We start from the raw sequence: 72089 nt of genomic DNA, 5'->3' as shown, positions 1-72089 counted from the left end.
TTTTGGTTGTCGCTTTCGAAGCCTGTTTTTCTTGGAAAATAAACGAACCTTGTCCCAAATTTCAAGGAGTGTAGGTGCCTTCTTTTCGCGCCTCCGTGGGGCGAGTACGCTACATACGTATATAGCCTATAATGTAGACGGTGGGAGGACCATTACCGTAGCTCAGTGGCAGAGCATGGAATGTTTCGTTCGATGATTGACTGATATGAGGGGTTTAATGTCCCAAAACAACCATATGATTATGAAAGACGTTGTAGTGAAAGGCTCCGGAAATTTAGATCACCTGGGTTCTTTAACGGGCACTTAAATCTGAGCACACTGACCTACAACATTTCCGCCTCCATCGGAAATGCAGCCGGCGCAGCCATGATTTGATCCCGCGACCTGCGGGTCAGCAGCCGAGTACCTTAGCCACTAGACCACCACGGGAGGGGAACGTGTCATTCGAAGGTCGCAAGCTTGGAGCCTGGTGGTGTCAAGCTATCTCTACGCCCTGTTTTCTTTCTTTAAGTTTATAATAAAATTGCTTCTAAGAACATCCACTATATTTATCTAGCTATCATTGTTTGTTAGACCACATTAATATTGCGGGGAATGAAAACGAGCTCTCAGGTTGAACTTCTTTCCTGCCTTCATTTTGTTCTTTACTGAAAAGTATGTAATTCTACCTGGGAACAGGTCCATGACATTTATGAAGCACAATTTAAGAATAACTGATTACTCTATGAATGAATTCTTTCGTTCTAACACTGCAGAATATGTTGAACAGAGGGGTAGCCCGAAGAATCGCTTACTCTGTATGTAATAACTATCTCACGCGTGGCGTCTTTCAATCAAATGCGCAATAGTTACTGGTTACTCACACCGCACTGAGCTGCAAAAGTGCTCCACTGCTTGGACTCGGTTGTGCTGTGGCACTGCTGTCAGCTGACGTCAGTCTCTCTGCTTCTGACCGTAGTCGACTGTACTCGCGGCAGAATACAACACCATGGAATAAGAAAACAAACACGTAGCGTAGCACTACAGCGTAAATCCACCGTGTTAGGAATTGTGTGGTGCAGTGCAGGTGAATTTTCACGCAACTATTGGCTAGTTTTCTTTGCCTTAGACAGTTCATAGTCATATCCGAATCATCGATGCACTACGTGCTTAACTGTGCCCAATACGCTTCAATATTTATTTTTCCATAATCTTCATATATTATGAAAACGCTCTCACTAAAGTATATAAAACGGTAGCAATCGCGATTTCTCCTGCATGCGTAAACGGTTAACGGAAGAATACGATGTTTATTAAACAAGCCGGCACTCTGGTACCATACTTCATTAAATAGCACAATCTGCACCCAATGCGGTGCAATCTCATTTCAATTGTGTGCATGTGTGTTTTTCTACCAGCATGTGCGGAGCATTCGGAATCCCAGTGCTCGCAGAAGCGTCCTCGTGCGCTTGACTCACTATGCATCAGCCTACTGAAGGCCACAGTCTATCTGTGAAGGCTTTCGTAGGAAGACTACTTGTAAGGTTCAACATCATCTTACTACCATTCCATATTATTTTAAAAACCTAGGGAGTGACGTTCCAAAACCACGATATACTCAATGGCCTTAGTGAAACACGGCGGAAATTTTCATGATCTGGTTCTCGCGTGCGATTTCATCGAACATCGCATTGACCCCTAGCCTTTTGCATCCGTCGAAAGGCGACCGTTGTTGCCGGAATCAAACAAACGCCTTTAGCATCGCACACCGAGCACCAAGATCATTGTATCAACGAAAGCGAAGCTGCACTTCATTCGTTTGCACACAAGGGGTCATCATACACAATAAGATAAAATACAGTCAGCCTGCGTAAAGCACCGGAGGCCTCAGAAGACACCGTATGCCAAAAGTATAGGCACTGTCACATTCCCAGAAAGGAAAAAAGCTAAGACATTCAGTGATTTACTTGCCGTAATTCGGGCTACACGAATTCACGGAAGTCTTCTACAAGAGCTCACTTGCGATTTTCTTGAGTCGAGCTTGCTTGGCGCATTTCCTGAACTGCTGTGTAGCTGCCGCCACCAATCGTGGTATGCCGACGTAGTTGCTCTTCGTGGGACATGTCCTTTGGTCTCAATCGGCGAGTCGGGGTGTATGCATGAGTGTTCCACAAAAATCTCACCTGGCTATGAATTGGAACGTGTCTGCCTGGTATGTTGTCACGAGCATCTGCCGCTACCAATCGTAAAGTATTGTGGGGCAGTAGTCCATCGGCCATGTGCCTTGCTTCACGTGGGAACATTGCGCGCACTTTGCACGGTGAAAAAAGCGCGAACCGCCATCAACCAACGCCGAGTGTAGCTTTTCGCGCTGTGCCAAAAAGTAAAGCCTTGTGTCGACACGTGCCACCACGCAAGCGCGTTCTTCCGCGCACCGTCACAATAAAATCGCCGCTTGAGGCTCTGTGTATTTCTCACAGAGTGTTATATTCTAGGCTGCCCAGATGCTGCTATATCAAGCATGTCCACATTCTCACCTGCGTTGGGAAATTCCACAGTGTCTTCCTGCCGCTTGTTGCGAATGGCAATCAATATAGAATAATTAGTGAAATATTCTTTTGGCAACTACGCTCACTTCCACAAGCATGCATGTTGTGCAGTTGCAAGATGGCAGCGTTTCGACGTTCGAACATTGTTCATATTCCGTTCCGCACGTTCAAGTTGAACGTGGTGATTATAAAAATGTTTGTTCATTTAGCTGACAGCATTCGTATGATCGGAGGTGGACACACACTGTAACAGGTCCACTAACTGGTGAGATGCATCAAGCTTCATGAGTGGGGTGGGAGTGGGTGTAAAGGAATCAGTTTGCTCTACTAACAATCTCAAGATAATTGAGTGCACGTCCTTTACACGCCGGCTCGTCATGTTCTTGAAGAAGTAGGATCACTTATTGTATAATTTATTATGTTGCCAAATTCGCTGCAGGCTTTCGCTTCAGGTGTTAGAGTGTGTTACACATCTCTGTGTTTTCTTAACAGCCTTGCTGTTTATACGAGCTGTTGGTTCTATTCCGGCAAAGAAAAATTGTTGTCATTATGAACCCGCACGAGCTATATTGGTCCTCTGTATGCTTTACAGAACACGTGCGCCATTTGTCCGGTATGTAATGGAGTAATAATCGTGTGGGTTGAACGTCCGGACACGATGACGTCATTATGAGAAATGCCGTAGTGAAAGGCTCCAGAAATTTTGACTGCCTCGGTTTCTTTAACCTGGGCTTACGACTTAGGAATGGACCTCGAGCGTAAGTTCACCGCTACAGAAAATGCGGCCGGCGAAGCTGAGGTTGGACACTTTGACCAGTGGGTCAGCACTGGAGCACCGAAACTGCTAAACCACCAGGTTGCTGTAATGGAACAGCTCCGATGAATGGCAGTACTAGTTTGGGGGAGAAAGAAGGACAAGGGGAGAAATTCTTGGGAAAAAAAAATTGTTGAAAAGGCAGGATTGAGACACGAGCTACCTACGATCTGAAGGCGGGCATCGAAAGCACTTGGCCAGCCAGACATGCGCTTGCAGAGCAAAATATACTTTCTATAGTACAGCATAGAAAGGTGATTGGAGAGTGAAGGGGCCGTGAGGAGGATAGAAGTGAGGTGCGGACGAGAGAGAGGAGGTGGGGAGATAATGAAACATAGCATATAAAGCAGAAAAAGAGACAAAAAAAGAAAAAAATCGAAATACACATAGACGAAAGCGATAAAGGAAAGAATGGGTGAAAAAAAAAGAAGCAAAGATGGCCTCCCAGTTTTGCACATCCTTCACGCTCCGCGCTACCATTTTAAAGCTGACTTCGCCCCCCCCTCTATAGTTTCGCTATTTTAAACACCGAATAAATCGACAGATATTCCATTAGAATGCAAAATTGCAACATAGTTTTCAAGCAACGCTCTCAAAGAATCAAGGAACATGTTTAGTATTTCGTGCATTTTAGTGTAGATTGATCATGAAAGCGTTTGTATTGCTGACTCAGATTACGCATGACACTTGTATTCCCCAGTGACCGAGAAAACAGCTGTTTAAAGTTAAGGAAAATGTTCCGGTGAGGTTGCATTACTGGCCTCTCTATCATAGGCAAGCAAATTTTTGTCCTCATATTTACTGCATACATCTACTTTGTAATCTTTTACTTATATTTTCGGTCGTGAAACTCGGAACAAATGAAAGCAAGCGCAATTTGTTTAGTTTTGAAATATTTATTATTTTCTCAAATCTGATGTGCAGAAATAATATGTTTAATAAAGGCGTTGTAAAAGAGGATTTCACACTGATGCTGACACTTTCTCACATATATACGTATTGTTGCGCATTCGGCATGTTTCCGTGTTTACACATGTGCACTCACCGCGCTGCAATGCGATAAGCACCAAGCTGCGAGTGCTGACTGATCATAAGGGCAGCGATCACAATAACGTGAGGAGCTGTGACAGGATTCACAATATTGCCTGTTAATGATGAATATTGCCGAAATAATGCATGATTCTTTTCAGACGTGCATAATGCTGGCTATAAAAATAGCTAAAAAATAAGATGAAGATGTCCAAGAAGATTAGTTTCCAAGAAGACCGACCGATAAGTTTATCTCTTAAGATAAAAACGGTCCTCATTTTTTTTTCACTCGTACTTCAGCTGTGGTCTTAAGGAGTAAGAGTAGCCCATAAGTGCTTTCAGGATGCCATTTGTTCCTAGCATTCAGCCATGTTCACGAGTACTGCAACACGTTCTCAAATTCCCTTTCCGAACTACTATTTCGCAACAGTTCACGTGCTGGGTGTTTTGTCTTCTCCGGAATATGCAGGGTGTGTCTATATGCTTGTAATAAAACTCGCATTGCTCGCAAATGCTACAACGTGTGCATATGCGTTGAGATTCAAAGTGGCGGCCACTGAAAAACCTATGTCCGCGCACTTGACCCGAATAAGGCCTTTCGCCGGTGTGACTTATGCAATGCCTCTTGAAACAGGAAAGTTTTTTGGACTACTCTGTACATGCAGGGCACAAAAGTCATCCATCAATCATGTTAAATTCTTTAATATTCTGAAGGTGGGCTGCACAGGGAAATTACTCTACGGAGGAGCACACACGAGGTTGTCGTTGACCGAGTTTTTCGTGTGGTTGGACACTTCGGCAATTTCTTGTGGTCGGCTGCGACAGGACGATTTAGAAACATTTACCATACCTCGTGGTGAAGCTGCATATGGTAAGGTCATGTCTATCGTCCACTGGCAGTACGTAAGGAGGAACTTGAAAAATTAAGAAAGCTTTGCACTAGTGCCATGCCTGAAAGAAGTGCGGTGCTTGTGAGCCTTCTTTCTCTTCGGTTTTCTCTTTGTTTCCTTCATTCTTTATTTTCTCTTTTCGAGTTTCTTGTTTATTTTTGTGTCTATTTATATCTATTTTTATCAGTCCTGGTGAGCCCCGGTCTTTAACACTTGTTTTAATACACACTTTTAAGCTGGGATGTCTGGACAACAGAGCCAACAGTTTGTTCAGGCGGGATCATTACGAAACGTGGAGAATCGTGGCCTAATTGCAAAAGTGTGACGCTGACTACTCACCAATTCCTTACGAACCCCCTTATTTTATCGCGCATTAAGCTCTCAGTTTATCCCAGATGTTAACTGCCAAAGAAAGCACGCCCGTCTTTACAATATCTTCTGGTGCTGCCCTAAAATAGGGGAACCTAATACTTCTCAGACTGCGCATGTCACTATCCCTCAGCAATGGGAGGCAACGTGGCTCAGGTCCCAACAGGAAACACAACTCTGGGAGTCTGGGTCACGGAGTGGGCAGAAGCAGTCACTATAGGTCCAAAAGTATCCTGGCCGGCTCACCAACAGTAAAATCTTGTCGCTGAACATCAGCTCCTTCACATCACAATGATTTTTCTCCTCCTCTAGCACACGAATTGTCTCCCAATTTTTACGGAGTTGACACGTTAACCGAGATGCATCCCAATCCTTCCTTCCCCACAGCAGAGATGCACTTAATGAGATCATCTGATTTTACTACACCAGGTAATGAAGTCACAAAGTCACCTAGCGTTCGCCTAAGTCAGCAAGAAGAGGACTGACAACTTCTTCTATCGCAGTCGTAACACGTCAAAATCAAGCAGTTTTATTCATCAGTGGGTTGTTATACATAGTTTTAACTGGAATGATTCATTGCACATTTCGATGGTGAAAAAGGTAGACAGTCGCGCGAATGTGAAGAGAAACATAGAAACGATAATTTTTATGAAACGGTAAAATGAGGTTTCCGTGGGTTGAGCCGTTATTACTGGGCGCCAGTAGCACGAGCAAATCGCTTGACCTGTTCCTAGGTTGCCCACTCGCTTCCCAGGTGCCACCGAATGAGACCCACCTGTCACAACTTTTAAGATTCATTACGTGCGATGACCGGCGAGTTGCCCTCGGCTTGCATTTGTCGGCAAGTCCAACTGCAAATAGGTGCCGACGATTGCTTGTGATGATTTATCAGGTCCGTTACATTTATAAAAACCTCAACGCACCAATACTACATATGTTGTCCACCGTTGATTCCCGGTTGGGACTTTTTTTACGCAAGTGATCGAGTGCTTTGCACATTTCCCTAGTAAAGATGTAGACAGCGGTATTAATATGTAGGTGCCAACGAGTGCTCTTTGTGAGAGATGAGATTAGTTAAATGTACAAAAACATTGCTGCGCCACTAACAAATACAATTTAACACACATACTCTTATATCGTTCTGATCGAAAATACTTTTTGGATGCGAATAATTGATTTTCGATTTCTGCAGTGGAACAATACACTGCCGTGCAATTGTGGCTGTACCCACGTGTGCATATCAGAATTTATGGAGCTAGTTAAACGTCCAAAAGTATCGGTGCACGAACAGCACGAAAAACTTCAGCGCTAATGTCCAACCATGATACATCATTAAAATTTGTTTTGTACGCGAATTATTGCTCGTACATTTCACTCGGGAATGGAAATGCAGCCATGGGTTTGTGAACGTGTCAACGTGTGGTTGCATGTGGTATGACGCTGAATTTTTAAAAACGTCGCCGCTCATAGATACATTGCCTGTATGAGTGACTGTTTTTTTGGGTTTTTTTTGGCAGACTCACGTTTCTCGCCTCTGTGCGTGCGTTGATGCCTTTCAAAAGCTGATGGTGCCTTTCAAGAATATGCGCATATCTTACATTTATAGCACCTCTCACGCGTATGCATGCTCTCATATAAACGAAGCTTTTGTAGCCATGCAAAATAATTAGGGAAGGTAGTGCTATTGAAGGACTTCTCGTCTGTACGGGTGCCGTGGTGTGAGAGAAGTCTTTGAGGCAAATGATTTACCACAGATGTTGCAATGGTAGTACTTGTAACACATGCACGTTTAGCGATGTGTCACAAGGCAAACTTTTAGTGCAAGATATCTATCCCCCATGTTCCAATAATAGGGAATCTCGCCTGTAGGCATGAGGCAAAGTAACGTGAGACTGTCCTTCCGTGGAAATGATTTAGCACATATGTTGCAGTTTTAAGGCTTTTGACTCTTGTGCGTGCGTCCGTGCGCACAAATATGTCCCACCTGTGCAAATGGCTCAACACATGTTGCACACTTGAAGGGCTTCTCGCCTGTGTGCACACGTACATGTCTTGTGAGGTGATATTTTCGTGCAAATGATTCCTCGCATGAGCCGCAAGGATATGGCTTCTCACCTGTATGTATACGGAGATGTCTTGTAAGGTCACTTTTTTGTGCAAATGAGTTATCGCAAAAGCTACAATGGTATGGCTTCTCGCCTGTATTCACGAGGAGATGTTTCTTGAGTGCGCCCTTTTGTGCGAATGCTTTTTCGCAAAAGACACAATGATATTTCTTTTCGCCTGTATGCGTGCGGCTATGTATTATGAGGTTTTCCTTTTGTGAAAATGATTTATCACATGAGCCGCATCGATATGGCTTGACGCCTGTATGCACACGATGTTTTGTGAGGGCATCCTTTAGTGCAAATGATTTATCGCACATGCTACAACGATATGGCTTATCGCCTGTATGCACGCGGAGATGTTTTGTGAGGTCACTCTTTTGGGCAAATGATTGTTCGCACACGTTGCAATAATGGGGCCTCTCGCCTGTATGCGTGCGGATATGAGCTTGTGAGGTTACTTTTTGGTGAGAATGACTTATGGCATACGACGCAATGATGTGGCTTCTCGCCCGTATGCGTATGCCAACGTATTTTGTGATTTCTCTTCATTTTAAATGATTTGTCACACACTCGGAACTTGTGACTTTGTTCCCCCGGTGGCTTCTGGCCGTGGTTGACGTCGCCGTGGACAATGCCAAGATCCTGGCACCTTTCCCTTTGTGAGGATGTTCCTACGAGATTAGAAAATGCAATATAAAACAGCACATACACTGTTCTCTGGAAGGATAGCAGCCTATCTTTGCCGATGGACCATTTGGAGAAAACGTGATAGCTTTTATGTGAGGCCTACTCACTTAATGGTACTCTTTAGCATTACGTATTTCTGTTTAGCCTTCATTAGCATTGTCCAGCAACAACTCAAGACTGGTGCATAAGGTAAACACACATTTTTCTGCGAAAAAGTGCCCACTGTTTTTTTCTTTTGAAATGTATATAACATTATCTGCGTAATTATACATTATTAGTGCCTACTTGTACATGACTACTCGATGCGACAAGACAGTATGTTCAGTCACCTGAGCAAAAGCTCTGAAGAAACTTTCGTGCATCTAAACTGAGTGATACTTAAGGTTCAAGTCACGAGACTGCTTTTTTTTTTCCTTCTGAAAATGACTTCCAACCGACTACAACATGGTTACTACTTATGGTATTTCTTTATCTTAGCTGAGCCTGACTTTCTAGCTGAGCGCATCGGCAGAATGTTGTTATGCAGGCATCGCGAAATATTACATTGTATATTTTCCCAAGCAAAATAACATTACACCGAGAGCGTGGTATTGTGGTTTCATCTGACGTAGATAACACATGTAGGCGATCACGGCAGTTCACTCCGCTGCAACAAAGCAAAAGAAAGGTTGTCATTTTCCTTCGTTGACTGTAGCTAGTTTTGGTAATACACGATGCCAATATTCCAGAGCTTCTCCGGGGTTGTTGATTTGTGGTACAGTCACGGAGCTGTAAAAAGAACTGTTACCTCTAAAACAATGATAACCAAAGCTCTTGTTCTGGATGAACGTAATACTTTCCTAATGAACTTAGTCACCGTACAAAATTTTCTATCACTACACGTAATAAAGTCATAAAATCTTCGAAAAATAAAATAAAACATGTTCCAGTGACGTGCCTTGACACGATAAAAGACGTAGTTTTGAAATTATCGTACAGCTTGAAATAAAGACTGTAAGTATATAAAACTGCTATTCACAAGCTCTTTCAATGCATTAGCCATATACAGTACAGCACTTTAGGCCACTTTACATGCACTAATTCTCGAAATTGAGAGTTTTGTAACACTTTAAAATCTTTTTTTGTGTGTATTCGCATAGCATCTAAGCAGCTCAAACTTCTGAATAACACAAGTACATAATGCTGGATGCTGCCACTGATATGGTATTTTACTTGTAAATATTTCTTTTCTGAAAGCAACTTCTTCAATGGGGACATATACGACCCATGCACATGTGTTGCCTGTCATTTGAGTAGCTTAAATAGAGAAAAAAATTCGCTCAGATCGCACTAAATCTCACAAACGAGAGTCAAAACAGTTTCTTGGCACGTTTCAGGTTCTCTTGTTAACCATTTTTACAGAATTCTTGGCCTGTGATTGAGTACATGCCGACTGATGATTACAATAAATGTCTATCTGCAACATGCGGCAAAGCTTTACCATAACGGCTCTGTTAGAAACTTCTCTATTGCGCATGCGTCTCAGAAGTCGAGCTACTTTAAATATTCAGCGCCCTGGTCCGCTAGTTAATAATGAGGACACACACGGGTGCCAAACACTGAATAAGGGTGCTGTACAGAGGTAACTAAGAATTGACAGAGATGAAACATGGTAAATGCTGGGGCGGCGTGTTCCAGCTTACTTTGGTAATTATTTGCACAGAATGCTTGGGCGTTAATTGAGCGCATGTCAGATAGCAGTTATGTAGCTACGAGGCGTCAATACTAGACCATCATAGCTTTTCTAAAAAAAAATCTACGGCTCATCAATTCCGTGAAGGTGGTCGAATAGCAACGCTGTCTATGGTCGATGATCCCCCTAGCTGCTTTCATTGCGGTAACACTTTGCGTACTTAGTGGTGGCGGTCAAGCATTGCGCCAGGGTCACATCGGTTTTGCGTGCTCGCACTCAGGAGTCGTCAGCTCTCCGGGCGCGATTGGTCTCCGCTGTGGGAGCTCGCAACACTGCGTCTCCAGCGCTGCGACCTCTGTATTTGAAAATCTAGCGATTGTCCAACTAGCTCACGTCTGCTAATAAAGATAGGCGTGTGCACGGTTGCTTTTCAGGGTGGACGTTGTTCGTAGCAGCACCCGGCCTTCCTGTACACAGCTCTCTTTGCGCCCCCACCCCCACCCCCCCTTAAGCGACTAGGGTGAGTGGTTGCCACCCCTAGCCCCTCCACCCCCCGAGTGCAAATGCCTATGGTACAGAAGACACGAGTCTCTGATTTCGCTAATCTGATCATGGGATATCGAGGTCATCCGCTAGATTTGAAATTCGCGCGTTTATTGGAACCATGCAGTCGAGTTTTCCAGTGTGACTGCAGTGACAGAACACAATGCCTAGCGGCGCAAAAAATGCAATAATAGGATGGGGTTAGTCAAAATGGAAAGCGATGCCCACGTCTTCCTGTCCGCATTAGTGGGCGGATTGCAGCACTGCAGGGATACACGGGGACGCATGCGTGCGTCTGTTGTCTGGGTGCCCCATACGGCCAACGTCGGTGAACTTACGATGGTCTATTGCCACCAACGCAGCTCCTTCTGGTCAGCAGACGGTGCCTAATTGGCGGAAGGAAGATCGTGTCACCTGCCGGGTTAGCTAATGAGGATTTAATGGGCCCAATGTTATTTGAATATGCCGCTACCTTTGCAATGCGCGTGATTGCACCACATTGGTGAAAGCGAAAACCGTGCACGCGATCTGCCGGTACACCTAATGACACATACCAACAAGGATTTATCCGTGACGCCGAACGCTATACTCTTATGCTGCATCTGCTAAGATGTCTTTGCTTTAATGGCATTTCCAATTTTGGCCTTACCACGCATTGTTTCCTGTACATGCTGATGATCCTACGCCTGCACGGCTTGTGCAGGGGATAGCATCACTACAGGCGCCGCAGCTGGGTACTGGATGTGGCAAACCGGTTCTGTTTTCGCCCGTATACATGTGCTCTGAAAGCAAACACCAGCATCATCATCAGCATGCTACTCCCAGTGCAAAACGAAGGCCTCTCGCATGTTCCACTAGTCATCCAGGTCATGTGCTTATTTCTGCCACTTTATAGCCGCAAACACCCTGACCACATCTACCTACCTAACTTTCTGTCTCCCCTTCATCTACTTGCGTTTTCTTGGAATCCAGTCTGTGCTCCTTAGTGACCGGCGGTGATCTTGCCTTCGTGCTACAGGCTCTGCCCATGACCATTTGTTTTTGATTTTGACTATGATGTCCTTAACACCAGCTTTTTCCCTGATACACTCTGATATCTTCTTGTGCAGGAGGGTTACACCTATCATTTTACTTTCCATTACTCGCTGCGACGTCATCAACTTAAGCTGAACCCTATTTGTAATCCTCCAGGTTTCTGCTGCGTAGGTACGTCCTCATAAGATTCAGCCGTTATATACCTTCTTCTTGAGGGATAGTGGTAATCTATAATTCATGTTTCGAGAATGTTCGCCGAATATGCTCCACCCCATTCTTATTCTTCTAGTTCCTTCAATTTCGTGGTTCAGCTCCGTACTAAGTGCACGTATACTCTTTTACAACTTCAAATGCATTGCTACCTAACTTGAAGCGCTGTTGTCTTGCGAGGTTGTTATGCATTACTTCTCAATTTCAGCAGATTAATTTTAAGACCTACCTTTTTGCTCTCAATGTCCAATTTAGTAATCATAAATTGGCATTGCTCCCCTGAGGTACTCAGCAATGCAATGTGATCGGCCAAGCTCAGGTTACTAAGGTACCCTCTACTAACCCATATCCCTAGCTCTTCCCTTTCTAGACCTCTCAAAATCTCCTATAAGCACACAGTAAATAGTATTGGGAAGATCGTATCCCCTTGTATTACGCCCTAGAGAGTTTTCTAAATTTCACTAAAGGGGACTCTCGCGCTGCGATTGTTCAGTGACCATGGGAACGATGGGTAGTTCACGGACTTGCCTAGTCTTCGAACTTGCGGGCAGCGATTCGCACTTGTGGCTTCCTTTCTTGCCCCGCCGTGGTCGTCTAGTGGCTAAGGTACTCGGCTGCTGACCCGCAGGTCGCGGGTTCGCATCCCAGCTGCGGCGGCTGCATTTCCGATGGAGGCGGAAATGTTGTAGGCCCGTGTGCTCAGATTTGGGTGCACGTTAAAGAACCCCAGGTGGTCGAAATTTCCGGAGCCCTCCACTACGGTGTCTCTCATAATCATATGGTGGTTTTGGGACGTTAAACCCCACATATGAATCAATTGTGGCTTCCTTTATTGCTGCGTTTCCGTTTTGTTTTAAGTAAAGAACAAACTTTTGAATTCCATGAACTGATTTGAAATGGTAAGCCTATAAGATTAAGGTAGTGAAGCGCAACCTCTGTTCCTATCGTGACAGAACATATCCAAGCCACACGAACACACATGAAGCCAGAAGTACAACTTAGATTAGAAAAATCCGTGCACTACCCATCATTCCCATGCTCGCTGAAGCGCCGTGCGTTGCAGCTCCCATAGTGGCACTAGGGCCAAAGTTCCCTGTAGTTTATATTTAGGAAACTCTATGTTACACTCTTTTTTATCGGTATTTTGTCGCTTTCTTTACGGAGCACTATGGTGGCAATGGATCTGCTGTATATTTCCACCAGGATGTTTTTATATGCTCCGTCGACGTCCTGATTCCATGATGTCTGCATGACTGCTGATATATCTAATCAAATGGCTTCTCGTAGTCAATGAAGGTCATGCATAGTGGTTGAATGTATTTCGAGAATTAATTTACCACGCAGCTGTCCTTTATTGCAACAATCATTCACGGTGACTATCTGGAAAAGAATAGCAATACTCACAATGTTAGAAGTCATTCAGAAAAGGGCAGACTACAACAATTCAGCCAAGCTGAAGTTCAAATCATTTAATTACTAGAAGGCCAACGTAACAAAATTTCACGTGTACGAAAACAGCGTATAACGGGAAGGAGTTAGTGCGATGTTGTGTTCTGAGTGTATGCTATAAATTAATGTCGTTTTCTTTTATTTGCTGTGCATGCTTCTGTCTATTTTTGCCCTTTTTACAGCGCCAATATTTCCTATTTAGGCATTCTTGAAGTATTTCTCTTTACTCCCTAAGTATATGTGAAACTCTATGAAACTCTATGAACGACGTGAAAAGCATGTGGAATCTATTTTTTTATGTACTCTACATGCTCAAAAGATATAGGTTTGCTGCAATTGCATAAACTTGGATGGAACACACTATTGTGCATTTATATTCCACAGCAGTAACAAATGAAATGTTTCGCTGGGTCCTCTTTATAGATAAATGTCCTTAATAATAAATGAATAGCACTATGAATGAATAAATGAATAATAATAAAGTAAGGACAAATCAGCTTGTGCGATGAATTGCAAGATGAGATATGCTTCCATGCTATAATATTGATAGAAAATATTCTTCCACTTACCATCGGGGAAAGGGTTGCTGTCGTCTAGGTAATTCGTAGCGTTCCTCTCTGCATTGAGGCCTTCATTATGAACCCTACAAACAGAGAACACCTTCACTTAGGGTGATAAAGCGCCAACAAGAGGATGGCTTTTAAACTATGCTAGTAAAGAAGGCAAAGTGCTAGGCACATGGATGAATTCGATGTTTTCAGGCGGAAGGAGGAAAAAAGATAAACGGAAAGACAAAGTGGTTAGCCAGTTCTCAGACTAGCTGGCTGGAGAGAGGCGAATTTAACTAACCCAATATGCAGGCACAACTGAGCAATATTTTGGCTAAAATATCGCCAGAATATTTGGAGGGTTTCGCTGTAAGACAATAAACAAGTCACTTTGGAGTGAACAAGTTAAGTTTCTCTCAATGAAAACGCTAGACATTGCCCGTAGAACAAAATTTCTATCAATGTGACGAAAAACGCATCGGCCTCTTTTTGTGATTGAGAACTGTCGCAGTCTAAAATATAATGTCAGGCAGCCCTAACAGACAAGAGGCGACCGGTATGCGCACCTTCCCATGAGGCTATAGTGCAGTGTGCCATTATCGGTGTGACCACGTCTCTGTGAAGGCCTATTGAAGGAAGGTATACAAATTCCGGCATCCAAGGAAGACGAAATGCTTCTTTGTAAGACGGTCAAGTCATTTCGTTTCAACATATTTTGCAGATATTTCATTTCATTTCATTTTATTTACCCTCAGGGCCATATGGCATTATAGAGGGGAGTGAAAATAAAGTTTACAAGGAAAAGTAAAATACAGCATGAGAATATACAGCATAGAAAATGCATAATATACAGCAGGATGTACAGCAGAGAAAATACAGCATGAGCATAAACAATGCAACAAACATAAAAATAAAAAAGTAAAGAAAAACTCCTGATTATACAATAGTAGCTGTGCAATGACAGTGAACATAATACAATTTTGAGTAACGTTTAGCTCATACAATACTGAGTAAGGTTTGACGTAAAATATTGTTATTAGTAATAGTGACGATGTCTTCGGGAAGGTGGTTCCAATCTACTGATGTACGAGGTATAAATGATCGAGAAAAACACTGGGAGTTGCAGGATGCGATTCCAACCTTATGACGATGGTCGATGCGAGGGGATATGTACTGAGGATTGAGGATTAATTGGTTATGTATGGTGGTATGATGGAATAATTTGTGAAATGTACTCAAACGAGATATTTTCCAACGGGATGCAAGGGAAGGAAGGCCTAGGCTGGATTTCATTGAACTGATACTGGCGATGCGATTGTAGTTAGAAAGTATGAAATGGGCGGAGTTATTCTGTACGCGCTCAAGTGAAGTAACCAGGTTGTCGTGGTAAGGATCCCCCACTGATGATGCATATTCAAGTTTGGAACGTATTAATGTTTTGTACAACAGAAGCTTTAGTGCAGAAGGTGATTTTGAAAAGTTACGACGTATGTAGCCTAACATGCGATTAGCATTATTAGTATTGTATGCGTTGTGGGGTGCCCAAGATAAGTTAGATGTGATAAGAATGCCCAGGTATTTATACGAGGAGACTGAATCAAGCGAGAAGTTGCTTCAGTAGTATTTTGGTGGGGTGTTAGCAGATCTAGTTACGCGAATTACCTTACATTTAGCGATGTTTAAGTCCATTCACCATGTGCTGCACCAAGCTGCTACTTTGTTAAGATCAGATTGGAGGCTTAAACTGTCATTATTACTAGTTATTTCACGAAAAATGACGCAGTCATCTGCAAAAAGATGAATGTTAGAAGAAAGTGAAGACGTGAGGTCATTAATATAAATTAGAAACAAAAGTGGACCAAGAACTGACCCTTGCGGTACACCTGAGTGGACCGCAGCAGATGACGAACTGCGATTGTTAGCAGTAACATATTGAACACGGTTAAACAGAAAACACTCAATCCACTTCAGTAAACTATTGTCAATATTTAGTAGGCTCAGTTTGAACAGTAGTAGTTGGTGACAGACTTTATCGAAAGCCTTACTGAAGTCTAAAAAAATGCAATCAGCACATGATGAATGGTCTAAATTGTGATGCAGTTTGTGAGTGAAATATATGAGCTGTGTTTCGCTTGAAAAATGTTTGCAAAAACCATGTTGTGCTGGTGTAAAAAAATAATTCCATTCAAGAAAGTTAATGAGGTTGGTGAAAATGAGATGTTCTAATAATTTACAGGAAGTGCTTGTTAACGAAATAGGGCGATAATTTTTCGGAGAGTGTTTATTGCCTGACTTAAAGATTAGGACCCCCCCCCCCCCCCCGATTTTCCATTGTGTAGGAATGGTTGATGTATCTAAGCACTGTTGAAAGATTTTTGTTAGTATCACTTAACTGTATGTAACGGTGCTTTTCAGAAATTCGGTACCAATATTGTCATGGCCAGAGGATGAGTGAATGGGCAAGTTATCTATGAGTTTAGCGATACCGGAATGATCAATGGAAATTGGTGGCATGGCAATATAATTGAAGTTTTGCACATGGGGTTGGATGACGTTAACAACTCGAGAAAAGTTGTTTTTAAAAGTGTCATTAAGTAGATTGACGCACATATCTGTAGGAACTGGATTGTCAAAATCATCTACTAGAACTATGGTGTTATCTGGTAAAGGGTTAATTAAGCGCCAAAATTTACGTACATTATTTGCAAGCATATCGGGGAGAGTTCGAGAAAGGAAATGTAATTTAGAGGACTTAAGGTGGTAAGGTAAGCGTTGCGCGCTGCTTTGTAAATCGCCCAACGGTCTTCAGAAGGCGCTAGTTTTGCTGATCTGTAAAGTCGTTTTTTACGGTTAGATAGGCGTTTGATGTAGGTGTTGTACCATGGTGCCTGGTGATTAGAAATGATGGTTCGGTTAGGAATGTATTTCCTAGTAAGTTTGTTTACTTTTGCAGCAAAAATATCCCAGTTCGATTGGACAGAGCGCTCACTGAACTGGATAAAAAAGGAAGCAACGAAGTTCAATAGTTCGTCATTATTGGCATCGAAATTTGCATTACTGTAATCGACTATGAGTTTTTTCCCTTTGGTTCGTTTTGGGGGTGGAATTTTAAGGTGAAAAGCAAGCATAGAATGGTCACTGATACCAGGCATATAAGTGATTTCAGAGGCTAGATTAGGCGAGTTGGTCAAGATAAGGTCAAGGGTACTTGAAGTGATACTGGTTATTCTTGTAGGTTGGGTCCCCAGTTGACACAGGCCAAAAACAGAACACATATCTACGAAATCCTTGGCTTGTGCTGAAAAAGGTGATAAGCTCGGTGGATCAGTGTTCTAATTTAAGTTGGGCAGGTTAAAATCGCCTAGTAGAAACAGAGGCGTGAAAGGAAAGCGCGAAGCGACCATGTTTATGGAATCGTGGAGTTCACTTATGAACCTTTCCGAAGATGAAGGCGACCAATGGCATACCCCTAGGATGATTTTTAAGTGACGAATTGTTAGCAGAACCCACACTATTTCAATGTCATGATTAATCTGTATACATGACGATGGAAGGCATTTTGATATAGCTAAGAGCACGCCTCCCCCTCGGCGCAGTGTGCGATCACAGCGATAAATAGTAAAGTCTTGCGCATTATCAAACAATTCATTGTCATGCGTATTTGGAGAAAGCCACGTTTCAGTGTGCAATCAAATGAGCGCCGCACGAATCTATCGCGGATGATAAGGAGTCAGACTTGTTAGCAATGCTTCTTGTGTTTGAATAAAGGAAGGATAGCTTCGCTTTAGAAGCAGGTAATAGACCATCTCCCCTCTTGTTTCCCTATTGTGAACTGTTTTTAGGTTGATGTCGAGCATGGCCTGCATAAGAAGCTTGTGATTGCGATTCTTCGACGATGCCAAGGTTAGTATTGTAGATATAACACTTGCCGTTACCTAGCATCTTATTGTAGCGAAGTTTAAAGGATGCCGCATTAGGCTGATTGTTAAGAAATTCAGTTAGCTTTTTGCGGACGAGGCGGGTGGTTGCTGAAAAATCTTCCGAAACACCGATGTTTCTTTGTTTTAATTGGCCTCGGAGCGAAAAAAGTTGCTCTTTAGATTTGAAGTTGGTAAGCTTGACAATTATCGGGTGGCACTTGGTAGGAGAAAAGGAACCTAGCCTGTGTGCCCTCTCAATCATGCTGCCTGTGAAGATACTTAAAACTGACTTTATTTCAGAGGTTAGTTTGGCTTCTGTCTCCTGCCATGGTTCTTCGCAATCGGGAAAACCATAGAAGAGAAGATTGTTTCGCCGTGAGCGATCTTCCAAGTCATCAAGTCGTGTCTGGAGTGAAAAATTGCGTGCTTCGAGGTTGTTGACCGAAGCATGCACTTCAGATAGCTCTTCATTAACTTTCTCGAGGACTTCTGATTTTTGCTCGAGGTCGTCGAGGCGCTTTTGTAAAGCGATAATCTTTGCCTCTATGTTCTTCTGGCCACATTTAATTGACTTCATATCAGCTGCTAATTCGTTCTGAACTTTTGCACTTTGTAATGATCTTGTATGAATATCCTTGATCAATTTAAAAAGAACAGCCATTTGCTCAGTTGGGGTTTTAGGCAGAGATTCGATATCTAATAGATTTTCTGAGCGCGTAGTTGGTCCCGGATTTGTTTCAATGTCACCAGAGCGTAATAAAAGCAATGCCACTGAAAAACAGTCTAATACAATTTCACATAACATTTGTGGACACGGGAACACTAGCAGAAAGGCGTCATCTGATTTCCTAGCAAATAGCGGTAATGGTTTACACACCTGCATGTTGAACAGTAGATTGGGAAAACTTGATGTGATGCTGTTCCCGTGTCCACTGAAGGAAGGTCGGTGAAAGCAGCAGCTTAAGTTCTTTTCTGGGCATGATGTCAGGGTCGATGCGGTTGGCAGTCCGTATTCCACAGCCGAAGAAAACTTTGCCAGCAAGTGCACATGCCCGGAGTCGATGCCGGACGAAAGCACTATCGGCACCATCGGTGCAGCAGGGGCGGTTATCGTGCTGGCAAAGGAAACCGCTGACCACGACAGCAGGAGTAATGGTGATTCCTGCATGTTGAACAGTAGATTAGGAAAACTTGATGTGATGCTGTTCCCGTGTCCACTCATATTACTGATTTAACCAGTCGAGTGCGGTCTCCTGACAGCGTGCGATGGAGATGGAGGGGTGGGAAAGAAAACTCAGGGTGAGAAGTTACTAAAGAAGCAAGATGGGGTAATGTAAAGTAATGACTTGTACAGTATAGTATATCACGGGGTGGAGGAGAACTTAGGGTCAGAAGGAAATAAAGAAACAGAAGATAAGGTAAAGAATAGCACAGTATTGTATAACATGTTACATCAAGACGTAGGAAAGAGAAGTCAGGATGAGAAGGAACTAAAAAGGCAGGACATAGAGTAAAGTCAAGCAAAGTTTTATGTAGCATAGTATATAAATGGGGTGAGAAAGAGAAGTGAGCGTGAGACGGAATGAAAGGAGCCGTGCACATGGTATTCAGCGCACAGTCTTGTATGACATAGTATAGCAAGGGGTGGGAGAGAAGGGGGTGAAAAGGAAGTAAAGAAACAGAAGACGGGCTATAGTAGAGCACAGTCTTATATAGCATGTAGCCACATTCTTTTCCCTACTATCACCCTGTTATACTCTAAGTAATGTTCAGTGCAAACCACGCCTGCAGTGTTATAGAAACGTCGGGACTGTAGTAAATCATTTTGTTAAGATTACGCACCCAACGGGAACATTACAGATTATTCTGAAACTTACGTGCCGCTATAGCGATAACACAGGAATATTCGATGGCACATGCACAAATGCAGACGCACTTCACCGCTTGTCAGTTTATCGATGGATTAAGCTCAATTAGCTGCTCTCAGTGCCAGTGTGTACCGCTGTAATCTGTCTTTCCATTGATCGGCCACACGTTCGGTCAATTAAACCGTTTGATCTTCAAACTATGGTCTGCTCCCTTCGTCAACGTCATGACAACGCGAAATCTGCTAGCTGGAGGGGCTTCTCGTTCTTGTACCGTAGGGTGCCGTTAAACCGTTAACCCAGCCCACGTCGCGAAGAAGACACTGACACCATGTAGTGACAGTCTACCCAGCCGCAGACTTAATGGACTAGCCCTCCATTGCGGGCCCGTACCGAACAAGACTCAAGCAATGGCGGTGACGACGACAAGAGGTACAACGACAGTCGCAGAGTCTTCTGCAGCCGTAGTGATGCAGCAGCCAGAACAGCCACCGACCTGTCGCGGATCGTGTTTTAAATGGAGACCTGGTTGGGAACCTACCACCGAGTGGCCACCCCCAACAACTGGACACAGAAGAGGAGCTGCGTCATGCCTACTTTTACCTGGAAGACATGGCAAGGACCTGATTTGAAATTCGGAGTCAGAACTTCAAACCTGGGGCCTATTCTGCGGCCCATTCATGCACACATTCAACAGCATCGCTAAAATGTAGAGGGCCGTCATCTTGTTGGAGAGGCGGGTGCAACTCCCTAGTGAAAACGTGATAATTTTCATAAAAGAGATGACCCGACTGTTTCTTCACGCCGACTCCGCCATGGCTGAGGAGAAGAAGCTTTTGTTCCTGATACGAAGGGCCAACCAAGAACTGTTTGCGGGACTTGTGTGGAATCCACCCCAAACAGTTCAAGAGTTTCTCTCGGAGGCAACGACAATCGAGAAGACTCTGGAAATGCGTACCGACCAGTACTATCGCCGATTGATGCAAGACAGGACAACACAGCTGTTCACGCCTTCGGCACTGACGACATGCGTGAAAAATCCGACAGATCGTGCAGGAGGAGCTACGGAAGCTGTGGCCTTCATCGCAGACTTAAGTGGATTTTCCCTAATGAAGTTCGGCAATCGTATGAAGCTTCCGACGCACCATGGCCTCAACCACAAACAATGAGGTACACTGCTGCAACCTGATGCTAGGCTACTCCTTCACAGCCACGCCAAGAGGACTCACCAATGCAGTTCTGCCGCCAGCCACAGCCGTCTTTGACGCCATACCGTCCACCCGCCGGCCAGTGCAATTCTCCGAGTAAAAGTGACGTGTGGCGTGTGCCTGACCACCAACCTCTCTGCTACCACTGCGGAGAAGCTGGCCACACATACCATCGCTGCCGATACCGCCAGATGAGACCAGGTGGCTTTCCCATAGATGCGCCACCTCCACAGCAGGGCGAATAACCCCGCGACATCGCCGCCTACCTAGCTGCAGAGCAGTGGACGCCCCGAGGATCTTGCCGTCGTCGTCACCAAGCCGCTACAAGTCGCCTCACCGCCGGGCCTACACTGGCCCAACCCGGGGTCACTCACATAGCCCGTAGTTGAAAAACTAAGGGCAGAACCGATGTAGGTGTGGTTGCTGTACGACGAACTGCCAAGATCCTCCTTCACCGAAGTCGTTGCGGCAAAACCTCAAGAACCCAGCACAACGTCAACGTAGTCTCGACGACAAAATCTTGCGGCCATGAAAGGAGACCTGATCCCACAACATCTAAGCAAAGGTACAAACCATAATAGTCGAAATCCCACGTCACGACCTAACTGCAACGCAACACGACGAACTAGTGATCTCGGTGCCCTTATCTACAGCCACAGCATCACAGCTCTCATCGACACCACAGCTGACTATTCTGTCATCAGTGAGGCATTCACCGCGAAGTTGAGGAAAGTGAGGACGAATTGGAAAGGCCTCGAAATCCGCACAGCAGGAGGTCGCCTATAGTTATGCCGGTAGGAATATGCGCAGCCGAGAGTCGCCAGTAACCTTCACATTAATTCTGCAAGCTTTGTTGTACTACTGCATTGCTCGAGAGTTGTCATCCCTGGTATGGACATCTTATGCCTCCATGGTTCCATCATCGTCCTGAGAACAAAGTTGGTAACACTATCCACAGAAAAATCACTGCCGTCACAAACACCATCTGGAAGGCACGCCTTGAATGCGCTGGACGACCAATTTGCCATTCCTTCTCGCTCTAGCGTCAACATTTTCGTCGGCACTCAAGAATCAACAGACGCAAGGCATTTTGAAGGTGGCCAGTATTTGTTGACAACCACGAAATTTTCATCGCCAGAAGAATAGCCGAGCTGCGAGAAGGGAACGAAAGAGTAATGCTAACGGATTTGAGCAACGAGTACAAGCACGTGAGCAAAGGCAAGACTATTGCCAACATCGAAGAGACAGTGGGAGCCAGCAATGCTTTCACCCTCTCCGACTCAGCGAATATACTCCAATGACTCAAGCACTTCAACCAGCTTTCGATAATAATCCGAGCCTTTCGACACATAAACAAGAACAGCTGTAGAACCTGTTCCTGAAATAAAAAAAACTGCTTTTCGTCGTCGTCAATAATTTCACAGACCCCCATCACCAAAGATCAAAGCATAACAGAAGAAAGTGCCAGGCCACACCATCAGACCCCATACGAGGTTTCGACGCGGGAACACCAGGCCATAAAGAAACAACTACACTAAATGCCACGCGATGTCATCTAGCCTTCAAGAAATTCATGGGCGTCACATTGTTAGTGAAAAAGAAGGACGCAATGCTAAGCTTCTAAGTCAACTATCGCCACTTTCACAAAATCACAAAGAAGGACTTGTAGCCACTCCTACTGATATTCCTAGATCGACTCCACAATGCGAGGTACTTTTCTTCAATGTACCTAAGGCCGGCTATTGGCAAATTGAAGTAGACGGGAGAGACAGAGAAAAGACTGCCTACATAACACCAGAAGGCCTGTTCGAGTTCAAAGTCATTGGTTGAAGCCCTTTGGTCTTTGCCCGGCACCTGCGACTTTTCAACGAGTCATGGATAGAATTCAGGCTGGCTTGAAGTGACCGACCTGCCTCGTTTACTTCGACGACGTCGTCGTGTTTTCTTCAAGTTTCGACAAATATCTCCAGTGGCTGGAATCTGTACTTCAAGCAACCAGGACCTCCGCGTTCACCCTGAAGCCAGAGAAATGCCACTTCGCGTAAAAGAAACTTATTTTTCGGTCACGTGATCAACCAGACTGGAGTGCGCCCAGACCGACGAAAAAACGCTGCCATCGCCGCGTTCCCGCCTCCCACCTACAAGAATACCCTGAGCTGATTTCTCGAATGTGCGCCTATTACAGATGCTTCGTCAAAGATTTCTCACAGATCGCCGAGCCAATGACGCTGCTCACGAAGAACGACGTCGGAATCTAGTGGGGAACGGAGCAAGTTGAAACATTTCAGGAACTGAAATGACGCCTGCAGATCCCTCCGATAGTTGCACATTTCAACAAATACGCCGATACCGAAATCCACACCGATGTAAGCAGCGTAGATCTCGTCGCAGTTCTTGTGCAGAAGACGAGTGGAGAAGAAAGGATTATCACTAATGCCAGCCAGTCAGTGCCGAAGGCAGAAGAAAACTATTACAAAACAGAAGAAAAATGCCCTGCTATCATCTAGGCTAAGGGAATCTTTCGCGTCTACCTCTATGCAAGGCCCTTCAAATGTTGTGAGCGGCCACGACGCGTTCTGCTAACTTGCTAACTTGAAGGACCTTTCCACTCCGGTGACCATGTTCGGTTGTGGAGTCCTCTAACTTGAAGGACCTTTCCACTCCGGTGACCATGTTCGGTTGTGGAGTCCTCTCGCAGAATGGAGTCTAAGACTTCAAGAATTTGACGTTATCGTCATTTACAAGTCCGGACGAAAACAGACTCCGACTGCCTGTATCGTGCCACTGCTGACCCACCACCACAGGATGACGAAGACAGTGACTACTTCTTGGGAAGCTTAAGTGTCGAGAAATTCATCGAACGAGAGCGAGACAATCCTGAAATTAATGGCCTTGTGGAATACCTCGAGCGCAAAGCTGATGTTTCAAAAGTATTCAAGCGAGGACTGGTGCAGTTTTTTTGTTGAGGAACAGCATTCTCGTCAAGAAAGTGTTGTCGCCACATCAGGCCAACTTCCTATCGTAGTATTCTCGGCATGCGTCCAGAAGTTATGGATGCTCTAAATGATGACCCGTCAGCTGGACACTTTGGATTTTCCCGTAGGTTAGCGCGGGTAAAGAAAAAGTACTACTGGACCCACCTCAATGTCGCTGTTACCCCCTACGTGAAAACCTGCCGAGACTATCAGCAATGGAAGACATAGCCAACTAGGCCAGCTGGACTTCTACAGCCCATCGACCTTCCCCGGTAGCTATTCTAGCAGATCGCTTTGACCTCTTGGGGCAGTTCCTAACGTCTGCTTGCGGAAATTTTGAATCGTCGTAGCTACTGACTACCTAACCCGTTACGCCGAAACAAGAGCCCTGCCCAAAGGCATTCCCTTTGAGGTAGCCAAGTTCTTCATTGAAGACGTCGTCCTTCGACATCATGCCCCAGAGGTTGTCTTTCCCGACAGAGAAACGGCGTTTACTGCTGGATTGACTCACGCATTCCAGAGGTACAGCCAGACAAGCCACCGCCATACAACCACGTACCACTCACCAACCGATGGCTTGACCGAGCGTCGAATTAAGACCATCACCGACATGCTGGCCATATATATCAACGTCAAACACAAGACATATGTCATCTTTTTGTACTTGCCTTTCGCATTAAACACGGTCGTGCAGGAGACGACGCAGATGACGCCATACAAGTTAGTTAACAGAGAGAACCCGGAAATTGTGCCCGATCGGCCCGATGCTACCGAACGTCGTTGACGAAGAAAACCGTGAAGTCACCGTATACCTTCAGCGTGCTGAAGAAGTACGTCAGCTCGCAATCGAGAATCGGCAGACGGCCTGCAGCCGCAGTTCCAAACTTTGACGACAGTTCACGGAATACCAGCCCCGTGACCATGTTTGGGTATGGACGCTGATACGCCGACGTAGACTGAGTGAAAAACTTCTGCGATAGTTGTAAGAGGTAAACAGATTGAAAAATAAAGACAGAAATAGAAAGACCTGTTACAATGAAACGTTACCAACTTCCCAGTTTTCAATACTTCTGCGATGGTACTTCGGACCATAGAGGGTAGTTCGATGTCTCGGCTAAATCGACTACGAGGTTGCCCCGACGGCATCATGAACTCTCAACGGCGCCGTGCACGACCTGAAGTCGTCCATGTTGTGTGCTTCAAACCGTTTCATGCACGTTAACGAACTTAAGAAATATATATTTGGTTGCGTTTGCCATGTTATCGTTTTTATTGCTTGTACCTATAAGGTTTACTTTTTACTTTCATATTGTACTTTAGTGGTTTGTTAAAGCATTGGCACGATGCTTTTTCAGAGGGAACGGGATGCCACATTTATTCCTGAAGTGTTGTTATCGCCCCGTCACCATGTCAGTTATTCTCCGCGCAAACCACACCTGCAGTGTTCGAGAAGCTTCAGCACTGTAGTACATCGTTTTGTTAAGCCTACGCCCACTTCGGGAACACAAGAGATTCTTCTGGAACCTACGCTGGTGCTATAGCGATAACGCTAGAATATTCGACGCACGCGTATAAATGCCAACTTGATGCATCAATTGTCAGTTGATTGACGGCCGACGCTCTGTTCGCCGCTATCAGTGCCAGTGGGCATCGCTTTGATTTTACCTTTAGTTTACGGACCACGAGCTCGATGAAATAAACAGTTTCATCTTGTAATCATATGCTTCCTTCTTCCACGTCACGACCCCGTCACAACGTGTTTATAGCGCAAAGCGTAATGTTTTATACTGCTCACACGCTCCATTACAATACGCAGGCTATTTCGTCCTGTGTTGTCATATTTGATGGTGGTTTCACGCATCTTTTTTTTTCGAAATAATATTAATAGAGGGTATTCACCAAACTACTTTTTTTGCATAACATGGCCATTCCCACAGCTTTGCAGGTGGTGCAGTTAAAAGAAGGCAGTGCTGGAAGAATTCAAAGTTATCAGCATACTATATCGGGGCCCTGAAGTTCCTTACCGCAATTCATGTATGAAGTATGATTTAACTGTATGCATTTCTGTGGTTTCAGAGGTTTGAGACGTCATTAATTCAAATGACGTTGAAGTTCGTGACGCAGTCTTGCTGACGGGCTGTGAGCAAGCATTACGCTGACTGATTGCAACTTATACTGTAGCAATCATTCCAAGTATTCAATCTGGGTAATGTAAGGCCATGCGATAAGTGTGTTTTTGACCATTACGGTCAGAAACGTTCTCTGACGTACCTCAGAGGGGCGCTGCAACGCTGCTGTTGCGAGGAGGGGTGATATTTTTCGAACCACACAATGGCATTCCTCAGAGACAATGAATCTATGGTGTTCACGTGACAATACAGTCTATTTGCCCCATGATTGTGCTAGCCTTGCGGTGGAGACGAAGCTCTTGCACATGTTACAAGGTATTTTATTTGAATTATGTCATTACTGATTTTTTGCAGGCTTTCAAAATCTTTCGAATTTAAGATATGGTGACAGTGTCCGAAGGACAAGTGACACATACTGCGGGCTTGGAGGGTAGTCAAAGGTTATCTCGTATAAATCCTTCAGCATATCAGTCCAGCCCGTGTCGGAACTGCAATAGAGAAAGAACATAAACATAGGCAGGTTTACTGGAAGTTCCGTTTCCTACCCTACACGTGGTAAGAAGGTAATTAGAAAAAATTAACGCAAGTATACATTGTGGTAAAATTTACCGTGAGACGTACAATTTCATAAAATGTTTCTTGAAAATGCAGATCTAAAGTAGAACATGGCTTTTTTGTTCAGGAACGTGCTTCCTTTAATGTGTTCTTTTTTAAAAAGTTGCTTATCTCTGCCTGGCAACCAGTAAATGACACACATGAAGAGCCACCTAATATGAAATTGGGCTGTTTAACTCTGTGAAATAGGTAACAAAGAGGTTTAGTCTGAAGGATCACTGATCTGTATGTCAGAATCATCTCAGGTGTGGCCGTTCATTAAACAAATCGCGTATTAGCTAGACGCTCACACCACACATGCACTCTTCTGCAGAACCGCTTCACTGCTCGTGCTCGGTTGTGCTGTATCACCGCTTTCAACTGTCCACGTGTGTACCGGCTAGTTCACTTTGTCTTAGATAGTCCATTGCTAAATTCACATTATCGATGCACTGTAAGCTTACTTCACTTCATTCGCTGCAACAAGCGTTCATAATTTCAATCGATAATGCTGAGGTGTTTTTTTATGAAAGCCTGAGAAAACTTGAGCAATCAAAATTTTACGTGCATGCGCAAAAACTTAAATAATGTATAACGAAGTTTCTAGCAATAAGCGGGGATTCTGGTTCCCAATATGATTGAATAAAACTGAATCCACTTCTATAAAAAAGCACGTTTCTTGTATTTATTTTTTCTCTTGTTCATATGCAGTTTTATCACACAGTCTCCACCACCGTGGCCAGCTTCGAAAGCGTGACCTTCGGTTTGTACGCTGAGCATCTTGACCCCTGTAGCACCGAGGACGAAGCTGTCATTCCTTCTTTTGTAAAAGCGATGATGTAATCTCCAATAAGATCAGCTTTACCAGCCGCCGCAATGTGCCATAGGCCTCCTAAAGGTACAAATGTGCGCTGCCACATTCGCACTGAAAAAAATAGCCTTGCATTCAGAGACTGGCGCATCGTAGCTATAGAGATAAGGCTACATTATAGGTAGCAAGTTTTCGGCAAGAAGCTTACATTACGTTATCTTGGTCGAGCGTCAGTTTTTTCCCCATTGGAAACACGGAAGAGTTTTAGGGTGGGGTTCACTACACTTCTGCTGACGTATTTCCGTCACAAATATGACGTAAAATATTCATTAGCAAATAGTAAAAAAACTGGCGGGGCATGGAACCAGTGACCTTTCACTCTCAGTGCGCGATGTTTAACCAATCAGCCACAAGGCGTACGTTTGTCAGCTAATTAACGGCGAGCCCTTTATATCCACCGTTTACCGTTGGCAGTCCTCATAGCTTAGCGAATTGTGAGAATTTTCCTCATCAGTATAGTGATGGCGCAAGAGAGCGCGTATTAGGCGCGCGCGTTTAAAAGTCGTCGCCTCTCACCACCCCGCGTGTTGCAATGTGTGCACGCCTATGTTAAGGTTCGGGCGCTTTTTACCTCTCGATCATTCTCCGCAAGTTCGCTTTGAAGTTGCAGTGGTTAGAGAGATCCCGGTGGTTACTTCGTTCGCGGTCGCGTTTGCGAAAGGAGCGCGCTCCTCACGCACGGAGAAGTAATATTTATGACAGTTGTTCACCCTCATCCTGTGTATACTAGTGCAATTGTTTCGTGTGCCTTTCTTTCTGTTTGAGCAGCGTGCTTTAAGTGTCGAGCTGTCACAGTCATTTGTCTGCGCTCATCCTAAGTACGGTGAATTTGTGCGTGCTTTCTGCTTGAGGTGCGCGCTGCAAGTTTCGAGCTACGTGCCGTTTTGCTCGTGTCATTGCAGTTTGTTGCTGTAGCATTTATTCCTTCTCCCTTGTGAATAAACAATGCACAATTATTGCTGAACTACCACTGCTAAGACACTATTCACTTTCGTGTTATACTGATTCCTAAATAGAGGAATTCCCCTTTTTGTTTTGTAGTAGCTGCCACCAGTATTCGTGAAGAATTGCCGCAACTGTTCCCCGTCGGCCTTCCCTGCTGTTCTAAGGGAACACTTTTTGGGGGCATATGAATAAATAGAAGTATGTTTAGCGAAAACCTCACCGGGCATTGTCTTGACACGTGCCTGCATGGAATGTGTGCGAGTAGCTACCGCTACAAACAGAGTGTTGCGGCAGTTTTCCTTCGTCGGTCATGTCCCTTGTTGAGCTTGGACGCCTATCAGACAGTGGCAACGGTTGCAAAGGCGCGGGCAGACATCGATTGAGAATGAATGTAGCGGTCCGCCAGGTGGTTGAACTAACGCATGGTGTCGCGACATGACATGGCGCATGCGCTTCCTTGCGTGCTCACCACGCTTGGAAATCGCCGTCATGAATGTCTCAACTTTTTTTATGACAAAGCGTAATCTAGCCTGCTAAGCTTCTTCTGTATCTCGTGTGTATCACGCATGCGTACGATGTTTTAATCCAAAAGTTACTTTAATTCTTTCGTACGCTATTGCGAGGCAAGTACAAAGACGAACGCGTTTGAGGAAGGCTTCAGAGGTGTCATAGGCCCATGTGCTCAGATTTGGGTGCACGTTAAAGAACCCCAGGTGGTCAAAATTTCCGGAGCCCTCCACTACGGCGTCTCTCATAATCATATGGTGGTTTTGGGACGTTAAACCCCACAAATCAATCAATCAAGGCTTCAGAGGTCACGCTGGTCGATAGAATTTTCGGTTGTCATGCGCGATAAAGCTAAATACAAAAATCCTAACTCGACGCTCATGATAAGGACATGCGCAATACACCCATAGATCTATCTTTGAAGGTTTTCTCGGTACCATTAGGAATCGTTTTTCTGCACTGCGAAATATGACAATGTAGTTCAAAATGTGATTAGGTGAAATGTAAGAGATCTCATCTGAACTAAACTGAAATAACTAGCCATACTGGAATACGTGCTCTCATAGAAGATGAACGCGTGTGTGCCAGGGGCAGCATACGTGTCAGGCATGGAAGCGCATGCGAGGTATCACTTTTTGTGCTAAATTGATAATTCATGGGCAGGCGTGTCCACGATTAGGCTGTGACTAGTTCTCGTAAGCACTCTACAACCTCGTTCCCACCAGTGATACATTATAATTGAAGTTAGGCTGCTACGTAATTCGCACGGTGGCGTACACAACCATGCCTGGGGAATTGACACCTCGACGGCGAGCAGGGAGGTCGACAATGCCTTACAACAACGAACGTTGAGAGGCAAACGAAAGCTGTTTGGAATTACGGCATCCAGAAGCACGACAAGTGATCGAAGATGCCTATTCTTCATCTCTTACCTCAGCGCTTCTTAGGAAAGCGCTTGCAAACGCTGTACGCATTAATTGAATTTTTCAACCTGCTCGTATCGCGAGTGAGTTAATAACTGCAATGTCATCATGTGTGTTAAGTGTGTATGAAGCAAGCAAGGAGCTTGGCTAAGTGTGGGAATCATGATGAAACCATTACAGTTGCTTAGGCTTAGAGAGCTGGCATGATGAAGCAGTTGTGACGTAATCATCATCATCATCATCATCATCATCATCATCATCATCAGCCTGACTACGTCCACTGCAGGACAAAGGCCTCTCCCATGTTCCGCCAGTTAACCCATCCTGTGCTTGCTGCTGCCAGTTTATACCCGCAAGCTTCTTAATCTCATCTGCCCACCTAACCTTCTGTCTCCCCCTAACCCACTTCTTTTCTCTGGGAATACAGTTTGTTACCCTTAATGACCAGCGTTTATCCTGTCTACGCGCTACATGCCCGGCCCATGTTCATTTTTTCTTCTTTATTTCAACTATGATATCCTTAACCCCCGTTCGTCCCCTAATCCACTCTGCTCTCTTCTTGTCTCTTAAGGTTACACCTGCCATTTTTCTTTTCATTGCTCGCTGCGTCGTCCTCACTTTAAGCTGAACCCTCTTTGTAAGTCTCCAGGTTTCTGCTCCGTAGCTAAGTACCAGCAAGATACAGCTGTTATATGACTTCCTCTTGAGGGACAGTGGCAATCTACCTGTCATAATTTGAGAGTGCTTGCCGAATGTGCTCCACCCCATTCTTATTCTTCTAGTTACTTCAATCTCGTGGTTCGACTCTGTGGTTATTACCTGCCCTAAGTAGACATAGTCTTTTACAATTTGAAGTGCACTATTACCTATCTCGAAGCGCTGCTCTTTTCCGAGGTTGTTGTACACTACTTTCGTTTTCTGCAGATTAATTTTAAGACCCACCTCTGTGCTCTCCTTGTCTAACTCCGTAATCATGAGCTGCAATTCGTCCCCTGAGTTACTCAGCAATGCAATGTCATCGGCAAAGCGCAGGTTACTAAGGTACTCTCCATTAACTCTTATACCTACCTTTTCCCATTCTATGCTTCTGAAAACCTCCTGTAAGAACGCGGTAAACAGCATTGGGGAGATTGTGTCTCCCTGCCTTACACCCTTCTTGATTGGTATTCTGTTGCTTTCTTTATGAAGCACTATGGTAGCAGTTCATCCCCTGTAGATTTCTTCCAGGATGTTTATATATATTTCATCAACGCCCTGATTCCGCAGTGTCTGCATGACGGCTGATATTTCTACTGAATCAAACGCCTTCCCGTAATCTATGAAGGCTATGTATAGTGGTTGCTTATTATCTGAGCATTTCTCTATTACCAGATTGATAGTATGAATGTGGTCGATTGTTGAGTAGCCTGTTCGAAATCCTGCTTGTTCCTTTGGTTGATTGAATTCTAATGTTTCCTTTACTCTGTTAGCAATTACCATTGTAATTACCTTTGTGACGTAATATATGCAAATTAATATGCATCAACTTGAACTCGTTGTCGTGGCTTGGTTTCAGGAAACAGCGTGGGTAAACGGTACAAGAAAGACGGACAGGACATTGTGCTGATTGTGTGCGGAGCACAAACGGCGCCCATGAGCGCAAAGTTCCATCTGTCGTTCTTTAGCCCTTTCCGCACGCTGTTCCCTGGGACCGAGAGCACCGCCCTAATTGAGCTGCATATATTTAAAAGAATGGACCCTGAGGATGAGATGATTTAGATCGGTGTTTTCTTGTAAGATTGCGTGAATAAAGACACGCACAGTGTTGCGCTTGAAACTGCACGTGCACTGCCCTGAAGCAGTGGACGCGTCAAAAAAGGTTCAGCGAAAAACTGTTATAATTAAAGAAATGCACCTAAACTCACGTAACAGCGCGAGAAAGTAACCCTGGTCTAGTACGTCTAGAAAGAAATCGTAGAATGCGTTATTTGCTCAGCATCATAAAAAATCGTCAAAAAATAAATATGCTGCGAATGTTACGTGTGCTCTGTAACACGGTTGTCGCGTTGGTATATTTTAGGTGTCCTGGTGTACGTCAATTTCTAATTCTAGGGGCACTATCAATCATGCCGTAGTTCAGTCCGCAAATTGTTTATGAGTGAGTGAGTGAGAATTTATTAGAAGGCAGAGAGGTCGGCCTGAGCTAGTTCGCTCTAGCCTGCTACTCTACACAGTGGATAAGGGAAAGGGGAAGAAAAGAGGGATGAAGGGTGATGATGGAGACAAGAAGAGGAGGTGCGTATGTACAGTAACCAGTTAGCATAGTACCATACAGTCTAGTTTCTAGTCCAGTGCTTTTTATAAAGTCTAGAACAGCCTTTGTAGCAGTTTTTGACACTGTTTGGTCGTTCATTGCTGACAATATGTGGCATTCACTTAATGGTGTTCGTCCAATGCTTGCCAACGTTGCAGTTAGCATTTTTCTTTGCGCCACGTATAATGCACAGTCACAAAATATGTGAGCTATCGTTTCGCGCACTTGGCAGCGTTCACAATTTGGGCTGTCCCCACGGCCGATTAGGTGGGTGTAGTGGCGAGTGAAGGCGACGCCCAGGCGAATTCGGTGCAGTATATTAGCATGTCTTCGGCTGATTTTACCTGGAAGACGAAAAGTCATACCGGGGTCAGTTTCCCGCAGGCGCTTGTTCCGGTGATCTGGTAGCGACCAGTAAGTGGCAGCGCATTCGCGCATGAGTGATTTCAACAATGTGTTGACGTCACCTCGCGAGTAGGGTACTTTGACGTACATAGGAGCGTTGTATATTGCCGCTCTTGCTTCGCTATCGGCTGTTTCGTTGCCAACCAGGCCGCAGTGTCCAGGAATCCATTGGAGTGTAATCAAGTGACCGCTCCTGTGTGTTAGGTCAAATGCTTCGACGATTCCTAACGTTAACTCGTAAAATTGGCCTCTTCTTGAGCAAGAATGGATAGCTTGAAGCGCTGATTTTGAATCAGACAGAATCGTCCATTTACGCGGTGCTTGGTCGTTCACAAATTTTATGGCTTCTTGTATAGCAACAAGTTTTGCAGCTGTCGAAGATGACCTATGATCTAATTTGTACTGTCGAGAAATACCGAGTTGAGGGATCACGAAGGCTGCAGCTGAGGCGGATGAAGTTACGGATCCATCGGTGTATATGTGCACAGAGTCACTGTATCGGTCATCTAAATGTGCCAAGGTGAGTGGCTTGAGGGCAATATAAAAAACATGCGACTTATACGAAATTCCACGTATGTGAAGGCACACCAGTGGTTTAGTCAATGTCCATGGAGGCACTGCAGGGATTACGGCAGGTGCAAAGCCTGAAGGGATCATGTGCCTATGTGTATCGAGGCATCGCGAGTAGGTACAGCCTGGTCGGTCCACTTGTAGCGAAGATAACGGGTGCTGTGCATGTCGGGTCAGCAGACGAAGGTGCACACGAAGAGGCTCACAGGACGTGTAAAACCTGTATAGGGTAGGTGCGTGACTCCTCTATAGTGCCAGAGGTAGATGTGCACCGTGGCAGGCCAAGGCATATTCTCAGTGCTCGTACCTGAAGGCTCTCTAAAGTACGAAGGCACGTTGCCCGCATGCTGGAAAGCACAGGTGAGCTGTACCTTATATAGCCCACAAACAATGCCTTGTATAACTGCAGAAGACTTTTCTCCAAAGGGCCCCATCTCAGTCCTGCTATAACACGAAGAACATACACAAAACTGATTAGTTTGTTTCGCAGCACAGTCACATGCTTTGACCAGGACAGGTTGCGATCAATGACGACCCCTAAATAGCGGTGGTGCTTGACCACGGGAATCACTGCTCCGTGAGCGAAGATTGGGTACCGCGACATTGATTTCTTCGTAAATGCCAATGCAGCACATTTTGATATTGAAAGTTCCAAGCCCTGACGACGTAAGTACTTAGATGTTATTGATGTGCCTTGTTGTAGCCTTGCTCGCAGTTGTGGTCGCGTTGCTCCAGATGCCCATATGCGTATGTCGTCCGCATACGCACTGATTCTGACAACGTCGGGAAGCTCAGCTTCAAGGCCAATGAGTGTTATGTTAAAAAGCATGGGGCACAGAGTTTAGCTAAAGCACATACGAAATTTAAACTCTGCTAACCGGCAAATACAGCTCTTACTCTAGACAACGTACAGCTTGTTTCCATCTGCATGGCTTTCGCACCAGATGTGCACGACATTGGGCGACTTCGGACGTGGCCATTGTGTTAATTGCTTGACTGCCCTGAAATGAAAAAGATGCCAGCGATCTATTGTGGCTTTTATTACTGTGAAGTTAAGGTTACCATTGCAAAAAGTCACAACTTTGCTGCAAAGGCGAAGCAATGAACGTGATAGCAACAATTCGAAAGGTCACGCGCAGAAGGGAAAGCAAATCTAAACGTGCCCCGCGTTTCTCGGGTACAAATTACGCACGAAACGTACTCACGGGTATGAATGCACGCGAATAAGTGTCTCATTTGTTTCTTCGCTGAGTCTGAAAATCGCGCACTTTTCGCAAATGGAGACTGCAATGATTGCAGTGACCTTTGTGCGCCCGGTAACTACAGTAGAATCGTTCCACGTGAAGCCCGAGGCGAGCCACGGCGTACGATCCTCCCCTTCTTGCCACCGCGAGATAGGGGTGCGCGAGGGAGCGTCCCTCCCCTTCTTTAAGCCGGGCAAAGTACGCGTAGGAGATTAGAGCGGGTGCCACTGCGCGATGTGGCGACGTGCGCTCATTGCGCCATCTTTCTGGTAATGCCGAAAACACAGCAGCGGTAAGAGGTAGATATAAATAGCTTGTCGTTTGAACGGTGAAGAACGTTCTCCGAGGTCACTCAGTGATTAATGTTTCACTTTCACGGCGCAGAGGTTTCACGTTCGATTCAGCGTGCGGGAGTGCTTTTTTCTGGCTTTTTTCCTTTCTTGCATTTTCATGTATATAGATACGTATACATGGACGGTGCATGACACCAACGCCGACGCCAAAATCCATCCGAGAGTGTCCATATAATTGATATCGCAACAAAACCATTTGACTGTAGAAATTCACAACGAATCACACTGTATCTAGCCCGAGAAAGGAAAAGGCTTTAGATATCTCTTTTGTGTCAGTAATCCATCCACTCGAGAGAGGTGGCCTTTTGCGAAAAAGACCAGTAAGGTATACACTTGCTGTACGTGCGTGCTGTAGAAATCTGCAGCGCTACCACTGAGTTGTTATTTAGGATGACAAGCGTACATGCGTTTTATTCTCTTAACAACAACCGAACGCAGTAATTACACGTACAACACCATTATGACATATATAAGAACTGAACACGGGGTGAAACCTTTAAAGGAGTCAGATTTTTATTTGTAGCCGAAATAGTTTTTCCTTTGTTATATTTTTAGACTTCATCGTGACCTACCCAGCTATATTTTTGTCAGACATCCAGATTAGCCATTTCTACTCTTCTTCCACTCGCGTTATGTCACGCATGCTTCACGGCAGTGCTTAACCGTTTATCGATTTATTCCATGAACAATTTAACCCCTTACATATCTCCTGCTCTGAGCTGCCACGCTATTATTTGTCACTCGAAAAAGAAAGACGCTTCAGCTCTATCTTCGGCAATAAAACGCGATATCGTAATAGATAGTGTCACTGCTAGCCTGGCTTCGCTTCTCGATGTATCCTTCAACAGCCTTGCAAAGTGAAGAACGTCTGCGCACCTAACCACTGAACCTTAGTTATTCCTTTAGCGAATCAGCAATGGGCCGAAAACACTTCCGAAGAGAGACATGCGAACCCATGCAGCTGCTCACTTGGTTGCTAGCTTTGCTGCAAATAATTAATAAATATGTCAAAGTACTCTGTGCAGCGACCACAAATGTACGTATTTTTCCACATCGGGCTTGCTTCGGCGTGTAAACACTGAAAGCGATGCGATGCGGTAAACGCCAAGCTACGAGTGCTGATTCATCATCTGGACAGTGATGGTAAGAACGTGAGGAGCTGTGATAGGATTCACATCATTGCCTGGTGATGAAGATGGCTGAAGTAATGCATGGATCCTTTCAGACGTGCATAATGGTGACATAAAAATGGCTAAAATAGAAGGTGAAGATGTGCAGGAATATTGGGGTGCGTGAAGACCAACCATGAAGTTTATTTCTCGGGTCAGAGTCTTCACTTTTTTTCACCAGTACTTCAGCTGCAGTTATAAGGAGTAAGAGTAGCCCATAAGTGCTTTCAGCATGTCACTAGTTCCCAGAGCATTCATCGAAGTTCACAAGTATTGCAAGACGTTCTCGAATTCTCTTTCCAAGCTACTTTGTCGCAGCAGTTCACGGGCTGGATGTTTTGTTTTCGGTTGAATTAGCAAGATATTTCTGTATACTTGTATTTAAACCTGCATTGCTAGCAAAAATGTTACGTGGTGTGCTCTGCATTCAGATTGCTGAGGTGGTGGTCACTGGAGTACCTACGTCTGCACAATACACACAATAAGGTCTGACATACACAAAAGCACTCTAAGCAGGAAAGTTTGTTGGATAACTCACCGCATGCAGGGCCCACAGGTCGTCTATCAACCGTGTTACATTTCTGAATATTCTCAAGGTTAGCCGCACAGGGAAATTACTCTACGGAAAAGCACACTTGGGGTTTATCGTTGATCGAGTTTCCTTGCCGATTTGACGCTTCGGAACTTTCTACAGGTCAGCTGCGACAGGACGATGAAGAAACATTTAACATACCTTGTGGGGAAGCTGCATATGACCAGGGCATGTCTATCATCTACTGACAGTATGTGAGGAGGATCTTTAAAAGTTAAGACAGCTTTGCACTAGTGCCACACTTGAATGAATCGGCACTGTGGATCCCTTTTTTTCTTCATTTTTTTTCTTTCCTTTTTTCTGTATTTTCTCTTTTCGAGTGTTTTTTGTGTCATTTCATATCTTTTTTCATCAGTCTTGGTGAGCCGCGGCCTTTTACACTTGTTTTAAAACACACTGTTTAGGCTGGGATGTCTGGCTAATGTAGTCAACCATTTCTACTGGCGGAATCGCTGCAAAGCATTGGGAATCGTGGCATATTTTCAAATGTGTGACGCTGACTATACTAACCAATTTCTAACGAACTTCCCGTATTCTACCACACATCACGCTAACAGTTTGCTCAGTAGTGAACTCACAAGAGCACGCCCGCCTTTACAATATTCTCTGGAGCTGCCCTCAAATGAAGGTAGCTTATAATCCTCAGACTTTACATAACACAACCCTTCAGCAATGGGGGGCTACGTTGCTCAGCTCTCGATCGGAAACGTAAGTGTAGGGCATGGAGTGGGCAGAGGCAGTCACTAGGTTCAAAAGCATCCTGGCCGGCCCACCAGAATTGAGATCTTGTCGCTAAACATCCGCTCTATCCCATCACATTCTTTCTCCTCCTTCTCTAGCACACGAATTATCACCCGGTGTTATCCCGAATGAACAGAATAGGCATGCTACGCTTGTTGAAACACACATTGTTACGTCTGCCGCATCGCAAGGGGTAGCAGTAGAGTTGGCACGTTAATCGAGATCCTTCCCAATTTGTCCTTACCCACATCAGAGATGCACCGACTGAGATAATCTGATTTTGCTATTCCAAGTATTAAAATCACGAGTTCGTATACGTGTTCGCCGACGGCAACATGATGAGGACCGCCAACTTTTCCTTCTATCACAGTCGCAGCAAATCAAAATCAAGCACTTTTATTGATCAGTGGTTCGTTATATATATTTTTAAGTAGAATGATTCACTGCACATTTTAGGAAAAGGTAGACAGCCGTGTAATTGGGAAGAGGGAGAGAAGAATGATCATTTCTATGAAACGATAATATGAAGTTTCTTGGCAAAGCCGTTATACTAGGGCGCCAGTGGCACAAGCAAATCGCTTGGCCTGATCTAAGGTTGCCCGCTCGCTTCCCAGGGGTTGCCGAAGGAGACCCATAGCTGCCACAACCTTTCAATACCGTTGCATGCGATGACGGATGACTTGCACTCGGCTGGTATTCGTCGGCAAGTCCAAGCGATGTGAAATAGGTGCCCACGATTTCTTGTCATGAGGTATCAGGTCCGTTGCATTTCTAAAAACATCAATGCCCCAATAGCACATAAAATTTATCACATGTATTCACACACGGCTCCCAACAAAGACCTTGTACGCAAATCAACGATTTGCACAGGCAGGTGTGTTAATGTGGAGGTTCCGACGAGTGCTCTTCGTGAGGAATGAGATTATTTCAATGTAGAAAAACACTGGTGCGCCACTAACAAATAAAATTCATAACTTATGCTCATCAATCGTTCAGAACAAAAACGTTTTTATTGATGCGAATCAATGGTTTCAAGTTTCACCAGTGCAATGATACACAGCCATGTAATTCTGGTTGTACCAACGTGGGCTTATGAGGATGTATGGCGTTTGTTAAACGTATAAAAGTCTCAGCACACCAATAGCACGTATAAATTTAGCACTAGTATCCAACCATGGTCTATCATTAAACTTTGTTTTGTATGTGAACGATTGCTCGTACATTTCACTCGGGAATGGAAATGCAGCCATGGGATTGTGAACGCGTCAACGTTTGGGTGCCATGTGGTATGGCGACGAATTTTTAAAAACGTCGCCGCTCATAGATACAATGCCTGTATGAGTGACCTTGTTTTTTTTTTGGCAGGCTCATTGTCCTCGCCTCTCCGCATGCGTTGATGCCTTGAAGAGCTGATGATGCCTTCCATGAATAGGTACACAACTTACATTCGTAGCAGCTCTGAGGTGTATGCATGCTTTCATATGTAAACGAAGCTTTCGTAGCCAGGCAATGGAGTTAGGGCAGATAGTGCGCTTGAAGGCATTCTCGCTTGTGTGGATGCCGTGGTGTGAAACGAGAGTAGACATCTTGGCAAATCATTCACCATAGCTGTTCCAATGGTAGGTCTTGTAATATGCGCGCATTTGGCGATGTGCCACAAGATCAAGCTTTAGTGGAAGTAATTTATCCCAGATGTCGCAATAATAGGGCTTCTCGCCTACATGCAAGCTGCGAAGTAACGCAAAACTGTTCTACCGTGGAAATCATTTAGCCCATACGTTGCAATTTTAAAGCTACTGATGCTTGTGCGTGCGTTCATGTGCACGAAGATGTCCACTTTAAGATGCCCGCTTTAAGAATACGTTCACTTTAAGAAGATGAACACTTTAAGGACTTGTCGCCTGTACACATGCGGAGATGTTTTGTAAAGTCACCCCTTCATGCAAATGATTTATCGCAAATGCCGCAATGTTATGGCTTCTCGCCTGATGCACGAGGAGATGTTTTGAGAGGTTACCCTTTCGTGTAAATGATTTATCACATGAGCCACATTGATATGTCTTGTCACCTGTATGCACGCGGACATGTCTTGTGAAGTTGCCCTTTTTTGCGAATGACATAGCGCATGTTTCACATCTGAAAGGCTTCTCACATGTACACATGCGGAGATGTTTTGTGAGGTCACCCCTTTGTTCCAGTATTTTATCGCAAAGGCCGCACTGATATGGCTTATTGCTTGTATGCGTGCGGAGATGCCTTGTGAGGTTACCCTGTTGCGAGAATGACTTATTGCATGAGCCGCATTGATATGGCTGCTCGCCTGTATGCACGCGAAAATGTTTTGTGAGGTCGCCTTTTTGTGAAAATGACTTATCGCACATGTTGCAATGATTTGGCTTTTCGCCTGAATGCGTGAGTAGATGCAACGCGAGGTTATACTTTTGTGCAAATGCTTTTTCACACACGTTGCAAAGATAGGGCTTCTCACCCGTATGCGTGCGCCAATGTCTCTTGAGATCTTTCTTCGTTTCAAATGCTTTTTCACACACTAGGCACTTGTGGCATCGTTTCCCCGATGTCTTCTGGCCGCGGTTGACGTCGCCGTAGACAATGCCGAGATCGTCGCACTTTTCTCTTTGTGAGAAGCCAGTACACTGCAAATCATTTCACACCCTTAAGGGTGGATTTTTGAGTAAATCACCCATCTTACACCTATTATTTCTGCCAAACTTATCCGCATGGGTGTAAGTTCTGCAATTCCACCTTTTGTACGCCCATTTCTCATTTTTAGGTGTATTGTAGGTATATGTTAGCAAATTACACCCAAGGGTGTTTCCTTGAACGTTACACCTATCATATATGTATATAGTTTAAAGCATCAATACATATCACATCTCAACGGATGCAATCAAATCGCATGCCAAAAGTCTGGTGAAAAGATCGATGTTGCGGCATTCGTTTTCATTTCCCATAATTCATTCGCCAAAATATATCGTGCTATGTATTATATTTATTAAACCACCCCCTATTTATTATATTCAGAAGATTCCTCACATATTCAATGACTTAATTCATGGGTTAACTTTTTGGGATTCCTACTAAAAATATTTTGCTGCCGCTTATGTCCATTCTTCCCTAATTCTCACAGAGACATCAGTAAAAGAGATTATGTTGCACTTAAACATAACATGAAACGATTACACACGGTTTTCGACAGGCTATCGTGCACGCTTTCTCGTTTGAAATCACACTAATTTTTTTTTGTACCAGAGGTCCTGATTTATTAAAGACGATAGTCTTTTTTGGGGACCTTCAACGCAAAAATTTTGGTCTGCCTGTCTGTCTGTCTGTCTGTCTGTCTGTCTGTCTGTCTGTCTGTCTGTCTGTCTGTCTGTCTGTCTGTCTGTCTGTCTGTCTGTCTGTCTGTACATTTGTCGGTTTGTCCACTCTATACGGCATCTGGTACTTGAAATGGCCGTCCTCATCCGCAGCGCTCACCAGTGTTGCTCAAGATTGAGCGTTCATGCTTGTGCAATCGTCAATTAAAAAGCCATGATTGCGCATGTCTGTGGCACCATAAAAACACGTATATATTCTGCATGTGCGTCTTTTACTAGGAAAAGCCCACATTAGTAATATTAAGGGCCGTAGCGCTTATCACGCTGCGCTGACCATGCAATGCTTGCACGGAACAGGGAGCGTTTCCAACGCTTTGCTAAGGTGGTGGAATCTATCCGTCGCCTTCCGTTCTACACCTTATCACCTCTAAGATGGGCGGGCACACCCCTACCAAAGCCACACGCTTTGTTTTCTAGGAAGACTGCCAGATGGCGCTCATGTCTCACGTGTGACATGATTTGATGTTCTTTTTCGCCTTAGCTGTACGCTCGAGGCACTCAAACGCAGTGCCTACAGAATACCACTCACCGACTTTCTTGCGCAGAACGCCAAATAAATGTCCTGTTCACCCTCTCCACACGCAAGACTATCGTCTTTTGACGACATTTGCAGAAACATGGAGATACGGGGCCAATTTTTTACAATGGGGGTCCATATATTTCCTCACACTGAAGTATTTCGCATCAATACACGGGTCCCTGATTTATTCAGTGAGTTATATTTAGATCTATGAACATGGGTCAGTTCAAATTGAATGTTTGTAGTATTCGCATTGCCACGGAACTAGGCAGGTTTGCAATTAACAGGCTAAGCTTACCCGGATGCAGCTGCTATGCACGCATGCTGCGCCGCAGGACAAGCTTGGCGCACATCCGCTAAGCACGGGTGAACTCTTCCAATGGGTCGCACCACTCTGTGGGCACTTAGTGCTCTTTTTGTATTTACTTGAAATGCACGCTTGCGCGTCGTATAATATACACGTGAACGATCGTAGACAACACTAGCGCAATGTACCCGTGCCACAAAGATGGAGAGTAGTTGACTAATTGCAGCATTGTAATTGACAGTTGTTACTGTCGCGTTACAATGCACTGATAATCGCACATTGGTATGCTTACACAAAACTTAAGACTTGAAATAAAAGCAAGCGTCCTTCATACTTTGTCGGTAAAAAAAGCAAAGCCCCCGGTTCTTGCTGATTGGCAGAGTGTTATTTAAAAGAAGCTAATAGCACAGCAGGGGTGTTGCTAGGATTTATGCGTGCAAGGGAACAGAAAGAGGAAAAAAGGGGGCCTGGCGCAATTTGTATGTAAGTTTTTGCCTGTAGTTGCATACGTGTGGATCCAAATCGCAAGCTTTCTTTTTTTTTTTGCGAAATGGGCCAAATCCTGACCCGAAAGTAGCTCAAATGACACTCAATTGGCTCATACATACGTTCACGTTTCCTCTAAAACAGTAATAATAAAACATTATTTATAAATATTACTGTTCTAGAAGAACGTTGATAGTATGTATATGTCAAGGCAGCGTTAGTTGAGCTTGTTTCGGTTCTAGATTTGCCCCATTTTGAATTAAAAAATATCTCCTCAAACGAACATAAAAAGGGTGGGAGATGTGGCAAATATGGAAAAACCTCCTTGCCACCCTTCCCTAACTTTTTATTTATATCTATGTTCCGCAAGTAACACATTTTGACTCCGAAATGTCGAAACAACGCCGCAATAACGCCTCACCCGGGAAAAAAAAATCTACATTACGAAGGCTACGCATTTGCCACCTGCACACGTCAGTGGCAAAAAAAAAGACTTTGAAGCTCTGCTAGCAAATAATTACGTTGTCAAGCATGAAATATTACACTATATCTTGGAGGCTTGACATAGCTTGGAAAGTATATCATAAAACGGTACTGCTATGTGTTTCGGTTTCGGTTTCAGTTTTGAGGTTTTGGGGCAACTGCGCATCGCCATCGTCAACAGGCAGACTTTGAATTGGGTGGTAACATGTCGTGTGCGTGTTTGCTGCAAGCTGACGGTGGTTTATTATTTTACTATTCACTTGCTTTGTCAGGGACGCGTACTTATACGGCTTGCACAGTTTAACTTGTGCTTACAATAAATACAGTACGTGTCACTGCAATCTGTGGCGTGTCGGCTAGTACAGAACAACTTCGGTGCGGCGGAGTGTGTGTCCTCTGTCAACGGCTTTCGTTGAAGCTTGTGCCCGCCGCAAGCAGAGTGTTTACGATCAAGCAATCAACGGACTGTACGCTGGGAGCTACATGGAGAACGCTTTTGGATTTCGTGCTATTGCTGAAAAGGTAAGCTTTCGTGTATGCGAACAACGAAGTGCAGAAGTGCGTGCCTGCCTGCCAACTGCCGATTTGCCCGCGATACTCGTAATTGCAGGAAGCGACCGTCTCATGGCGTCGGTAGCTTTGTGACCTTCGCTCGCTGTGTGCTTATCAGCTGCGATGTCTCAACAGTCGCAGTGTTCGTGAACCTCGCTTTGGGGCATGGTTAAAGAAAACGGGGGGATGTGCCCCGCGCAGATAAACCTTGGCATTCGGCAGCGGGTGAGAAAACAAGGGGGGGGGGGGGGGGGGCTGAGCGAGCCGAGGTGGGCGAAAAAAATGGCATAATAATAATAATAATAAAAACGAAGCAGATCAACAGTAAAAGAGGCGCCAGTTGTCAGTTAGCGGGACTGCAGTGGACAAATGGGGCGTGTCTATTACGCGGGAGAAAAAAAAATCCAGATTTCAATGACTGAAGATAGGGGTGCGTTTTTAATGCGAGTAAATACGCTATTTAAAGCAACAATTGAAAAATACTTAAACTTTGTATCAGTACCCCTTTGATGCCTGCGCTTTGCAGCGGCGTGACGTGTTTTGTTAAAAATCGTGCAGCTAACCAAATAATTTATATGTACCTTGTTTAATCAGTGATTCGCGCTTTTTATGCCTTGCTTGGTTTGTTTATATTTATACTAGTATATCGTAAATAATCGGGATATAGTAATATTGATCTGCTTTAATAAGGGATTGAACAGCCACACTCAATTGCACACATCTTTTTGCATTTTTGCACCATTGTACTGCGGCACATAGAATATTGTAGAATAGAATATTTCTGTATATTTTGGTGTAGGGTTTTGCGATGTGGTTACACATGAAAGCTTAGCCAAAGTGTACCAACAAACACGCACACAAAACTGTCAGTTAGTCTGATACAGCACAGATGATAATGGTGTAGGCATAGTTAGCCACTAAAGAACACGCTCGCGAAAAACAAAATGAGGATGGCGACACAGGTGGCTGTAAATGAAAGCAGGCAGACCTAACAGCTCTTGTCTGTTTCATGCATTTTGTCTGTGCAGGTTTCATCCTTACGAATGTAAGGACACTGATCCAACTAATAAGCCCTCCATGCATATATTCCTGTTAGCTACTTCTCCAATCTGTCGTGCATTTTTTAAATTACACATATTTATGGTCCAACAGTCCAGAGCTTATTGAGCATATATTTAACTTACTTGTGATATATTATCTGTTGCATGGCTATTTTTATGAATTAAAAAAATTCAACTGCGAATGAGCTGCTTATGCATGCACTCGAAGAATAGGGTTAGCACATCTTATTTATTCTTGAGAGTAGTCAGTTTTACTCGTGGCCTAAAGTAATCATTTTGTTGACCAATAAGCAACGTGTGAAATACATAAAATTATCGAGTACACCAAATTTATGTAACTGGAGAAGAAATTTAGAGGTGAGCTTCCGAAAATACACAGTGCTGTTTTTCCAGCAGCAGTTGTCATATTGTAAGTGCTGTTGATCCTTCCATATTGGGGCTTGCTCGATGTTTTACACTATTTTCACACAGTAGATTGTACATCTGTGATGTGTACATGTCTACACAACGATCCTTCAAAGTAAATGATAAATATTGCAACTTTTCTGTCTGAATGGGTTTATATAATTTTTTGTATCAACCATTGTAGTGGCCTATTGGTTAGGGTATTCTAGCTTAGCAAGAAAACTTGGTATAAACGCTGAAATTTGAGCTTCCCAGTATATTTCAAGCTTCTTGGTAGGTGCATGATTCAAGAGAGAAGCACTTTTTCACCACCACCACGGTGGTGAAAAAACCATACTCAAGCATGGCACTTGCATTCGTACACTAATATGCACAGATGCTTGTAAACGTAAAAGTGAATAGTGGTAAAGCTGAAAGTGGAGAAGCTGGAGCTTTTTATTATAAGACACATTATAATGAGGTTCTGATTGTTCCCAGTATTTTTTAAATGCTTAGTTGAATGTTGTGCATCTCTTACATGCAGAATGTTGAAAGGAAAGCACACTACATCTTCTACGATGGACTGGGTGCTGACAATGCAGTGCACTCATCACAACCTGAAAGCAGCTGTTCCGGGCTCACGACCTCACTCAAAGGGTCGCAGCAGTGGTGGACGCTACTCATACGGTGCACCAAATATCTTGTACATTTTAGGAACATTCCTCTGATGGGAAAGGCTTCATCTCAAGCTATGTGTCCTATATACTTATTTATATTTTCAATATAAGTATCAGTTTGCCATCAGATCAACAGCAGTGCGTGTAGAAAACTGTGTACAATGCATAATGTTACAGTTTTATGAAAAACTAGAGATGGCCTAGATGTCGCCAGCTTAAAAGGTTGATCCACTAATGGGTCAATCCACGCCAAACATCCCAGCTATTTTAGCGACCATCTCAAATGTATTAAAAAAATTGTGATGATTTATTGCATTGAAAACAGTGAAATAGTAAAATAATTTCAAAAGAAAAAAAATTTTCGGTCACGTAGTTGCCTTCTGAACTTACTGGAATGTCGTTTCAGTGTGGTTTGTGGGAAAGTAGTTTAAAAGTACTGCTCATTTCTTCGATACCAAAATTTGTCTACATGTTAAGTACAAGTTCATGTGTAAAGTGTTTGAAGCGCAGTAATATTAGTGCAATTTCACTGGCACATACGCCTCCAAGACTAACAATGTGCTTGATACGACTGGTTGGTGCTGTATGGTAGACAAAGAAAGTGCTTAACAGCGCAAAGGACAAGAAGGGAAAGAAGAAACGAGAACAGAGCCCTGAGCAAACAATCAAAGTTTATTGCAAACCAACTGCAATATATAGAAAACAGAATCTGCGCATAACCACGCACCATAAGCAGAATCGCACATACATGCACCATACAGCCTATCTTAGACAACTGGTCATGTAAATGGACCCAAGATAACTAACTTCACAGCAGTTAAGAAAAATCGAAGGTACGCTAACACAGGAAGCACCAAGTTGTTGAATATAGAAAGCTTCACTAATCTCGTGCTCGCGCCAATTTTTATATCCCCCGTGATCAAACACTTGTCGAGGATTGGCTGACAACAAGACTTATCACAATGGTCTGCCAAGTGGCTGGGAAGGAAACGTTTTAGAGAGTTAGCGTACCCCCTCAACCGATCATTCATTCATCGCCCTGTTTGGCCAATGTAACCATGCCCAAAAGTAAAAAAATATCTTGTAGAGAATTGCTAAAACACATTCAAGATGGCACGTAGCGTGTTTCTTAGTGCATTCTTCTTTCTTAGGTCCTTCACTGTTGACCCTGTGGCATAGCCCAACGAGGTTATCGCGTGCGCAGAACACAACTCTTACACCTATTTTGCCAGTGACCTTCTTTAGCCTTTGGGAAACTTCGTGTATGTAGGGAATAACAGCCTTGCTAGAATGAGGCTTGTTGAGTTAGCTGTTGCTTTGTCTCTTATCAACCACTCTTAGTGACGTTAGGAGAGTCTCGGCAATGGAAGTTAGCTCGGGATTAGAAAAGCCTCCTTGTTGAAGGCAGTGAACTTGGAGCGAGAAACTGCACTCTATCTGGCGGTGACAAGAGCCAGTTAAAATTGCCTTTAGGCAGGAAAAAGCGATGCTTCACTTGACCAGCTTAGAATGGGCGGACATAAAAAGGAGGTTCTTTCTTGAGCATGACTCGTACCGCCAACATACATGATGAACAAAAAAAAGCATTTCTGATTCTAGACATCGTAGCTTGTCGTCAGAAATAAACTCCGACATTATTTCTAGTTTCTTCATTTCACACCCGAAAACGTCAAATATCTCATTGGTGGTTCGCCAAGGGTCAGATTGATCGATGCGGTGAAGCACTAAAAAGTCGTCAACGTAGTCCAACACTTTAACTGTACTCGTGTGATCAAAGTTAGCCATGACACTTCTTTCATACCGCGCGAGTAAAAAGTCACAAAGAACCGGTGCTAAACTTGAGACATTGCACACATCTGCACCGGTGAGATATTTGACATTTCTTGGCGTGAAATGGTGCAACTGGAATTAAAGTCGGAGTTCGATTCATGACGACAAGTTACGATGCCTTGACTTGGAAATGCTTTTTTGGTTGACCATGTATATTGGCGGTATGAACCTTTCTCAAGGAAAAGCCTTCTTTTTACGTCCACTAATTTTAAGGTAATCAAGCGAAGCATCTATTTTTCCTGCCTAAAGGCAATTCTAACTGACTCTTGTCACCGCCAGATAGAGTGCAGTTTCTCGTTCTAAGTTCACTGCCTTCAACAAGCAGGCTTTTCTAATCCCCTGCTAACTTCTATTGCCGAGACTCTCCTAACGTCACTAAGATTGCCTGATGAGACACAAAGCAAGAGCTAACTGAACAAGCCTCATTCTAGCAAGGCTGTTATTCCCTACGTACACGAAGTTTCCCATAGGCTAAAGAAGGTCGCTGGAAAAATAGGTGTAAGAGTTGCATTGTGCGCACGCGACAAGCTCGCTGGCCTATGTCGCAGGGTCAACAGCGAAGGACCTGAGAAAAAAGCATGCACTAAGAAATATGCTATGCACCATGTTGAATGTGTTTTAGCTATTCTCTACAAGATATTATTTACTTGTGGACATCGGCCTAACAGGGCGATGCATGAATGATCGGTTGAGGGAGCACGCTAACTCTCTAAAAGGTTTCCTTCCTAGCCACTTGGTAGACCATTGTAATAAGTCTTGTTGACAGCCAATTCTTGACAAGTGTTTGATTACGGGGGATATAAAATTCGGCACGAGCACGAGATTAGTGAAGCTTTCTATATTCAAGAACTTGGCGCTTCCTGTCTTAGCGCACCCTCAATTTTTTTAACTGCTGTGAAGTTAGTTATCTGGGGTCCACTTATATGACCGGTTGTCGATAAGGTAGGCCTTATGGTGCATGTATGTGCAATTCTGCTTATAATGTGTGGTTATGCGCAGATTCTGTTTTCTGTATATTGCAGTTGGTTTACAATAAACTTTGGTTGTTTGTTCAGGGCTCTGTTCTCGTCTCATCTGTTCTTTCTTGTCATTTGCGCTGTTAAGCACTTTCTTCGTCTACTATGCCTACAAGAACTTAGCCAACATGTGTTATGAATGTCTGACTACTGAATACTAACTACACAAAAGGTATATTTTGAGGAAATAATATTATGAGACTTCTTAAGCTGCTAAACATTACGAGAAAAAATTACGAGTTTCGCAGAATCGTCATTTTCGTTTATATTGAGACCAGATTTGCACTGTGGAGTGGTCCAAATAAATATGACCTTCAAACCTACATCGAAAGGGAAAAAAAGGTATTTTCATGTGCCAATTGTTATCATTACATTTTTTTGTTTTAAGGAAGAAAAGTTTTGAACTTTCCCATTGATGAAAATAGGAAATTTCAAGGTGGCAGCTGTTGTATGACGAAATGGGAAGATAGGCACCAATGGGAATACTAAAAAATATTTTCTTCCTTAAAACAAAAAATTCAATGATAGTATATGAAAAGAAGTGTTCATTTGCTTTCAATTTATGTGTAAAGGTAATTTTTAGTTAAGCCACCACATGGCGTAAATCGCATCTGAATATGATCAAAAATTACGATTTTGTAGAATTTGTTTTTTTCTCATAAAGTTTACCAGCTTGATAAGTCTCAAATATTTTTTCCTCAAAATATACCTTGCGTGGAGTAGGTATTCACTACACAGATATTCATACAAACTGCAGTATTGCAATAAAGAAATTGCAAACATAGCACATTTTGGATAAATTCTTAGAAGCATATGTGCCAGTATAGTTGCAATAATATTACTGAGCTTCAAACACCTTACACAAGAACCTTTACTCAACATGTAGACCAAGTTTGGTATAGAACGTACTTTTAAAATAAATTTTATCACACACACCCAAACGACATCCCGGAAAGTTCCGACGGCAACCTTGCGACCAAACATTTTTTCTCTCCGAAATATCCTACCGTTTCACTGCTTTCAATATAGTTAGTCAGCACAATATTTTTCGAATGCATTTGAAATGGTCGCCAAAACGGCTGGGCGTTTAGCATGAAATCACCCTAACAGTGTGTCATGAACACAGAAAAAGGTCCTATGCTTATTAAGCCCTTTATTTACCAAAAAATATACTGAAAGTGCCTCCTCTGAGGCACTGTATAGTGCCACTTTTTTCACAGTTCTAAGGGAACTAACTGCACGTGCTATTGTTGTTTACATGTGCAGCAGTAGCATTAATATGTAGTAGATCTTGCTGTTGGGATAGTTGGTGCATGTTTGCTTTAAATATTAGTCAATTTCGCAACAAAACGATGACCACACAAACGAAGAAAACACATAAACGGAATGGGCACTCATTTGCAATTGTTGATTTCTTGAGGAAATAGGCTGATATATACCCACTTTTTGTCAACGCTTGTGCAACCTACTCGGGCCGTCCCTTACCTAATCACGCTATAGGACACATGATCGCTAGATACCGTGCTTCCAGCTCATACATGATGAGTGAAGTTTTGCTAACGCAATTGATACCCCTTTTCTTTTGTGAAAGCCCATCAAAATGGCTCTTGGTGTGAATCCACATGAAGTGACATGTGCTCTTGAACGGGCACCGTCGTTATTCTTTGCCGTAATGGCGTGCTTCCTCGCTAGATCATTGACGCAGCGCCTCGTCGTCTGGCTAACATGTGTCTTTCTGCACGATAAGGGTATTTTGTAAACCGCTTCAGTAGCAGACTTCGTGAATGGCCACGCATGCTTCTTTTTACAGCCTTTCAGCTGCTCAGCATGATTTTCAGCGATGCACCGGCGCAATTTTGCTAGTTTGTTAGGGGCATGAACACGATCAGTACTTCATGCCGGCTCGCAACCTTTTTAAGGTTGTACGTATGAATATTTAGTATATTATGATTATAAATTACAAACAGCTGCTAGTGAGCACCCGTCCTGTTCATGTGTTTTCTTTGTGCGGTCGTGGTTTTGACATGAAATTGACTATTCAATTCAGGCATTCATGTCTATTCACAGCACATGTTTAATGTCTGTAGCAAAATATTACATGATGTTTTCGTATTCATATTTGCATGTTCAAGAGAACAGCAGCCGTGCCAATTGTGTCAATTGGACACAATTTCCTAATTTTGCACAAAACCATTATGAAATGCCCAACCAGCCTCAATTATTTCTCAGTATTGTTAATTTTATCAAGAAACATAAAATCCATTATTCAACTTAAGTTTGCGCATCACCACCCAATTGATTGATGTGTGCAGTTTAATGTCCTAAAGCCACCATTTGATTATGAGACGCTTTAGGGGAGGGCTCCAGAAATTTTGGCCGCCTGGGGTTCTTGTGCACCCAAATCTAAGGAAATGGGCCTACAGCATTTTCGCCTGCATGAAAAATGCAGCTGAGTACTTTGGCGACTAAACCATCGAGACGGGGTCATCATCATTTAATCTAATACAGATGTGTCAACCGTAATTATAACTTTTAATTGACTATATTCTAACCTCACAGCAAAAGAAAAGAGTAGAACGGTTTAAATGAAAGTTCTACCCCCCCCCCTTTCTATGACGTCCATAACGCTTTTCAAGTCGCTTTCGCCAGAATACGCTTTCGCTCTGCGGAAAAGTGCTTTTTGATTTACAGGACACAAAATATTTTTGTCCCTATATTACTCTGCCATGCAGATGCCATTCAATAACGAGTACTAGTATAAGTGCTGGCCGTCTTTCAGAGTGATTTATGAGGTTTTCGCAGCCTTAAGCGACGATAAAGAAAATCGTATGCCACTTTTTTTCTTTTCGCCACCCCGTTGAGCTCCTCCTTTACGAATATCTGGAATTTCTGGGTCGCCTGTCAAACAGTTAGACAAGCTCACCAAATGCTACTGCGAGTTTTACACCCGTATTTTAGAACGTCCCTTCACTAAATGCTTCACCTTGACTTGAGAAAATTGATTCCAGCGCAGTCTCTAGGCAGAGCAAGTCACTCAATATCAGGGATAATCTGCTGCGATTCTCAAGAAACGCAGCGTCATTTTTAGACAAGCGGTGGCGCTGTGCTCAGCTAGTACAAGTGAAGGATGAGATTTGAGTCGAGGAGCATTCGTATATAGGGAGGATAGCATTGTTTGCACTGTGGGACAGTTCAAGAGTGCTTTTGTTGAAATAGCTGCACTCTCGTGTATTTTGAATGAATTAGCGTATGTCAAATAATTTCTACATATACTTTTTTGTGTGTGTGATTCAGTATAATTTGTTGTACTACTGTAAATTTGGAGCCCCACCACAATGGTCTAGGGGCTATGGTACTCGGCTGCTGACCCCCAGGTCGTGGGATCGAATCATGGCTGTGGTGTCTGCACTTCCGATGGAGGCAGAAACGCTGTAGGCCCGTGTGCTCAGATTTGGGTGCACGTGAAGAACCCCAGGTGTTTAAAATTTCCGGAGCCCTCCACTATGACGTTTCTCATAACCATAAGGTGGTTATGAGAAACGTCATATGAGGGACGTTAAACTGCACATATCAATCAATGCTGTAAATTTGAAATTTCAAGCTCAAAAATGCTGTGTTTGTTTTTCCTGAAACCTGCTCCAAATTTAGATTTTCTCCCTAGAAAAGCAAGATATAATGCTCCAAAATATTGCTCCAGATGATAGCTTGGCTGCTTCACCTCTGCTAGCTGTAAGTGGTTACTCTTTCACCCTGCTTTTGTGTGCCCATTTTATGTTCTTTGATGTTGCATTGTTTCAGAGGGACATATTATGTGATGCGCTTGATATTTTACATCTTTAAATCAATTATTCTGCGTGGTTAGTATCTAGTGACACTGTTAAGCTATTCTAATTTTGCCCATTGTTTTCACTCCTGTATTATTATTTCCCCAGTATTCTGAATGTCTGAACACACAAGGGTTATTGTGAAATGAAAATGTCATTTTAAGACTGTTTTGTCATTACATTCATTAGAATACCACTAGCTTTGCATAATATGCATAAGGCATGCCACAACACATGCAAACTGTGGCGTACCAATGTGGCAATTGTAGTGTGCATTGATATATTATTTCAGTATATTAGAGAAATAAGGCATGCTGCATTACACTACTCTTCCTGCTGTTTGTATGCTTCACTGCACTGTGCTTTTGTGCTGCATTGAAGCGTGTTAAAATTAGTTCTTCATTTTTAAGTGCAAGTAAAGGCTCTTTTGTTGTACTTTGATATGCATGCATTGGTCGTTAGAGCTCCATGCCGTACCATTGACGTCTGATGTCTGGTCTTCTTTTGTAGCAAATGGCATTCTGCTTTGCACAATTGAAAAAGACTTTTGATTAAGGTACAATTTGTGTCTGAATCCTGTATGTTCTCTGTGCCTAATAAAATAAAGCTTGATTTCGTTTTGCACAATGGCATGACTTTGTGAACGTTGTGTTGTGTGTGGCAGCTCATTTTGAGTGATGCCTTTGCATTAAGCTAGGATTACGTGTGTTATATGCCGTGCTTCATATATGGACCATAAAAGCTGTGCTAAGGCCAGGATTACCACACTGTGGCAGGAGCCACTACAATAGGACATCTGCACATGAAAGGTCTAGCTGAAGGGTAAGCTTTCACGTGCTTCCACAGGGGCTTACTGGAAAGGGGTAACTTTCGAATTATGGTATTTTTTTGCATGGGTGTTGGGGCATTATTCAGCATGAACACCCCCACACCCTTTTTGCTGTTTGAGCAATTACACCCCTACACTACTTTTGTTTTTTAAGGGTGTTAGGGTGTCATAGCAATATTACACCCTTACGCCCTTAAGATTACTTGGGTACATTCGCTTTTACACCCTCACTCCCTTAAGGCCACTTGGGTGTACATTTGTCTTTACACCCGAAGAAATGTTTGTGCCATAGGGTGTAAATTCGGAAATCCGCCCCACGATATAGGTGTAGCCCTGCTTGATACACCCATTTCGTGGGGTGTTGGGGTGTGAGTTATAGACACTATAAAACACCTATATGGGTGTAATTTGGTTTACAGTGTAGCATCCCTACGAGATGAGACAACGCAATCTTATATGGCTGATACACTATTTGGTTGAAGGACAGCAGCCTATTTTTATCGATGGTCAGTTTGCAGAAAACGTGATAGCTTTTATGCAAGGCCTGCACGCTTAATCGACCTGCTTAGCATTAGGCATTCTGTTTAGGCTTCATTCGCAGTGTTGCGCAGCAACTCATGACCGGTGCATATGGTACACACTGTTTTTTTTTTCTGAGAAGTGCACACAGGCTTTTCTGTTCAGACGTAAAATATATTCTTGACGTAAATATTCAATAATTATTGACTACTCATACACTATATACTACTCATTGCGACAAGACAGTTTGTACAGTCACCTGAACAAAAGCTCTAATCAAACTTTTGTGCATTTAAAACGGACAAAATATTGGTGATCAAGTCACGAGACTACTTTTTTTTTTCTGAAAATGACTTCCACCCGAACATCGCATGACTCACAGCTTTTAGTATTTATTTATCTTAGCCGAGCACGACTTTCCAGCTGAGCGCATCGGCAGAATGTTGTTCTACGGGATTTGCCAAATTATACAATGCATATTTTCCTAAACAAAATAACTTTACTTCGACAGCGTGGTAATGTGGTTTCAGGTGGCGTAGATTACACAAGTAAGCGATCACGGTCGTTTACTCTAATGTAACAAAGCAAAAGGAAGGTTGTCATTTTCCTTCGTTCACTGTAGCTCGTTTTGGTAATACATGACGCCAATGTTCCGGAGCTACTCTTGCATGCGTTGTTGATCGTTGGTACATTTGAATGGTTGTAAAGATTATGTTACTTTAAAAAAAAAAACGATCGCGAGAGTTCATGCTTTGGATTAACGTACGACTTTCTTAATGAACTTTCTCATAGTACAAAGTTTTTTACCACTACACGTAAAACAATATAACATTTTCAAATATAAATTAATATAAATAGCTTCCACTGACATCCTTTCACACAATAAAAAAACGTAGATTTGAAATTATTGTATACAGCCTTCATTTGAAATTATCACACGAAGACCGTGATTATTTAAAACTGCTACTCACAAGCCTGTTCAAATACATTAGCCACATACCGTACAGCACTTTTGTCCACCTTATATGCATTATTACGCGCAGTTGAGAGTTTTGTGACATTTTAAATTGTTTTTCGCGTATTCGCATAGCATCTAAGCCGCTCAAGCTTCTGCATAACGCAAGCACACAATTCCGCATACAGCCACTGGTGTTGTTGTATTTTAGGAAAAAATATTACCATCCTGGAGGCAAAATTCTTCAATGTATGACTAATGTGCATCTGTTCCCTGTCATTTGAGTAGCTCAAATAGAAAAATAAAATTGTTCACATCTCACTAAATCGCACAAAGCTGGGACACAGCATAGTTGCTGGGCATGTTTCAGAGTTGTCTTGTTAACCATTTGTACAGACTTCTCGGGCTGCGATTGAGCGCTGCCGACTGATGATTACGATAACTTTCTATCTGTGAGATGCGGCAAACTTCTTCCATAATGCCTCTCCTGTGAGAAACTCCTGTAGCGCATATGTGCCTCAGAAATCAAACCAACTCCGCTATTCAGAATCCTAGCCTGCTAAATAACAACGAAAGAAAACGCGGGCGCCAAACACCCAATAAGGGTGCAGTAGTAACGCTAAAAAGAATTGATGGAGACAAAACATGGTAAATACCGGGGCTGCGGGTTTAACTTTATCTTGTTAATTATCTGTATAGAATGCTTGGGAGGTGAATAATAGCGTCTTGGTTAATGAGGATGATAGTTTTATATCTACGACACGTGCTAATACTCGACCATAACAGCTGTACCGCCAGGCCTGCACGGAGCGAACAGCACATTTTAAGCGAAAGCTGAAAGATCGGCGGAGAAGCTTGATACCAACTACAACTTACCAATAATTCTGTGCCATTTTTCTGATGCTGTGGCGGACGACGGTGAAGAATTACGCCTGACGCTTTTCCATCGAGTGGCACCATTCGACGACCCACTGTTACACAATTCGCAGTTGGTGACACCTGGCTGTTTTCCTTGATGTTATAAAGCGCGTTATTTCACACAATAATGCGATTTATTTCCTGACATGAAGCCTGGCTTGGGTCAGTTTGCAACGGATTTCCAAGCACTGGCTTTGCTCAGTGGTAGAATAGTGGGCTGGTACGCAGGGGAGCCGGGCTCAAGTGCCAACGTGTCCTTGGTGATTTTTTATATCATTTTTTTCACTTTGGGTGATAGTGAACGGTTACAGACACCGGCGGCGGACCACTGCAGCGCACGCGACTCTTGTGATCTCATAACAGCTTTCATTGTAAAACTACAGCTCATCAATTTCGTGAAGGCGGTCTAATAGAAAATCTGTCTATGGGCGATGATTCTCCCCTGCGCCATTCCTTGAAGTGGCACCTTGTGTACTAAATAGTGGCGGTAAAGCTTAGGTCAAGGTTGCTTCGGTTTCGCGTGCTCGCATTTAGGAGTCGTCGGCTTTCCGGGCGAGATAGGTTTTCTCTTCGGGTGCTTGTAGCACGCGTCTGCGGCATGGCGACCTCTACATACGTGCAAGTCTAACGACTGTCCATCGAGAACACGTGTGGTAAAGAAGGTAGGCGTGTGCAGTGTATTCTTACGGGAGGGAGGATGGGGGGAAGGTTCGTCACAGACCCCATCTCCTAGCGTCAGTGCATGGGGCTCTCTTTGTGCCGCACCCCACACCTGGGTGACCACCACGGCGCCACCACTGCCCCCCCCCCCCCCCTCACGTGCAAACACCTATAGTAGAGAGGGTGCGGTTCTGATTTCGCTAACATGATCATGGGATTTCGAGAATAATTCGCTAGATCTGAAATCAGGCCGCTTCCACTAATCGCGCGAGGTAGATCGTGTCACCTGCCGTGTGATAAGTGACGTTTTGATGCACCCCTCGTGATTTCAATCATCTGCTATGATGCAATGCACGCGCTTGCACCTTGTTGGTGAAAGTGAAACCACGTGATCTACCGGTACAGTTAAGGCTCATTCACACCGTGCGGCAAAGCGACCAAGTGGGCTTTCCGAAGCGCCGAGGCAGCGAGTGCGTGAACCTGTTCAGACTAAAGTCCCTCTACTTCGTACAGGGGCTTTAGTTCAGACCACCTGCCTCCTATGGATCGCCGCACGGTGGAATAGGCAGGCATATAATATAATATAATACTTTATTCATCAAGTGTGAACATGGAAAAGTGCATGGGTACAGATTCACTGGGAGGTCCCAAGGTAAGAACCGCAGGCGGGACCTCCCACGAAAAAAAAAAGGTAATCATCAAGCAACACTGAAATACATTGTCAGCAAATAAACACAGCATGAACATAGCATAAAAAAGAGAAAGATGAAAAAAACAAAAGAAAACAAAAAACCATTAGAATAATAAGCAGGAACACTAAAAAACAAGGAATACATCGTCAATCTAATTAAAAAAATGTGGATATGGATACCACAACAAAAAAAGACATGATAATACAGTTACAATTCAATCAAACAGAAGGGCCTAACAAGAAAGTCTTTAGTTTGGATTTAAAAACGCAAAGTGATTTAGAAGATTTAATATCAGAGGTAAGTGAATTCCAGAGCGAAATGGCCGAGAATAGAATCATTTGTTTGCCGTAGTTAGTGTGTATACACGGAAGTAAGAGATTCTGGCGTGAGGCAAAGCGCGTTGAATTGAGATTATTAGTGATGCAATGAGGGAGAATATCTAAGACAAGGTGATCGTGCAAGACGTTAAAAAATAAAATACCAATGCTGTACCTAAACAGATGATGAAGGGGCAAAACACGGAGCTGATAGAACAGCGGGGAAGATTCTGCTTGTCGATGGGAAAATGTAATGATGCGTAACGCTTGTTTCTGCAGTGTTATTAATGGGGCGATGTGGGTATGATACGTACCACCCCAGGAAGAAATGCAGTAATTTAGGTGACTGTGGACAAAAGCGTAATACAATATTAGGAGAGTTTGCAAGTTGAAGTATGGTCTAGCTCTAATCAAAACTCTTATGCCGAACATAACTTTCTTTGAAATGAAGATTACGTGCTCATGAAATTTAAGGTGAGAATCGACTATTACGCCAAGAAAGTTAGTGCTACGACGAAGTTCAATTTTAATACCGGAAATATACAGGGAAGGGAACTCGGAAATTTTTCTTTGGGGGGAACTAAAAAGCAGAAAGCAAGTTTTAAGAACGTTAATAGATAACTTGTTGAAGAGACTCCATCGCTCGAGGGAAAATAGGTCAGCTTGGAGCATTTGCGTTAAGGTACACATGTTTCGGTGGTAGTTAAAGATGGTAGTGTCGTCAGCATATAGTACGCATTGTGAAGAGGTTAAACAGCGAGGAAGGTCATTAATGTAAATTAAAAAAAGAAGTGGGCCCAAGATTGAGCCTTGTGGAACGCCTCTGTTAACTGTGACCGGGGGTGATGTTGCTGTGGAAACAGAAACTATTTGTTGCCTGTTTAAAAGAAAGCTGCGTAACAAAGTTAGAGCAGGACCCGTAATGCCATAACGCCCCAGTTTAGTGAAAAGAATGTCATGGTCAATGGTGTCAAATGCTTTTGAAAAATCTATGAAAACAGCAGCAGCAACGTCGCCGTGATCAATGAAAGACTTAATTTTATCTGTTAGACATGCAGTCGCAATATTAGTTGATAGGGCAGCACGAAAACCAAACTGAGAGGGGGTGAGTAAGTTGAATGTTTTAAGGTAGCGGGAAAGACGGGTCTCAATAAGTTTTTCTAGAACCTTATCTAAGAAGGAAAGAATAGAAATGGGTCGATAATTATCCATAAAGCGCGCGTCACCTTTTTTGAGTACAGGAACAATTTTTGCTATTTTCAAGGACTGTGGAAATAATCCGGTTTTAAAAATTAAGTTGAATATATAGCAAAGTAGTGGCGCAACAAGTCGACGTACAAGTTTCAAATGGAACCCATGAATACCATCTAAGCCAGGCCCGGTAGTCTTTAATCCTGCAATGGTAGGTTCGATTTCGTCGGAAGAAGTAGGAAATAGAAAAAACGATTGGGAGCAACGCAAAAGGTCAGAAGAATAAGGGCACGAGGGAAGTTGTGAGCATACACCCGAAAAATGATTGCTAAATGCATTAGCAATATCTGCAGGTTCAGTAAATGATCAGTCGCCCTGAACAATGGATTTGATGGGCTTGTGCTGAGTAGCGTTATTCAGGAATTCCTTAACTAACTTGCATTTTTTCTTTATGTTGTTACCGCACCTATTGAATTCATTGTCGTAGTAGCGGCGCTTGGCGGCTTTAAGGAGCGAGCACAGAACTTGAGAGTAGCGTTTATACCGTGCTCGGAGATTAGAATGTAAAGGTTTGCGCTTCATCTTTTTGTATAGATTATCTTTTTTACGCAAGGCAAGAAGAAGGGAATTTGAAAGCCAAGGGCACCGAGGGGCAGTGTAACGCCTATTGGAAGTTATTATTGTTGTACAGTCACCGACAGCATTGATCATTGCATCAGAAAATTGCTGTATAGCGATATCAGGATTCGAGACATTGAATATGCTGGAGCAGTCTATTTCTGATACAAGGTTTAAAAATTTTTCACGATCAAGTATAGAATGCTTGAAGGTTTCAGTTTTGTTTTTTTCCTGCTTGTGCAAGTAAAAAAACACGGGGAAGTGATCGGTAATTTCGCAGTCGATAGTGCCAGCTTCTATTGGGGAATCATGATTAGAAAAAATATGGTCAAGGAGGGACCATATCGCGCTTTTGCGCACATGTCCCTGTGACGTGGCAGCGCTTCTCCCAAACGTACACTCGCGCCTTCGTTGTGTGGCGTTCTGATTTGCTGCGGCAAAGCGACGAGCCTCGGCAGTCGGCAAAAAATTGCTCCAAGAGCGATCGCCCTTGCCACCTGGTTTTAAAGACGATAGTCTTTCTGGGGGTCCTTCGACGCAAAAATTTTGGTCTGTCTGTCCGTTTGTCCACCTTTAATTAACGGTACTGGGCACCTTAAACGGCACCAGCGAATATCCCGAACGGCCGACTACATCCGCAGAGCCCACAAATGTTGCTCAAGATTCAGCGTTCATACTTGTGCGATTGCCAATTAAAAAGCAATTATCGCGCATATGAGTCACCATAACAAACCCGTATATATTCTGTATGTGCGTCTTTTACTAGAAAAGGCGTACATAAGTTATTCTAAGGACCTTAGCGTTTATCACCTCTGAGACGGGCGCGCGTGGCGCTCATGTCTCACGTGTGACGAGACTTGATGCGCTCGCCTCCGCTGCACGCTCGAGGCACTCTAACGCAGTGCCTCCAAAATACCATTCACCGATTTTCTTGCGCAGAACATCAAATAAATGCTTTGTTCAATCTCTCCAGACGCAAGACTGTCGTCTTTCGACGACATTTGCAGACTAACAAGCAGATACGGGGCCAATTTTTTCTCCCGCTTTCGCCACCTGGAGAGGAAGTTTTTCCCGCTTTGCGCGTTGCCGCCTCGCCGCTTTGGCCGCCCCGCTTTCGGCGCGAATGAGCCTTTATTGACACATACCTACTCGGATTTTTCTGTGACGTCACACGCTACTGCTATGCTACATCTGATAAGCTTGCTTCGCTGTAAGGTACTTCAAATTTTACCCTCACCACACGTCGCTTCCACCACATGCTGGAACTCCTATGCCCGTACGGCTTGGGCTGGGTATAGCATTATGAAAGGCGCCGCTGCTGGATACTGGGTGTGGCAAGTCCACTCTGTTTTCGACCGCATGCATACGCCCTGCAAGAAATCGTAGTTGTTCGTGATTGTGACAATGATTCGTGAGGACAGTCTGGAAAAAATCAAAATCTCAGAATGTTTATAGCAGTCGGTCAGAAAATAAAAAACGATGACAATGCAGCGAGGTTTAAAGTCACATCTTTTGATAATTAATATGGCAGCGCTACGAAAGTTGATGTGTACGGAAGTTTAGAGCGGCAATAGGAGCTCGTGTGATGTTGCATTCTGACTATCTTCAAATGTTCTTGGCTTGAGCTGGCAGTGCATTGTTTTTGCTTATTTGCATCACAAGTATCCCCTATTTAAGTCATTTTGGAAGTCTTTCCGATAACTTCGTTAGTATCCCTGAGAACACTATGAAAGTCTACGACAGTAGTGAAAAACATGTGGAATTTCTATTATTTTTTTCTTTTGTACGGCCTATGCTCAAAACAAACAGAAATGCAAGAGTCGCAAAAAAAAAGTGGCTCAGTAAATTAGGGCGGAACGTGACTATTCCGCATTCATATGGTTCCAAAACAGTAACAAATGAAAACATTTGGCTGCGCGTCCTCTATGTCGATTGCAATAGTACTGAAAGTCGGGCTATTTGGTGCGGGTGCATATTTACGGACAGAGACGAGTGAGCGCTCATCTGTGTGCCTCCCGTCTTCCGTATACATCTTGTTCATGTTGAAACAAAAAAAATGGGGGACGCTTTAGCTTTGCCTTTAAAGCCTGTTTCACATGAGAGCGACCGAGCGGCGATGAGCGGCGGGAGGACGCGCGGACGCGCGTTCGTTTCACATGCGCGTTCATTTCACGCGCGTTCGTTTCACATACGCCGCTGCTACCGCTGCTGTTGCGCGACGCCCGCCGCTCTGGTGGGCAGTTTTGTCCGCGGAAGGCGCCGGTTAATCGCTGTTTTCAGTGGTATCTAAAAGCCGCGCTCTCCTCCAAGTATCCTTCCTTTCACACCCGTGTGCTTCGAGGTTCATCATCAATAGCCGCTCGACTTTTACGCGTCTGTACACTGATTGAATTAAGTGTAACATGAATCTTATAACAAAGAAGCAACGTTTGCAGTTGCTTTTTTGTTTTGTCCTGGATTTTTAACGTATGGTTTTTTTTTGCGCGCTCATATAACTGACCATGAAGAAGCAAATGAGAGTTTGCTTGTATGATTTTGTTAGGCAACTGTTCCTGCTAGGTAACTGCTAAAGAACTGCGAGCGTGTTTTGCGCAGCACTTCCAATGTTTCTCCGATTCATTGCTCTTGCTTTCAGTGATTTAACTTTGGGACGCCGAACGAGGTTTCTGTCAGCCCAGTACCTGTCCGCTCGAGTCAAAATAAAATTTTGTATAAGAACTCTCAGTGCTAAGCTTCGGCCGTGTTTGTGGTCACCCTGTGGCATATGCGAACACACTCTTCATCGGGATTTTCCGAATGGTCTACATTTCTTCTGGCGCCAGAATTCGCATGCTTCCACCATAAATAGCAAGCCTCTTAGGTTTTTCAATGATTCAGTAAAGCACCCCAGGAAGATTTTCACCAACGGTAGGTAGCATGGTATACGTGATACGCTCGTTCTCCTGGTTCTTTGGCTGCTGTATATGCACTTGTGCGTGGCCCAGATCCGAGACGACGCAGCGAGTTTTGCTTTAGCGGAAATTTGCGTTCATAAATGCTGTGGTGGTGAGCAGGAAACCGAAGTATCACATCATTTCACGCAACACACTTTTGCTTCGCGCCCCCTCTTTGTTGAGTGACATCACGAAATTCCTTTTCAGTGACCTGTGTGGATTGGTATTTCTCAAGTCGACTGCCTTAGCACCCGCCTTTGCTCTCTCGTTTGTGTGAACCCTCTCATTTATGCACCGTCACCAAAATTAATCGTTTGTTAAACCAGCAACATTTGCTGCGACACAGAAGCACGGCGTGTCATGCGGCTCCTCTACGTGGGAGTAACATTCGATGAAAATGCAAAAAAGAAAGAAAGTAGTAATAATGTTACTTCAAAAAAAAGGTACCGCACACGATTGTCACTCCGGTGGAAGCATCGTCGAGAGCAACAAAAGGAAAACAGTTGCACTTCGACTTCACCAGTCAACATGGCCAGTTCAAGCGACGACTTTTACTTCACAAAAGTATGCGACTTCTTAAGGAGCTCGGCAATTTTTTCCCAAAGAATGCTCTTCTGATGCTTCTTGCGGAAATCCTCTACCTTGACGTCCCACAGAAAAGGTCGTTTCACAACTTCTGCAATGAGCAACTCGTTGAAAGCAGCGTGAGACATTTGTGAGCCGGGGAGAGGACGGATGTCACCTGCTACTCAGTCGAAGCGAGTTCTGCGGAGCGAGTTCCCCGCAGCGCACGCGTTCACTCCTCGACTTAGCCCCTGGCAACACGTGTCAAACAACGTCACTAGTCGCTCTGCCGCAAGTGAATTTTTCTAACTCTGGCAACTTTCCCTTGAGCGAACAGTAGTCGCGGTAGAAACCTGTTTTGGCCTCGCGTGGCGGCTGCCGCTCCGCTCTTGGAGCAAAATCGCTTGCATGTGAAACAGGCTCAAGAGTTGAACACGATAGCGAAATCCGGCCCCTAGTGCACCCTTCAACCACTAAGTGAATACTTAATAATATGTTTTGTTTCTCTCTCTCTCTCTCACACACACACACACACACACACACACACACACACACACACACACACACACACGCACACACACACACGCACACACACGCACGCACACGCACACACACGCACGCACGCACACGCACACACACGCACGCACGCACGCACGCACACACGCAAGCGCGACGTATTTAGAGTAATGCAGTGACTGCGCTAGAACGGCACTCTGCTGTAGACGAGACACGTTTTTCACAATGTCTCACAGATGGCAAACAAACACACACACAAACACGCCTGCGCGCGAATGGTTCTATCAGCCATAGAGTTTCCCAAAATTAACTAGAGGGCACTCTGGCGCTGCGATTGTTCAGCGACCATGGGAATGATGGGTAGTACACACATTTGCCTAGTTTTTGTACTTGCGGGCGGCGAATCGTACTTGCGGCTTCATTTATTGCTGGTTACGGTTTTGTTTTGAAAGAAAGAACGAACCCTTTTGAACTTAGTGACTTGATTCGAAATGGTAAGCTTAAAAGAATAAGGTTGTGAAGCGCAAACGGTGAACATTTGCCAATTTATGTTTTCGTAAAAAAACAGCTCCAAGCCACACGAACACACACGGAGCCAGAAGCAGGCCAGAAGTACAAAAATTAGACAAGTGTGTGTACTACCCTTTATTCCCATGCTCGCTGAAGCGCTGTGTGTTGCAGCTCCCATAGACACTAGCACCAGAGTTCCCTCTAGAGTATATTAAGAAACTCTATGCTATCAGCGTCAAATAAAACCCGCACAGTTGCAAGTCTTTGCGATAGAGTATTGCGTGCCGTCCAATTATCACAATTGACAGGCGCGTGCATCCTGTTCGGCAGCTTTGCACATCTATGCATGCCTAGGCAATATATTTTTCCACTAGATCAACGTAGTTGTCCATTTTTAGAGCTGTTTGAATGTTCTTGTGTGTTTTTAGCGGTGATGGCTGCACTACCCTGGCCTTTTTCGACGTAGTTTGATTTGTGATTGATTTGTGGGGTTTAACGTCCCAAAACCACCATATGATTATGAGAGACGCCGTAGTGGAGGGCTCCGGAAATTTAGACCACCTGGGGTTCTTTAACGTGCACCCAAATCTGAGCACACGGGCCTACAACATTTCCGCCTCCATCGGAAATGCAGCCGCCGCAGCCGGGAATCGAACCCGCGACCTGCGGGTCAGCAGCCGAGTACCTTAGCCACTAGACCACCGCGGTGGGGCTTTTTCGACGTAGTTTGATGGCCTCCAAAATGTGCCTACAATTCACCGAATGGGCTCGGTTTCGTTGTGACACCTGTACAACAAAATTCATTAAGAAAACTCCTTCCATTACATGGCATTTATGTGGTGTCGTTTGCCGGAGCAGCTGAAGGTAACGCAGGTAGCGTCTTAGCTTTGTGGTCGAACAACTGCTTCCCACGCTAACGAGTAAAATTCTCTCAATGGGATCGAGAATTATATTCTTTAATTTATTCGCTGCTATCTCAATTTTTCGCTCACAGACGAATTTTCGCTCACAACCAAGGGTGCTGACGGCGACAGCGGAATTTCTGCGACACGAGCTCTCTAACGCTATCGCGTTAAAATGCTTTTCTTAGATGTGTGTCATAACTAATAAATGAATAACATTGGGAAATCAACTTTTGTGAATAAATCCAAGGTGAGCCATGCTTACATATTCTATTATTGATGGGAATTATTCCATCACTTACCATCACAAAAAGCTTTGCCGTCGGCGTGGTGTTTCGTAGCGTTCCACTCTGCATAGCCGTTTGCAGCAGGAACCCTAGAGACAGAAAATGTTTTCGTCTAGTGTTATGTAGCCCAACAACAGAACGGCATTGCAACTACGCTATAAGTGAAGAAGGCGAAAGGTTATGTACATGGACAATTTTCCTGTTGTCAGGCGGAACGGGAAGAAAAAGGAAAGGGCTGGGAGGTTAGCCAGTTCTCAGACCAGCTGGCTAGGCTGATCTTTTGGGGATAGAGTGGCGAATTTCTAACTAAACCAATGTGCAGGAGAAACCGAGTCCTACTTGTGCTAAAATATCGCAATATTTTTGAAGAGTTCTGGTGTAAGAGACTAAAAAATCCCTTTCGAGTGAAGAAATTAAGTTTCCTACGATAATAACGCTCGACATTGCACGTAGAACACGATACGTATCTGCATGAACAAGAACGAATCTGCCACGTTTTGAAATTGAAGACTCTCGCAGTCTCAAATGTGGTATCACGCGGCCCTAGCAGTAAAGAGGTCACTGGCGTACCCGTTGCCTATGCAGATTGGATGCCTCCACTGCATTCAATTCCATACCGAGGAATAACAACTTGCCACAATTTCACTCCTTTCAATTCCTCATAATAAAGGCTCAGCCCATTCCTACTTCGATAATGACTGGGCAGGTTTATTCCATTCCTACAATTCTTGAAAATGGGACAGGCATACTTTTATAGTTTTTTCGAGCTAAGAATAATTGTAAAAACATAAAGTTGATGTCATCAGATGCATTAAGAAGTGCGAAAGTGGGCAAAACACGCCATGGTCGAGAGATAGTTGTTTAATGACTTATCTCATGCAATGCAATCACACGAGTTCTCATAGGGGTAGTTGTCCCGCTAGCTATAGTATTTGCATGGCCAGCACAATCTTAAGAAAAACGTTAGTAGTAGACAGTCGGCAATTGTGTTTACATGTTTCGAGCGTATTTTACAACCTTCCCCGCATCTGTTTACTAAATGCCAGCAGCTAGTAATGCTTGAGACTTTTGCCGTAACTAACCAGGAATGTCTTGTGGTGAGAGTGCTTCGCACAACCCACATCGTAACTGAAAGTAAAAGCGACAGCGAAAAAACAACCGACGAAGACGAAGGCGTGCGCGTGTGCGCGTGGTCAGACGAGCGTGAGCGCGTGAGCTTCGGAACTGCGACGGGCAGAGGAAGAACGCGGCCAGCTAGCAAGAGCGCTAGGCGGTGGGCCTCAGGGAACCGAACGAACGAGCCGGTGTCATGAACCCGGCCAGAACGAGCGTGGCGTGTTCCTGAGGCGAGTGGCAGTTCCGGGCGGGGCCTGACATGCTGTTCCTGTGGCGGACGAGCGTGTGGGCCAGGGCGAGTGGCTGATCCTGTCCAGATTAGGGTCTGGCACAACCAGTCACCGAGATCGTGGCCATGGTGTCACGTCGGGGCCAGTCCGGCACAACCACCAACTGACGGTGCGACCTCAATGATGAGTCAGCCGCAGCGTGGGCCACCTGTTCCGACACGAGCAGCTGATGGTCTGCTCGTGAGCTCCCGTGCACTTAGCAACCTTCCCGTGGCGAGCTTGCGTCGTCGACGCCTTTGTCTTCAGCGGGAGCGGGAGTGACACCCGATGGAATTAGACTTCCGAGTAGTGAGGACGCGTTGCTTACTCGCGTGCGCGTAGACATAAGGACTGTAGGACTGCGTTATAGAAGTCAGTGTATTGACCAGATAGCCACAGTGTTGTGATTATTTTGTGTGTGAAGCCGATAAATGTTTTCCTTGTCCTTGTCCTGTGTTTCTGCGCCTGAGGGCCCAAGAACCACCACAGCCTTCTTGGTCTTTATTAGCTAGATAACTACTAAGCTATATACGCTGCCAGATTTCTTGTAGACACCACTGTATATTTTTCAGTAATCGTGGCGCTCTATAGAAAAGTTTCGTCCAACCTCTATTTTGTCGATTAATTTGGAATAAAAACTCCGTGCTAAGTGATGACACCCATATCTGCAAATAAAAGGGCTGAGGGCGATGTGTAAAAACGTCCATTATGTTTCTAAATTGTGTAGCTGCTAACCAGTAGACAGTGTGCTATTCCAAAGTAATACCCTTCAAACGGCTGCTACAGCATATAGATATCGGCTAAGTCTTGATATTCTATGTGCGCGTTTCCGTGTATGTTCTCATCTGTGATTAGGTCATGCCTCTGTGTATGTTGCTGTGATACGTACTTGACATGGCAAATACACGACGTAATTAGTGGCCACAAAATATTCGACGTGAACAATGGCCCTTCGCTTGTTACTCTAAATACACTTCCTTAATAAAATTGTTCATGTGGCAATGTACATGCATATATAGGCGTGTGTTAACTAAAAATTCAGTAATGTATCAATTATTCGAGTCGGCACTATTCGCGAATTACTTCGCAATACTATAGGAAACTTCCTTCTTGAAATGTTTGCGCAAGCACACGGGGACACAGAAGAGAAACGGGCGCAATCTAACAACTCGTTCGTTCTTCGAAAACATTCACTCAACACCCCTCGGATCTGCGCACTCTGGTCACCAAAAAACATTTGCTCTGCGCACATATCACAACTAACGATCACAAGTTCATTGAAGAATAGATAGGAGCGAATTTCTTTCGCCAGCAAGGCTACCCAAGGGTGGCTAACACAGTTATCGTTCTGCTTGTCTATGAGATAGGCTTCCCTCGTTTCTCTTGAAGTCCAGTTTTTATTTCCATACATCAAGCTAGTGTTGTTAAAACAAGGAGAGCCTGCGCACTCATTGCAATGCATTGGTAAATGTGTGTTAGGGTGACCTTTCCGACTTGACACATGCTCCCTTAGCCTCGTGTTAACGCACCTGAAAGTCAGCCCTTTATATAAACAACCGCATGTCAGAGGTATACAATACATAGATTGTGTGCACAGTCAACAAACTTGAGCTTGTGTTTTAGGCTGCATTTTTTATTTCTCCTTCACCAACGCGCACACTCCTCCGATTTTGCTTTTGGCCAAAAAAACCTCCTTTAGATCGTATTTTACAGCCACCCTTTTTATCCTGTGCGATAGCCTGTGTGCATAAGGTATTTTTACCACCTTATATCTAGAACCAGTCAGCCCACCCGTTTCCTAAAATGGTACCGTTCCATGTTTGAGCTTCTCTAATAGCCTGGTGACCTACAGCCAACATCAAAGAGAACGAGTACCCTGCGTCCTGGAGCCTAGAAGCCTGTTCATGATTCGATGAAACTCACACACTGAGGTCAATATCCAGTGCCTACATATACGTAGTAGCCAGTACAGCGTGACCTGTGGGTTTTTTTTTTGTTTCAATCAAGAAACCCGCTAGCAGTAGCTGCCTGCGACGGAATTGCGAGCCGAGAGAGGGGGGAGGGGCATAGAAGAGGGCAGAAGGGAAATAGATGCGTAATAGCGGTGTAAATGCCGCTGGGAAGGATGCCTAGAGGAAAGAAAGGAGGAAGCGAGCGTAGACTAGTAGGCGCTGCATGCGTCGGCATCGCGAGGCGCGAGAGGGTAGACAGTAGGACAGGAGAGAGGAAGAGGGGCACGCATGCCCAGTAAGGGTGGTCACGCCGTACACAAGATTGTACTCGGAGTCTTTGCGTGCGCTTAGGCAAACATGGACGCCGACTCTTCAGACTTGGCTCAACGAAAGTGACTTAAACTCAAGACTAACTAAAATTGTTTTTAATTAGGCTCACTTAGCCTCAAACTCATTAATCTTTTACTCACCCAATATCACTCAGATTCGGATTCACGACCCTGTCTGAGCGAGTCCGAGTCGACTAATTAGTCAGTTTGCCTACCTATGAAAACATATGCCATTACACTTCAAAGGTGTTAGGACTTGCTAAACAAACATTAGATATGGTGATGCTGTCCGAAGGTCATCTGATACATACTGCGGATTTGAAGGGTTGCCCATGGTTTTTGCGTACCAATCGTTCATGATGTCATTTCAAGTCTTGTCGGAATTGCAAATGTTTAACATGCTTTTATGATCAAAAGCTCACTCAAAGCTCTGTTAAAACATTTGCTGAAATATTTCTTATAACTAAAGTCTTCAACAGAAAAACCGTTTTATTTTTTAATAACGTGCTACCTTCCAATTTCCGCAATGGCAACAGGTGGTGCCGACTGCTGCTCCCGCGTTTAATGCACACATATAGCCTATAATGTGGACGGTGGGATGACCATATCCGTAGCTCAGTGGTAGAACATCGAACGTGTTATTCGAAGGTCACAATTTTGGAGTCTGGTTGTGCCAAGTTATCTTTACGCCCTGTTTTCTTTTTCAAGTTTATATTAAAATTCCTTCTAAGCACATCCCCTATATTTATCTTGGCATCATTGTTTGTTAGTCCACATCAATATGGTGGCGAATGAAAACGAGCCCTTAAGTTAAACTTTTTTACTGCCTTCATTGTGTCCTTTACTGACAAGCTATGTAAATCTGCCTGGCAACAGGTTCATGATATTTATTAGGCACAATTCAAGAATAATTGTTTTCAGAATGACTCATTTTGTGTAAAAACTGCAGAGTATTTGAGAAAGAGAATTAGCCTTAGGAATCATTGATCTGTATGTAATGACTATCACACGCGTGGCTTCTTTCAATCAAATGCGCAATAGTTACTGGGCACTCACATAGCACTGTGCAGCAAAAGTGCTCCACTGCTTGAACTCGGCTGTGCAGTGGCACTGCTGTCAGCTGACGTCATAAGCCATAGTCTCTCTGCTTCAGACCGCAGTCGACTCTGCTCACTGCAGAATACAACACCATGCAATAAAAAATCAAACACATTGCGTAAACTACATCGTAAATCTGCTGCGCAAGGGATGGTTTAGTGCAGTGCATGAATGTTTACATGCCTATCGGCCAGTTCTGTTTGCCTTAGACACTTCATAGCCAAATCCGTATTATAGATGCGCTATGCGCTTACTGTACGCGATTCGTTTCAACAAATTTTTTAGCAGAATCTTTATCGATCATGATGACGTATTCTAACAAATGTATGAAAAAACCGTAGCAATCACGATTTCTTGAACATATGTTAACGATTAACGGGGAAATGCGATGCTTATTGCAACAAGCTGACACTCTGGTACCGCAACTCATTAAATAGCACAACCTATTCTTACGGCGATGCGATAACATTTTGATTCTGTGCACGCGCGTTTTCCCACCAGCGTGTGCGAAGCATTCAAAATCACAGTGCTCGGAAAAGCGTCCTCATGCGCTTGACTCACTATGCATCAGTCTACTGAACGCCACAGCCTATCTGTGTAGGCTTTCGCAAGATGACTGCATGTAAGGTCCAGCATCATCTTACTACCAAACTTTAATAATTTGAATATCTAGGGCTAGATGGGCCAAAACTATGGCATTATTATACAGCCTTAGAAAAAGGCTACTGAAATTTTCATGATCTGGTTCTCGCGTGCGATTTCATCGAATATTGCACTGGTCCCTTTTGCGTCCGTCGAAAGGCGACCATTGTTGCCGGAATGAAACACACGACTTTCGCATCGCACATCGAGCACAATGACCTTTTTATCAAGGAGGCGTAAGTTACCATTCTTTTGTTTGCACACAAGGGGTCATCATACACAATAAGATAAAATACAGTCAGCCTGCGTAACGCACCGGAGGTCTCAGAAGGCACCGTAATGCCAAAAATATAGGCACTGTCACATTCCCAGAAAGGAAAAGAAGCTAAGGCATTCCGTGATTTACGTGCCGTAATTCGGGCTACACGAACTCACGGAAGTCTTCTACAAGAGCTCACCTGCAGTTTTCTTGAGTCGAGCTTGCTTGGCGCATTTCCGGAACTGCTGTGTAGCTGCCGCCAACAATCGTGATATGCCGACGTAGTTGCCCTTCGTGGGACATGTCCTTTGGTCTCAATTGGCAAGTCGGGGTGTATGCATGAGTGTTCCACAAGAATATCACCTGGCTCTGACTTGGAACGTGTCTGCCTGGCATGTTGTCACGAGCATCTGCCGCTACCAACCGTAAAGTATTGTGGGGCAGTAGTCCTTCATCGGCCATGTCCTTTGCTTTACGTGGGAACATTGCGCGCACTTTGCACGATGAAAAAAGCGCGAACCGCCATCAACCAACGCTGAGTGTAGCTGCCCGCGCTGTGCCAAAAAGTAAAGCGTTGTGTCGACACGTGCCACCACGCATGCGCATTCTTCCGCGCACTGTGTATTATGAAATCGCCGCTTGAGGCTCTGTGTATTTCTCACAGAGTGTTATATTCTAGGCTGCCCAAGATGCTGCTATATCAAGCATGTCCACATTCTTACCTGCGTTGGGAAATTCTACAGTGTCTTCCTGCCGCTTGTTGCGAACGGCAATCAATAAAGAATAATTAGTGAAATATTCTTTTGGCAACTACGCTCACTTCCACAAGCATGCATGTTGTGCAGTTGCAAGATGGCAGCGTTTCGACGTTCGAACATCGTTCATACTCCGTTTCACACGTTCAAGTTGAACGTGGTGATTATATGAATGTTTGTTTATTTAGCTGACAGCATTCGTATGAGCTAGGATGGGCACAAATCGGAGGAAGTCCAACAGCAGGTGAGAAGCATCAAGTTTCATTGGGGAAGAGGGTAGCGGAATTAATTTACTTCACTAACAGTGCCAAAGTAATTGAATGCATCTCCATCACCCGGCGGCTGATCTTCTAGAAGAAGGATCTCTTATTGTATTATTTAATATGTTACCAAATGCACAGCAGGCTTTCGCCTTGAGGTGTTAAAGTGTGTTTACACGTCACCGATATTTTTAACAGCCGGGCTGTTGGTTGTAGTCCAGTAAAGAAAAAATAGTTGTCACCATGAACCCGCACGAGCTATCTTCGTCCTCTGTTTCGTTTACAGAACCCGTGAGCCATTTGTCCGGTATGTAATAGAGTAGTAACCGTGTGGGTTGGACGTCCAGAAACCATAATGTCATTATTGGAGATGCCGTAGTGAACGTCTCCAGAAACTTTGACCGCTTGGGGTTCTTTCGCGTGCACCTACGTCTAAATACGCTGGCTTCAAGCATAAATTCCCGTTACCGAAAACGCGGCAGCCGAAGGCGGGATTCAATCCCATGACCGGTGAGTGAGCAGTAGAGCGTCGAAACTGCTAAACCACCACATGGTTGTAATGGGAAAGCTACGATGTGTGAGAAAACGGGTATGGAAGGAGATAAAGATAGAAACAGAGAAATCTCTGGCGAAAAAGGAATCCTTGAGGAGACGTGATTCGCACACGTGGTACCTACGACTTGAAGGCGCGCATCGTAACCACTTGGCCAGCCAGGCTCGCGCTAGCAGAGCCAAACACATACTGTGGTGTAGTATACGAAGGAGGTTGCAGCGTGAAGGGGCCATGAGGAGGATAGATGTGAGGTTCGGAGGGAAGAAAGGAGGTGGGGATATAGTAAAACATGACATATAAAGAAAGAGAAAAGAGGAGACAAAGAAACATTAGTAGCAATAAGCATTGATGTAGAGAAGAATGAAAGGAGAGAAAGAGAAATAAGGAGGGCCTCCCAGCTTTGCACTTCCTTTAGTCTCAGTGCCACCATTGTGAAGCTGATTTGATTGCACCCCCATCGCCCACAGTTTTGCAACTGTAAACGCTAAATAACAAATAAATGGAAACATATCTGAGACAGATGCAAAGTGACAACACACTTTTTCGAGCAACACTCTCACAGTAGCAAGGTATCAACCTTGCTTTTTTCTCTTTAGGCTTATCATAAATGCACTTGGTAGGCGCTTACGTTGCCCCACCACGGTGGTCTAGTGGCTAAGGTACTCGGCTGCTGACCCGCAGGCCGCGCGACCGAATCCCGGCTGCGGCGGCTGCATTTCCG

The 72089-nt window shown here is 44.1% G+C and overlaps 1 protein-coding gene across 2 annotated transcripts; it reads right to left on the bottom strand.

Annotated features, from left to right (window-relative positions):
• Positions 1 to 26278: 26278 nt before the first annotated feature.
• LOC119175447 (uncharacterized) lies at positions 26279 to 70350 on the bottom strand. Of its 2 annotated transcripts, XM_075881259.1 has the most exons (5): positions 70000 to 70350; positions 68858 to 68974; positions 64151 to 64224; positions 59661 to 59793; positions 26279 to 26467 (listed from the first exon to the last, which is right to left on the bottom strand). In XM_075881259.1, exons 1-5 carry the CDS (start codon positions 70284 to 70286, stop codon positions 26338 to 26340), a joined length of 741 nt encoding a protein of 246 aa, XP_075737374.1. In that variant the 5' UTR covers positions 70287 to 70350; the 3' UTR covers positions 26279 to 26337. The 2 variants fall into 2 exon arrangements, with proteins under 2 accessions (XP_075737374.1, XP_075737375.1); XM_075881260.1 differs by lacking the exon at positions 68858 to 68974.
• Positions 70351 to 72089: the final 1739 nt, after the last annotated feature.

This window comes from Rhipicephalus microplus, chromosome X, assembly GCF_043290135.1.
Source record: "Rhipicephalus microplus isolate Deutch F79 chromosome X, USDA_Rmic, whole genome shotgun sequence".
NCBI lineage: Eukaryota > Metazoa > Arthropoda > Arachnida > Ixodida > Ixodidae > Rhipicephalus > Rhipicephalus microplus.
Note: the sequence above shows the minus strand (reverse complement) of the source record. Positions and strands in the feature narration are given on the sequence as shown.

Coding starts and splice junctions, on each gene's coding strand:
- LOC119175447 (XM_075881259.1), bottom strand. CDS start 70,286: ATGTTCCCACGTAAAGCAAAGGACATGGCCGATGAAGGACTACTGCCC. Junction 68,975..69,999: donor TCGACTCAAGAAAACTGCAG/GTGAGCTCTTGT, acceptor TGTATTCTGCAG/TGAGCAGAGTCGACTGCGGT. Junction 64,225..68,857: donor CTTTTGCTGCACAGTGCTAT/GTGAGTGCCCAG, acceptor TTCTGTCTCTAG/GGTTCCTGCTGCAAACGGCT.